The sequence below is a fragment of the Mytilus galloprovincialis genome, chromosome 11, assembly GCF_965363235.1.
Source record: "Mytilus galloprovincialis chromosome 11, xbMytGall1.hap1.1, whole genome shotgun sequence".
Taxonomy (NCBI): domain Eukaryota; kingdom Metazoa; phylum Mollusca; class Bivalvia; order Mytilida; family Mytilidae; genus Mytilus; species Mytilus galloprovincialis.
Genome location: NC_134848.1, coordinates 60,530,997 through 60,603,085, shown reverse-complemented (window position 1 = coordinate 60,603,085; position 72,089 = coordinate 60,530,997). Strand labels below are relative to the sequence as shown.

The 72,089-nt window shown below is 31.5% G+C and overlaps 4 protein-coding genes and 2 long non-coding RNA genes across 6 annotated transcripts; 1 reads left to right on the top strand and 5 right to left on the bottom strand.

The window, feature by feature from the left end:
• Positions 1-2,104: 2,104 nt before the first annotated feature.
• Positions 2,105-3,467, bottom strand: LOC143051282 (uncharacterized). The gene is made up of 2 exons (XR_012970686.1): positions 3,328-3,467; positions 2,105-2,323 (listed from the first exon to the last, which is right to left on the bottom strand). It is a non-coding gene; the product is annotated as an uncharacterized LOC143051282 (long non-coding RNA).
• Positions 3,468-13,931: 10,464 nt separating this feature from the next.
• Positions 13,932-18,553, top strand: LOC143052520 (perlucin-like protein). The gene is made up of 6 exons (XM_076225568.1): positions 13,932-14,063; positions 15,379-15,519; positions 15,730-15,821; positions 16,866-16,956; positions 17,365-17,588; positions 18,264-18,553. Exons 1-5 carry the CDS (start codon positions 14,033-14,035, stop codon positions 17,532-17,534), a joined length of 525 nt encoding a protein of 174 aa, XP_076081683.1. The 5' UTR covers positions 13,932-14,032; the 3' UTR covers positions 17,535-17,588; positions 18,264-18,553.
• A 9,327-nt stretch (positions 18,554-27,880) lies between these two features.
• LOC143051281 (uncharacterized) lies at positions 27,881-32,462 on the bottom strand. Its single transcript, XR_012970685.1, has 3 exons — positions 32,150-32,462; positions 30,531-30,719; positions 27,881-29,166 (listed from the first exon to the last, which is right to left on the bottom strand). It is a non-coding gene; the product is annotated as an uncharacterized LOC143051281 (long non-coding RNA).
• A 2,634-nt stretch (positions 32,463-35,096) lies between these two features.
• On the bottom strand, positions 35,097-37,418 carry LOC143050846 (toll-like receptor 2). Its single transcript, XM_076223953.1, has one exon. It carries the CDS (start codon positions 37,416-37,418, stop codon positions 35,337-35,339), a length of 2,082 nt encoding a protein of 693 aa, XP_076080068.1. The 3' UTR covers positions 35,097-35,336.
• An 11,454-nt stretch (positions 37,419-48,872) lies between these two features.
• Positions 48,873-63,774, bottom strand: LOC143051280 (vitelline membrane outer layer protein 1 homolog). The gene is made up of 4 exons (XM_076224234.1): positions 63,545-63,774; positions 62,320-62,423; positions 53,143-53,334; positions 48,873-50,174 (listed from the first exon to the last, which is right to left on the bottom strand). The coding sequence occupies exons 1-4, from the start codon at positions 63,714-63,716 to the stop codon at positions 49,929-49,931; spliced, it is 714 nt and encodes a 237-aa protein (XP_076080349.1). The 5' UTR covers positions 63,717-63,774; the 3' UTR covers positions 48,873-49,928.
• A 5,786-nt stretch (positions 63,775-69,560) lies between these two features.
• Positions 69,561-71,881, bottom strand: LOC143050845 (toll-like receptor 2). Its single transcript, XM_076223952.1, has one exon. It carries the CDS (start codon positions 71,879-71,881, stop codon positions 69,800-69,802), a length of 2,082 nt encoding a protein of 693 aa, XP_076080067.1. The 3' UTR covers positions 69,561-69,799.
• Between the last annotated feature and the right edge of the window lie 208 nt (positions 71,882-72,089).

Below are 72,089 nucleotides of genomic sequence, written 5' to 3'. Positions count from 1 at the left end.
ATTGGCAACAATATGTAGATTTGTAATACCATAATACTACAATTTCCTCATTATAAATACTTTCAAAAAGGAAACAATTCAGTTATACTCTTTAAAACATCGTAATAATAAAAATTACACTAAATTAAAAAGTGCGTGGTATTGGGTTTTTTATTTTGTATTACACATTGTCACATATTTATATTTCATCACCGGATATTCAATTTGTTGATAAGTATTAGTTATTTTTTATGGCCTTGATTTTAAAAAACTTGATGCTCGTGACAAATCTTTGATACTTCCTTGTTTTCTTAATTATTTGAAAAATAATGGAAGGAAAATTCCAAAAAAATATGTTGTAATGTTACATTTCTGTCTCAGGTAAGGCTGAAGAATGGCGCCTGTAGAAACGTTCAAACCCGCTGTATTTTTCTGCTCCTGCTCTACCTCAGGAACCTGTTGCTCAGTGGTTGTATTTGTTAGATGTAAGACAAGACTCCGTGTTGAAGACCGACTTTTGACCTATAATTGTAAACTGTGTTATACATTGTGACCTGGATGGAGAGTTGTCTCATGGATGATATACCAACTATTATTCACATTGTCACATATACCTGTTAGTATTATGTCTGATTTGTTTTGCTCATGTCAATATAACATGTATAACGTATGTATGAATAACTGTCATACAAGTCAGATGTTTAGCTACATTACTTGCAACGATTAGTGTTACTCTTTGTCGGAAAACTAACTGATTGGTGATTGACCAAGTTCTTGACTAGTTCTTGACTAGTTTTTGAATGATCGCCTCGGTAACTAATAAAATAAAGCTTATTTGACTTATCTGACAGATTCTATTTGACAATTAACGTGACAACCGTCAGCGATCGATCAGTCACTTTATTATATATACAGATCAATAGTTTATTTTAAATGGAAATAGATGAGAACATCTGTGTTTTCAATGCAAATAACATATACGAGTTATTGCAAACATGTCTTCTTTGTTTTTAAAATAAGTGTATCATTCTTGCAATCAGTTATTTCAAATGAATTTGGAAGTGCACATGTTGATATGAAATAAGAATTAGACCCCGTTTACACTAGCAACAAATTTGAATCGATCTTTATTTGAATCGATCTTCAAAAAGGCCAGTTCGAGTTTACATTGCACAAGAACACTACCACATAAAAAGAACTGTTCTGATCGTTATTTTCCTATCTAAATATACGAAGCACCTGAAAAAAGATCGATCGCGGTCAATCTAAGCGTTTACACAAAAAAGAATCGATTCAAATAAGATCGATCTTATTTAGATTCACGCAATTATATGTATTTCCTATCTAAACGATGTCGTTAACCTAACACAATGCATACGCATTAACTGCACAGAGAATCTACAAACCGAATAAGCGCTTATTACAACATTTAAATTAAAAGCAACACAAAATTTTGATAGAAGTGTCAAAATGACATGATAATGCAAATTAATAAAGGCAACAGTAGTATACCGCTGTTCAAAAAATTAAACACTCGAAAAGAAAAGAAAGTATATGTGAATCTTGACTAACGTATATGTGAATCTTGACTAACGTATATGTGAATCTTGACTAACGTATATGTGAATCTTGACTAACGTATATGTGAATCTTGACTAACGAGTTCGAATATTTTCAAAAGTGGTCAAGATAAGCCATGTCTTTAAATGTAACGGAAGTATTAACAACTGTCATATAAGTTGGAAGTTTAGCTTTATTACTTTTTCATCAATCATTTTCTACGTAAATTTCCTTTACAAAGTAAAAGGTAAGTTGTCTTCCGTTCGTATCTTTAGTTGATAATGCCAGACGATAGATTTTGTCAATGTTAATGGAATTTGCCAGAAAGAATTTGGAATTAAGTTTATACTCTTTGAGTGGTGTCATACTCGAAAACTGCACCAATAATCACCAAATCTGGATTAGATACTTTAAAGTATAAAGGAAGAAGTTAAATGAATAGCAAGCCCTACGTGTAATGAGTTCACACAGTCCTTCAAACATTTTGTTTCTTCATTCTAATCAGAAAAAACAAACTACAGTTTAATGTCTTTGTCAGAAGGCGAAATAGAGAAAATACGCTGTATATGTTTGTGTGTTTTTATTATTTATTTATTTAACACGAACAAGTGTAAATATTTAACGATCATAAGTATAGTTTCAAAAAGATGATTTAAATTATGAATAAAAGTACAATTCAGTTGCAATCTCACTACGTAACATGAGTTTTGTAATAAAGTCATTACTGCAAAGTTGGTGATAACTATCTATCCTAAGGCTTGTTATGTCCCTCTATAATACCAATCTGAAACAAAATATATCGTGTTAAGAAACTCAAAGACTTCAATAAGATGAAATTACTAACTAGTATGTGCATTATAATCAATTTTGAACTTGTTTGGCTTTACAACTATTTTGATCCGAGCGTCACTGGTGAGTCTTATGTAGACGTAACGCGTGTCTGACGTATAAATTTATAATCCTGGTACCTTTGATAACTATATACGCAACATCATTTACAACAATGATCGACTTCAATCTTTCATACTCTCAGTGAGACTGTGAATAAATTTAATCCATATCACGTGCATATTCTGTCTAGAATAAATCAACTCTAAACATGAATTACTATTATCACCTAAGGGCAATAACTCCTATTAGAATTCAATCGCCAATTTCGGGATGACTAATCGTTAAATGTGTTTTACTTTTAAATGTTTCCCTATAGCTATCACAATTTTAAGGAAATCAGCCTTTAACATAAAATGAGTCATGATTGTGGAACATATTTTTATCATTGTTACAACTCGTATAACGAATTATTTGACGAGTTTAGTAATAACGACTAATCTCAATACCATATTTACTTGTTTATTTTTCATAACTGTTTTTATAAAATATATGAAAAATTCAATAAACCGGAAACAGTTCAATGTAAACATAGCAGTTGGACAAACACTATGTTTGATGTTCAGAAGCTATTTCCTAAGTAATAAAAACTTGTAAAACGTTCTGCTGGTTTTAGAGAGTTATATTCCTGTAGTTTTGTGAACCACCTTATGTTAGGTCGTCAGAACTAGGATTTGCACACAGTGACTGTATGTAAATTTAAAAACTTATGAATGTGATTGTTGACGAAATAAATACTTTATTTCTTTATTTCTTAATTTTCCTGTTGTTTTTTCTTTTCTTTTTCTCACTGTTACATTGAGTAGTACAATTGTTGTGTAAAGACCACATTGACAGTCCAGTTATCTCTTTGCTGGTTGTAACATTACTCATTTACATTGTTAAACCAACTGTACTTACCCTCATCTAGAAGTTTTTCTAAAGATTTATACAGGTTATTATCGTTGAACGCGTCTATTGTTCGTTTTCCTTCACAAGGTTTAGGTGCAGGTTCATTTCCTGTCTTATAACCTAGTGGTAGTGGTTCTTCAGCTGCAAAATACAGGTACCAGTATAGTTTAAATGACGTTATATTGCAATGTGATTAATTTTCGCGGAGTTTTTATTTCATGATTTCTATAGATAGGAACTAAGCATGTTGCCAGGTTTAATTTTTGCACTTTTCTTGCTACTGATGTTAATTTTGGATCAAAATGTTTGTGAGGGAATGTTTTATATAGCGTATAGCGATATTTAATATCTAGCAGAACTTTCCCTAATTACAAAATAAAATGAATAGCGTCCTGAATAGGTGCTACACATTGCGCGACTGTTCTATATAAGATATTGCATAGTTGTACTGGAAACCACTTTCAAAATAATGGTCATTTTTATGAAATTCTGCATTTTTGTTATTATGTATATTCTTTACCAGTTCATTTTACAATTTTTCTCATAAGTGCTTTCTATTCAAATTACTTGGAAATAAATTGGCATGTGCACAAAACGGATATAATACTTTGGTAGTTCACTACTTAAGGGACAATATAAAATAATGTTGGTCACTGTGTGAGAACAAGGAAGACGTGTTTTAACATGAGTCTTTCGGTAACAATTTTTATCAACAAACATATTCTCAACAATCAAAATATAGATATAAGAAGATGTGGTATGATTGCCAACGAGACAACTCTCTCATCCAAGTCACAATTTGTAAAAGTAAACCATTATAGATCAAAGTGCGGTCTTTAACATGTAACCTAAGCTCACACCGAAAAGCAAGCTATAAAGTGCCATAAAATGACATGTGTAAAAGTATTTAAACGGGAAAAAGCAACGGTCTAATCTATATACAAAACGAGAAACAAGAAACGCTAATGAACCACATCTACAAACAAAAACTAGTGATTTCTGACTTAGGACAGGTGCAAACTATTGCAGCTGGTATACAGGTTGTCGGCTATTACAGAGCTGATCGGAATTCCAACTGTCCTAAGTTGCACGCATAAAGATACGAGTAAATGTCAACCACCGCACTTACCACGATGTTAAATTAATAGATATATTGTGTAGGGGCCTGCTCAGGACCACATCCGGGTACAGGATTTTCTCACTGCGTTGAAGACCCATTGGTGGCCTTCGAATTTTGTATGGTCTTTGGTCGGGTTGTGATCTCTTTGACATATTCCCCATTTCCTCTCTCAATGTTATTGATATTACCTGATGCTTAAGACATCATTTTTAAACATTAAAACCTATTTTATGGACGGACATAGTCTAAGTAAGCATATCAAAATGAGAACCGAGATATACCAAACCATGTAATAGAAGATAGGCGACATATACCAAACTCATTATTTAAAAGAAAACTGACAGCGCCTCGGCAAATATACATACGTATTGCAGCAGGCCCAACGTGATATCTTGGCTTTGCTTCTTTTGGTAAAGTTGGATGCGGACACCCTGTGTCCCAGGCGTAATCGTTCAGGTCACATCTCGGATCAAAATCTCCGTAGGTAGGTGCATAAAAGTTGTTGTCGCTGGTAATCTTTATAAAAAAAGAAAATATTTTTCATTAAAAAGATGATGTACACTCATACATTCTTTATTTCTAGTCATAGGTCAAAAACTAATACACCACTGTGTGATAATCATTAAAAGTTATTTATTTCATCACTAGATAATTTGCGAATCGTGTGATGCCGGTCAAATTGCTTTGTTAAGCTCATGATGTAAATAAACCTATTTCCATACAAAATTGTGTAATTTTTGTACATCATAATTTGAATTGAAACATTCAATGTACAACAATACAAAATCTCATGAATGGAATCCCCTATTATTTGTTGGACCATTTATAGTTAAATAGCCTTTCACTTCTTTCGGTTCTTTTCTATCCCTTGCTTTCAAATACTTGGCTTTCGACGTTCTTGGTGAAGGTAAATCTAGAAAAAATGTTGCGGACACAATACAATGTTATATTCTTATGTAAATTCTTAACAAATATTATTCTTGTTTTATTTCGTAAGCTTTCAGTATAGGCGTTATTGTATCATGCCATGATACATTTAACATTCATCTTTCCAAGTGAATTACTATATCGTCAAACATCTACCATTTTCGTGTAAAAAAATAATTTCTTCAATACAAGACTTAGTTATTGGATAAGTGTCATTTATTCCACAGCTCTCCGCAACACTATATACGATACAAAGCTGATAAAAAAGGTACGAGCTCTTCATTATAACCAGTATTTTTTCAAAGATAAGAATATTTATAGAATGAAACGCCTTTATCAGTTTGTTTATAAAGGAATTTATTGGTGTACAAACTCGACTAATACACTCACAAAGGAATTTCATGATCTGTTGGTGAATGACTTGATTCTTTAACATTTGAGAGAGGAACTTTAATATTCCACTCATAATCTATATCACACGTATATTTGAGTCACTGAAATGGTCTTGTGCACGAATATATATATTTTTGATTAACGTAAAAAAAAGGTACTCCATGAAATTTGATATATGATAAACAATTAACGATAAAAATATTTTATTATCAGTCAAATAAATGTGTTATATATATCATTTCATATAACGATGAACTCGAAATGAAAAAAAATATTTTATACGTCCCCGCCATCTTGTTTACATTAATTACAAAATGTAGTTCTGTCAATGTCGTCTATCGAAAAATAAATATCGACAAGAAACACTACCGGAAGTCCTCTCCACCCATCAATAAACGTTTTCCATTATATGCAAATCATATAAGAATTATTAGAATAATTACGCGTCTGGCGTACTAAATTATAATCCTGGTACCTTTGACAACTATTATTTCATTGAAATAAACACATGAAACATTGGTTTTAAATGTTTGCTTTATTTCAGGTATTCATGTATTTTCACATCTTTGTCGTTTGAAATTTGTGTTGAGCGTTTCCATAATATGACTTAAAAATGCTGATCCTTTGTCCAAGTCTCGCTTTCAAACATCTGAAAACGAGGCATACTACATTGTTGTACTTTCAATTGAACAATTAGTCGGGATCCTTTGTTTTGTGTGATGATTCACATCTTCACTTATTTGAAAGCATTAACTTCATTGGTTGATATAAAAGTAAACAGGAACACAAATAAAAAGGAGTTATCAGATCACTGTAAGTGAAGTGCGGTGACAAGGTTTGCATTTCAATAAAATTGACGTTCCCTGGTAATGACTATTTCGGAAAAGCTTTTTGGACCTACAAAATTATAAAGTGGCATTTTGATTATATAAATATTTTTGCTTGTTCTTGTTATTATCGACTTTGAACCATTCGGTGACGAATTTATTACCATTAACACCGGGTTTGATGAAGCAAAAAATGTTACTTTCGATTTCATTACCAACCAAATATATTAATAATGATTAATAGCGTCTGGCGTGCCAAATTATAATCCTGGTACATTTGATAACTATTATGTTTGTCTGATATCAAAATCCGACAATTTAACAGCGTCTAATGTTAAATTGTATTCTAGCTCAACATACATTATCATGTGTTTGTCAGACGTTATAACATTCAATAACACATAAATAACAGGATCTCTTTACCCTTCCTGAGCACCCCCGTGTTTGATGTGGTTCGTGTTGCTAAGTCTTTAGTTTTCTATGTTGTGTCTTCTGTACTATTATTTGTCTGTTTGTTTTTTTTTAGCCATGGCGTTGTCAGTTTATTTTCAATCTTTGAGTTTGACTGTCCCTCTGGTATCTTTCGTCCCTATTTGATTAAAGTTTGAAATACACTTAGTGGACACAAATGTTAAATGTATCACGTAAATGAATATGGAACGTTCTATGATATTCCCGTTTTCTAGTAATTCCTTCTCTCAGTTTTAAGACATTTTATTCTGATATCAACTGATTAACTATCAAATGGAACCCCTACTCTGAACCCTTTTTATTTTAAAATGTAATTTTAAAATTGTTTGTATATACATTGAACGACAAATATATGTGACGTATAAACCTTTCTGACGTCAGACACGCGAATCAATGAATGTGTTTGTAGATAGATGTTTTTGTGTTCTGTTAAATTGTTCCTTTTGAAATTGTTACACGATGATGACTGCTGTACCCGTGTTTTGACTGTTTTGTTTATTGTGTCCGTTTGGTTCGCGCATCATTGTGGATATAACGGAATGTGATGAGACTGTCATCAAAGGGAGAGATTTGGCGCTATAAAACCAGGTTTTATCCACCATTTTCTTCATTTGAAAATGCCTGTACCACATCAGGAATATGACAGTTCTTGTCCATTCGTTTTTTATGTGTTTTGTTATTTGATTTTGCCATTTGATTATGGACTTTCCGATTGGATTTTCCTCTGAGTTCAGTATTTTTGTGATTTTACTTTTTATATTTGGTTGAACGCAGAGACTCTGTGTGGACCTAGCCAAAAACGATTGCTTAAAAAAAGAATCCAACAACAAAATGTGAAATAATTTTTTTGATTTATAAACGTCAACGTTAAATTTCAATATAATATTTGTAGTCACTATCAAACGAAAATAAAGCTACAAGGAGAGTCTCTTTTCTTCTTTTCACCAATCGTTTCTCTAACAGAAAGATGCACGCATTACCTGTACAAAAGTTAACTTGAAGCCGACTGGCTAATTCACTGCTATAAAGTTAAGGTAGAAATTTTGAACAGAAGAGCAAGTAATTAACTTATTTCTGATCCACATATATTGTATGTTTATTGCTTGATAAGGATGTAATGCCAAGAATATCATTAGAGTTATCCCTCTTTATACGCAACCTGCATTTTTGTTAATTGTGGTTTATCCGACATTGTTTTTTGTTTTACACATAGTTTTTACTGCAGCATGGCTTGATAAATTTTTGAACATATCTACGAAGAACATTATCATTCTCCTTCTCCCTTGGTGAATTACGATGTCAGTAATAATGCCATTATGTCCTATATATTCTAGTTAAAGCTATTATTATGTTATTTGCGATAAAAGTCATGAGAAAGCATATATCCAAACAGTTTACATTCTACGAACGATGGCATTTGTGTAAATAATCATGTGTGAAGTTTGTAATGTTTTATTTGTATGAGAAAACAGTATTATTTGGCATATGTCTAAGTCGTATGTAATTTTTATGAAGACAGCATTTTTTGTACAACTCTAGTCAAGTCAGTTTAGTACATTTTGCCCCCTTTTTTGACAATTGTATTTTTTTTATTGATATGAGCGTTTTTAATCATAGATTTTGGTATTTTATAACTACAGTTGGTAGTTTACATGTTAGTTATGAGTTTTTATTTTTTATATTGTAGCTTTTCACCAAATGTATGTGGCTTTATGATTGATGTTTAATTGAATACAATTATCTACATATAAATGGTTTAACTCTCTGCGCCTAAGGCAGAACAAAGCATCTTTATTAATCCAAAGATTAATAAGCAATTAAGGAGGCTCGAGGGTATAAAAATTTCAGAAAAAAAAAGAAACATTTTGTTTTTCATTACAAAGTATATTTATTACTTAAGTAGTTGTTACTTTATCATATGGTACAAAAATCATTCAAATAAATCAATTCGTTTTGGCCTAAGATGACTTTTGAAATAATACGTACATTTCAAAAGCTCCAAATTATCTCCCTTTGATGCAAAAATGCCATTTTTTGGCATTAAAATTGAAATATATTTTTTAAATCATCGGTGACCTATATTTTTTATTATTATTTTCAAATAAGCTGTACTTAATCTGAACTATTGTAAAATTTTAGCAATTTCTGTATGTTAATTCTTTTTTTATTTCGATATTACCCATTTTTCTCCTATTAGTTCAACAAAAAAAAAAATACTTTTACAAAAATGTATGATGTTTTCGAAGACAGATTGTGAGCGTAAATGAAGGGTGACCCCATTTTTTTATTTTATTTTTCTATTACGTTTAAGATAAAGTTCATTTATAGAAAAATATAGCGAAATCCTATATTTAAAAAAAATTGATTTAAACCCGCGAGCTCCCTTAATACGTAATGACTATATCTACCGAGAGGATATTTGATACAGCTAAAACTCTTGGCATATTTTGCCTGAGACCATAATGCGCTATTTAAGTGTAAATAATATACTTCTTAGTTGCAAGATTATGTAATTGATCAACAGAAATATAGAAATTAGGTAAAACGTCATCCGAAATACAAGAAGAATGCATCAGTAGTGCTGCAATCAAACAGTTAAAATGCACCATCATTACCAAAGAAGTGGAAAGCATTAAAAACCAAAGATTTAAAAATTTATTGTTCTGAATAAGCTACACTTTCTACAAAAGAGGGGCGAAAGACTTCATAGATCGAAAATAAACTAACAACGCCATGGCTAAAAAAGAAAAAAAGCAAACAGACAAATAATAGTACACAAGACACAACATAGAAAACTAAAGACTTAGCGACACGAACCCGCTCAAATATTACAATAGTACTTTGGTCATTGTCCCTTCTAAAAATTATTAATATTATTATCAAGGTCATTGCTCCCCCTCCCCCAATCATGATTAGTACTCACCAACAGGATTTCCTGGGTTATGGCCATCCATGATTTTAGCAAGCTTTGGATATTTGTTTGCCCACAGCTTATCTGTAAATGGAATTTTCTGAAATGATTAAAAATTCATGTTAAATCTTTATTGATAAATATTCTCTTCAGTATTGTTTTTTTCTACAAATGATATTGACTTCTGCTGTTCAACAAACATGTGTAATGAAAAATTGGAAATTTGCTTTTCTATGAGTCGTTATGAGTCGAAATTCTTTCCAAGGTCGTTTGAAATGTAATCGTCAATACAAATAACTTGTTTTACATTTAAATAATTGGTCTATATGTTCCGTAAGAGCAACACGTGTTTTGTGATGTTTAAATTTCAAATCCGGTTAATTTCAAAAGCAGGAATACCCTATGTTCTGAAGGGTTAAGTTTCTCCAGGTGCGAATACACCCATAATCGATTCATGTACAGGCTAGACGACAATTGTGTTATATAAATATCTATGAGAGCTAAAACACGGTAGTGATTCAAAAAAACATCGTATCGGTTAATCGATTTGTAATGGTAACCGTAAAACTGATCTTTTTTTAGTCTATGTGAACAATTTGTGTCCAGACCATCTTTCGATCTTTCGTACCATGTTAATTAAGATATGTTAACGATGTACGATGAGACAGAGGGTGTGTTACTGCTGCCAAATTAGGAAATGATTAAACATCGAACAGTGTGTGAGCTACAATAACACCACCGATGCGATTTGATACCTATGAAAGTCAAGGTTAATAATATGCAATCCATATATTACAATTAATTCTACTATAAATTTACGTAATTACATTTGTTCCTCGATACAGTCATCCGTTCGAAAGATACGAAAGTTGCGTCGGTATCGGTTCTGGTAAAACAATGACATTGTTTTATAACACATATCAGTGTTTAGGGAACGTTCAATATTTATCAGATGGATGGGCCGGTGCAAAATGGGGCGGGGCAAACACTTGTTTTGTGTAAATACTTGGATGGGCGAGAACTTTTTCTAAGGTATTTAATGGATGGGCCAGAACATAATTTTTGCTATCAATTTTATCGGTGTGTAGGAAATTTCTTTTGCGGGCACTCAAAACATGTCTCAACAAACTGGTATCTTGGTTCATTTCTGATTTATGGATTTAATAAAGAAATAAAAAAGCTAGAATTTTCTGATATTTAAATATCTTTTGAATTATTTCGACCTTGTAGAATACCAAGTTGTTTACTAGTTTGGTGTATTGATATTACATTTATGGATTTAATTAAGCTCAAAGTTTTAGTTAAGGCTAAATAATACTTTAATTTTTTATATAACTTTTTCAAATCAACTTGGATTTTCATAAAACTCTGCAGCTATCTCATTTATATATTGATCTTATAAAAAGCCAGGTTGGTTGGTAGTTAAGAGTATTGCTGTTAAATTGTGGATTCAATTAATAGGTAAGAAAAAAAACCCAAATTTTCATTTTAGGCTAAATTCAGATAGTCACCTTTAAATTTTTGTAACTTTTTCAAAACAACTTGGATTTTCATCAAACTCTACAGCTATCTCAATTATATATTGATCTTACAGAAAGGCAGTTTGTTTCGTACTATTGTGTATTGCTGTCATTTTTATGGATTTTATAAATAGGTTAAAAAAAAAGCTAAAATGTTAAGTTTAGGCTGAATCTAGATAGCTACAATTTCAAGTTTAGACTAAACTCTGATGGTCACCTTTAAAAAATTGTATAACTTTTTCAAATCAAGATTTTAATATAACTGTACAGCTATCTCATTTATATATTGATTTTACCAAATGTCAGGTTGTTTGATAGTTTGGTGTTTAGCTGTCAAACTTACAGAATTAATTGATTGGTGAAAAAGGCTGCATCAAAGTCAAAAACATGTCTGCCTATATTTGCTTAAAAAGACCATAATTTCCTTTTTAAAAAGTAGAATAGATAAAGGGACATTGATATTTGAACTATACACATGCTCTATTATAAAGACAATAATTAGTAATTCAGCATATATATGATAATATGTTTACTAGTCCAAGAGTTATAGTCCCTTAATTTAAATTATTTCCTTTAGTTTAAATCAATATTGTATTTGAGGCTGCACATATAAATCTGTACATGTATATTCATACTGGTTTTAAAAAACAATAAAATGTATGGTTCTGATATACACATAAATATATACATTTATATGAAATTAACTAGCACATTTTTAATTTTGTATTAACACCAAAGTCTATTCTTTGATTTCAAGACATAAAAATTTAAAATAGAAAAAGAACCTAAATAATTTTTGATTGTCATATAGGTAATGAGGGGCAAGGACTTTTTTATAGATTTTTTTAGATGGGCAAGGACTTTTTTGCAGAATTTAAAAGGATGGGCATTAACTTTGTTAATGAAACAATATTAAGAACGCACCGGCCCATCAATCTGGTAAATATTGAACGGTCCCTTAGGACGATTGTTTGGTCTAATACGAGAGACTCTAAATCTTGAATGTCATATCAGTAAATATTTAAAATTCCAAGTTCAATGTTGTTTTTCTTTAACCACTACCACAAGGATTACCTTTCTAGCATAACGTTTGTATTTCCATTCTGCTCTGCTGACATACCTCTACTCTTTTGGCATTACACATTTTCAAACTTTCTCAACTGCTCTGCTAAATTACTTTCAACCTTTTGAAAAACCATTCCCATCTTCTCGACTGACATACCTCTAATTTTTCTTGCATTACAAATTTTCAAACCTTTTCAACTACTCTTCTAAATTACCTTTAATCTTTCCAGCATTACTTATGTGAGCTATCTAACCAAGAGTTCCAAATGGTGGAGTTGAAATCATACCTTCTTAGATTTTACGGACGCCATTACGGGTTGGTTGACTGTTATGGAATAACCGTTTCACAGATGATATAGCATATGTTCCTTACGTCGTGACTACAATCCTCTTCCCTTTTCGTGAATGTGACCTACCGAGTGAGACTATTAACCTAGTTTGTAATAACATGAGCAACACGAGGGGTGCCGCATGTGGAGTAGTATCTGCTTACCCATCCTGATCACCTGGGACCACCCCAGCTTTTGGTAGTGATCGTGTTGCTTGGTCTTAAGTTTTCTATGTTGTGTCATGTGTACTATTATTTGTCTGTTTGTCTTTTTCATTTTAAGCCATGGCGATTTCAGTCTTTTTTTATATGTGAGTTTGACTATCCCTCTGGTATCTTTCACTCCTCTTTTAGAAATTGAAGTGATCGTAAAACAACAACAAACATAATTTTGGGTGTTAAGAGGATGATGTGTTTTAGGTGCAAATGACTCATAAAGTAGAAATTTGATTTTTGTTTTACTTTTGAATTAGAAATATATGTTTCGTTGGTTATCATCTATTAAAGATCCAACAGTGAAGGTTATTGTTCTACATTTTTGTCCTTTAGCTTCATATAGAACGTTATCCGATTTCGAAATTTCTCTGAATTTGTAGTTTAAGATTGTAAGCAATTCTTTGTTAATTTTTAACCTGAACGTTATAATTATTTCGAATTATGTAAAAACGCCAGTTCATGCAGAGTGTGTTACACTTGTAAAGTAAATCATTATAATGAAAGAAAAAAAGAGTTGTCTGTCAATTTGGATGGTACACTTATTTCTTCAAACGTATGTATTGAATGTTGATGTTTGTTTCCTAAGTTAAATAAACTACATATATTTTTTCACTTATGTAACTGCAAAAAAAGAAAACAAATCGTTTGCAAAATAACGTGTTGCAAAAAAAAAGAAAAACTTTTGTTAGCAAGAGAACCGTTAAGATAAAAAAAGTTCACTTATTTGCAAATATTCTAAATCAACCCTTATAAAAATGTATATGACTTGTTAGATATGGCCCGAAACTGGTACATGATATAACTACGCATTTTATTACGTTATGATTTTATTCGGAAAATAATGTGTCGTTCTTCCGTACATGTAAACTAACAGGAAAATACTGTACTACGAATAGACAAACATTAATCTACGTTGAATTATTCTTAAGCATAGAGATGAAGATGCATGGTGTCATAAGAATACAAGGTAGGTCAGTCATCAATAATTTAAAAAAAAAACTTTGAGAAATAAATAAAAGGATAAATAAAACACAAACATTATTTTTGTTTATTGTTTCGTTAAATAGCTGTATTACAGAAGTAAACCTTGTATCTCTTTTTTGAAAGATAATAACAACTACAGGGCAGGCACATGTATTTGTTTGTTACTATATACAGTAGTGCATAAAATAACATATGCTACATGTAAATGAAGTTCTTATTGGTTTTAACTTCTTCTTTATAGCTGTACCGTCTGTTAATCCCTTGTAGTACATCTTGCATGTGTTCAAACTTTTAAAATTTGCAAGCCATTTTTTATGATAAGTTTGTATGCACATCTTTTTTACATTTTGGTCACTGTGTCTCATTGATCATGAACTTACAACTAACATCATCATTTATATATATATATATATATATATATATATATATATATATATATATATATATATATATATATATATATATATATATATATATATATATATATATATATGCAGAAACGATTGCACATTTATTACTTGAAATATCGTAACTACAGATAGCAGTTGCTGGCCGAACAATGTATGACCTCGGTAACACTTTCACAGATTAAGAAATGGCACACCCTTGATTTAATGTCAAAGGATCTAAATATATATAACATGTATTTTCTAAATCTGTCAAAATGGAACATGGAGACGTTATAGTTTTTAACGTGGATCTACCTGTCCAGTTTTCTCATTTATGTTCAATAGCAGAGACAATTGACTCTTTACATGGCGTGTGAACTTGTACACATTTTGATTAGAGGCTAAATTATGTCTGCCTCTGGGTGTGAGATTTTCTCTATTTATTGAAAACCCTTCGGTGTCCTAGAGCTGCTTTTTGCTTCTTGGTTCTAGTTGTTGTCTCTTTGACACATTCCTCGCTTTCATTTTTAACTTTATTCACACCTTCTGTTAAGGATAAATCCAAAAGACATTCTTGAAAATGTAATAAGCATCGAACAATGATAATTTTTTTTAAACAACATGTAATAAATTTCATGCGTCCGACGCGCCTTTATTGATTCACCTTGAACATGAATGCTCAAAGTCAAATATTCGGAAGCCAAGAATGTATCAAAAACTAAACAGTTTAAGAGCTATATGATCGAAAAGGACATTGGTATAGGAGCTGCCGACCATATAGATACAGTATTCAAGTCTTCCAATTGTTTTACATATATTTTATGACTGTTTTGCTCTTCACTGTTTATGTAACACTGTAGAATATTTCATTGTTAGAATAATTTCCACCATGTATTTTAAATTTTTTAGAGATGTTGCTGCTCACAATCATCTTGGTAATAGCCTCCGCAAATGCTGATATATGTCTTACGGAGTCAAAACAACAACAGTGGAGAACTAATTTAGAATACATAGAACAAACAGTAAAAGATTTAGAAGTAGACCTCCAAGGTAATTAGGTTCTTTAATTTTAGAACATATCATAATTTTTCGTGGAACTTATATCTATAAACCAGTAAGTGCCTTTATTATAAATGTTACGATTATGTCCAGACGGATTTTTTACAACATAGGTTCCTAAATTGTTGGGTGTAGAAAGCAAACAATACTGAATTCTAACATTTTCACATGTAACTATCGATTCCTTTTCTTCTTCATTAGATAAGGACAGCTCCTGTAAGTCAGAATGGGAACAGTTCAAAGGTCACTGCTATTATTTTAGCGATGACCAGAGGTCCTGGTTTGAAGCAGAGGTATGTCTATCATGTCTTTTGTTTAACACAACAGTCAGTTGTTGTATTGTATATGTTTCTTAACTAGTTTGAAAACGTGTGTTTCTCTTTGTTTTGTAAATGTGTATCAAATGACTGATATAAATAACTTCAGGAAATGAGAGGGCCTATACGTGATATTGACAGAATATTGCGTGTTAAGAATTTGTTTCACTGAAAGGGTGAATATTCTGCTTAGTCATCACAAAAATGTATCGATAGTATAGTAAATCAAACTTTATATACAGTATGATAATACGCTTCAAATATTCTTGAAGTATTGTTGTTGCTTTACTATATAGTAATATTGTTCTGACTTGGGGGCACTCGACGTAGTTACGGGGAAGCAATTACGGTGCTAACATTTTTTTTTGTGACGCCAAACTATCCATACTTGAAACAATACATTCTTCGACTGATTTTAACAATTCTTAATATGAAGGTATAGCATGAGTGCCAAAATGACAACTTAACATCCAATTCACAATGTACGAAAAGAAAACACTAATAGGTTAATGTACCGCCTTTAACAGGGGCCCTCATTTTAAAATACATGTACTTGATTCAGTATTGAGATTATTAAAACAAACAGTGATTTTTCAAAAATCGGACAAACATTTTTTTTTAGCTTCATGTTATAGAAATGAATCATTTGCAAACTTTTGAAACACAAACCAAGAGTCAATTTATGTAGAGACGATTAAATGAATGTATTATCAAAACTCGGCTTTGATTACATTTGTGTATCTTGAAAAAAACAAGTTAAGTAAGTCTATTCAAAGAATAAATGTATCTTGTTTACAAATGTAAATGTCCAAAAGTTCGACAGATTTATTTTCAAAAGTAGAACAAAAAGTATTATTCTTTATTACATATTATTTGAATTGGCTACGTAAAAATAGTGAGCATACAAATTTTATTCAAAACATTACCGTGGGATCAAAATTGTATGGTATGCCCTTAGTATTAAACTCTCGATGCATATATCACATATTTATTTTCAAAATCGATACTTTTGAATTTCAGAGATACTGCAGGTCCCAAAATGCATTCCTTGCATACATAAGAGATGTTACTGAAAACAATTGGATACAGTTCAACCTGAGCAACATGAATAGTAATATAAATATTGAATAATCAAGAATGAAGGAATATGTATATCATTAGAAACAAAATAACGGAATAACATAGAAATAGAAATAATTAGATGTGTTACAGTTGCAAAACAGACTATCAACAATAATGTTATGATGTTGTTATATACAGTCACTAGATGCTCTTTCATCACACAACCTTCAAATTCAATACGTGTGTCCATTATTTTAAATGCCAGAAGAGTTAAGTTGGTTAAAATTTTAAAGAAAAAGTTAAAATAAGATGAAAAAGTTTAAATACCTGTTTAGGCATACCAATCTGTTGTACTCTCTCTCTCTCTCTCTCTCTCTCTCTCTCTCTCTCTCTCTCTCTCTCTCTCGCTCACATACACACACACACACATACATACTTACACTTATGTCTACTGCAGGTACTGATCTTTACTGGATTGGAGCAACAGATAGTGAAACAGGAATTTGGATCTGGTCATACGATTATGTACCTTTAACCTACTCTAATTGGAATACCGGAGAACCAAATAACCACAGAGATCAAGGCGAAAACTGTTGCCACATGTATGGCATGTATGACAATGGTTAATGGAATGATATTATGTGCAGTCGAAAGGCGAGATTTGTCTGCAAGCGACCTATGGTAAGTTATGAAAATAAACAAATTGCAATTTGTCATTTGAGTCCACACTCTCCTTTCATTTGTATGTGTGTATGTTCAAGGTTATAAAAATTGGATTAAGATGAGATTCAAGTTCAAGCAAAAGCAATTGTCATATAGAGAAAAACCAATATATATATATATTTAAATCACATATACCTATATATCGTATATATTTCTTAAAGTATTTGTACAAAAAGCCAAAGATAAAAATGCATACACACTTTGATCTTATTGTTTGTTACTTCATGTGTTTATGATTTTACCCTGTCCATCTAGTTTATCCTTAATGTATATGTCGATAAAGTTTATTTGTGGTACCTTCATTTCATGACTCTTCATTGTATTAATGTTTTAAAATGTATTGTTCCTAATCTTAAATGTTCAAATGTCTTTTACAGTCAGTTTTCATATCTTATAACGTAATATTCGATTTAGTTCAGCATTAACGAAAGTGCGTAGTACATTATGTCATGATAGATCTGCGTATTTATTGACCATTTTAGACCAATTGATCAACTAATCTTATGCATTAATTATTATGAACTGTTCAACATAACAACATATAAAAGAAGCTAAACAAATTGAAATTCAAACTTATTTGGAACCCGAGATAACAATATAACAAGTAATCCGCTTTTTCTTTTAAATTTGTAGAATAGCCACTGTGATCAGCATTAAATGGAGAAGAAATACTTTCAGGAAATTGATAGTTTTATGGGTTATTCAAATACAAATAAAAACTACATAATTGTCATTTAAATTGCTGTATAACATGTACGTGTTTGTCCTTTTCAAGGACATATGGTCAGACAAAAGATAGACAATATTTATTTTAAATAGTTCGTTAAAACCTGTATTTAACAAAAAAAATTGTGATAAATTTATCTTAAAAAAGGGATAGAAAACAGTGTATGTCTTATTAATAAAGTTCGTTTCATAATCTATTACAACGAGTTTGTATTGTTCATACACAGTAGCATTTGTTCTTGCTTTATGAATATTCAAGTTTATATTAAACCATGAGGTGCATTATATTTTACACTATAAGTGATCCATAGGGAATTTCATGTTCTTTAGTCTTTGATTGTCTATGTTGTGCCTTGTGTACTGTTGTTTGTCTGTTTGTCTTTTATCCTTTTTTAGCCATGGCGTTGTCAGTTTATTTTCGATTTATGAGTTTGACTGTCCCTCTTTTAAACCAAACGCATAAGGAAAGAATAGAAAAGAGGATATGTGCTGGTGTACAGTAGTCATACGTTGATGACAAATTTGCTGAATGAATAAATTGAGTCCAAAATAGGCATATATAGTCTAGTAGTAATGCGCGTTCTACCAATGGTAAAATGTGTTTTAAAATTTATTGTTAAACTGAATGTGTGATACTTAATTTATCAAAATATAGATATAAAATTGAGAATGGAAATGGGGAATGGTCGAATAGAAAACAACCTGACCAAAGAGACAACACCTGACCAAAGAGCGAACCCAGCCAAACGCCACCATTTTGTCTTCAATGCAGCAAGAAAATCCCACACCTGGTGGCGCGCTTCACTTGGCCCCTAAAGAAATGCATATTGTAGTTCAGTGCTAAAGGACGTCATACTAATCCGCGAAATATATAAAAGAAACTAAGATAAAAAAAAGTCATGTAAAACTAAAATAGGCCAGAGGCCGGGACAGGCGCAAAAATGCGGCAGGTAAAACATTTTCTAGATATGGTTATCTCCGATATTCTATATGGATATGTTTTCAATGAATGTCAAATATCAATAGCTTGAGTTACACGATTACAACTTCAGATACATTAGTTTATCTAAATAACAATATAGTTGTGAATTGTCTTTCAGATACTTTCAAATCGCCGGAATTCGTGTTGATAGGGACTAACTGTTGTAAAAAAATTTAAATAAAATTGATCGCCATCTTCAACATTTATAAAACAGTACTGTATCTGTTGCGTATTGATATGCTGAGTATCTATGCCTCCAAAAAATAGGAAACTGAATTCAACCAACGCTTATCAATTGTATGTCCTATATGATACATTTCGATGCAACAATCACAAGATATAATATAACCTACAAATCCATTCAAAAAATATGTAGACTGTAATTTCAATAATTTTCCAATAAAGAGCTCACTTATATGTATAGTTTTTAATGCATTACGTGATATCAGAGTCTAAATACAAAAATCGCCTATGATAAAGGATGGCTAAACCGGGCACACTGTTTTTATCGGGACATGGGGTATTGTTTTTGTTAGGTTGATTTATTTTTTGTGTTGCTAAGATATTTGCAATAATTTATAAAATTTTTGGTTTATCGCCTTTCTTCATCCGGCAAGGTTTTTATGTCATTCTCCAACCGAATTTGATTTATCGTTCCTTCAATTTCACAGTACGATCAATTGAAATATAGATTGTAAATCCTATCATCAGGTTTACACACATTTGCTGTAGTTTAACTGTGATCTATACCGGGTTTAGAGTTTCATTTTGTGAACATAAAAAAAAAACGAAATGTGAACATCAATTGAAACTAATGTTAAAATTGATACAAGTTTAATAAAAAAATAGGGTCATGAAATTTTAATTTAAATGATAGCAAATAAAGGCCCAGTCCCACTAAACCACGATCGCACCACGCTCACCGCGATCTAAAATATATGTATATGGTGGTGAGGTCGCGGTATGAGCGGCATGAAAATGTAAATTTTAGTTGCTTTCACGATGCTACTACTTCCTCATTACGCTTCTACAACGATCCCGATACGATTATACCACGTTCTCACAGCGCATATTCTGCGACCTCACTACGCTTATCAAGATCTTTCTACTCTCATCACGTTCTCACTACGACCATACCACGAATTATCCGATGGCAATTCGATCTTACCACGCTTCTATTGCGATTATAGAATGTTCTTATCACAATTATACTACGTTCATACCGTGATCTTACTTCGCTATCAGCAATAACGTCAATATCGTGTTCCATATCAATATAGTTCCACTCCTTCTATTTTTGCTTAATACGTAGATTTCTCGGAAACAATAGTCATGCCACCGAAAACTACTAGAACACGTGGGCGTGGTGGTCGGGGTTGATTTAGAGGCGGAGGGAGCTCTGATAGTAACGAATACTGATGAAGTAGAGATTTCGGACAGACCAATCCAACCTTAATTACAACCTATTGCTGGTCAATAAAGCTGAAATGACGACATTATAGTGGACGATAGCAGAGATGATACAGATGTGTCAATAGATATGGGAAGATGTGGTATGAGTGTCAATGAGACAACTCTCCATCCAAGTAACAATTTTTAAAAGTAAACTATTATAGCCCAAGGTACGGCCTTCAACACGGAGCATTGGTTCACACCGAACAGCAAGCTATAAAGGGCCCCAAAATTACTAGTGTGAAACCATTCAAACGGGAAAACCAACAGTCTAATCTATATGAAAACGAGAAGCATGGTTGAGCCGTTAGAGAAAATGGACAAGAAGTCCCAATCACATACAGACAAACAAAACCTGGAGAGATTTAACATATTCTATGTCAAAATGACAATAAGAATGATGGTCGTAGTGTGAACGTAGTCAGGTCGTAAGAAGAGCGTGAAGAGGACGGCAAGGGCGTGCTAGAATCGTACTATGGTCTTGAACAGCGTGGTATAGTCGTAGTGGAAGCGTAGTTGGGTCGTGGTGAGAACGTAATAGTCGTAGTGAGGTCTTAATAACGTCGCTGTGGGATCGTATCGCAGTTTCTCCGACTAGAATCACGCTTTCGCTACGCTCTCGCTACAATGGTACAGCGACCTTTGCGATCTTACTGCGATCTTAGTGCGCTCTCACTACGCTTCTACTACGACCTGATTTCGAAAAGACAGCACCACGACTGTTTTGAACATGTTCAAAGTTTTCCACGCTCATCACGATCTTGCAGACCTCACCACGACCGTGATACGACCTTACTGCGATCTACACGATCGTACTACGATCTTCAAAATTTGCATTTTTTTCACAGATCGTAGTGTGATCGTGACCTAGTGGGACTACGGTATAAAGGCGTTAGCTCCCATTAATTGTTACTAGAACACACCCGCGAAATCGCGGGCATATACAGCTTGTAAACTGTTGTAGGAAGAATTTTTGTTAAAGATATTATGACTGGAGAATTTCATATAAGGTATCAAAAGCCCTCTCCCTTTTTTCCAAAGTCTGTTATGTGTTTCCTTTCTGTTAAATTCAATTATGTTCGTGTTTCTGGCCTTATAACACAATTATTCTTCCCCTTTGCTACAATGCATTTTTTGGTAAAAGTCAAATTAAATCAAACATTTGCACCGCTTCAAACATGAAATAAATGAAACTGCTTATAGACCATTATTATTCTAATAAAATAAGCTTCTAGGAAAATCCATCAGCGCTTTTCCTTTTGAGAGCCCTATTAACATGCCAATGGTAGGATTTGAATCTCGTATAAATGACTAAGGTTCCTTTGAGGGGTGGTCTGAGGGGCCCTGATCCCGAAATCCCGGGCTTAAAAACATGAAATAACGAGGTGCGTATTTTAACGAAATTCATATCCCGACATCCCGAAATTTAAAAAAAAAATATTCCCGTACCCCGTAAGGATCAATCACGAAATCCCGAACTTAAGACACCTGATCCCGACGTCCTCTACCTCACTTTCTTTTTGGCCAAATCACTACTTTCACTTTCAACAAAAATTTGTATGCCCCATTTATGAGAATTATGTTTTCTAGTCTGTTCGTCCGTTCGTTCATTCGTCCGTCCTTCTGTCCTGCTTCAGGTTTAAGTTTTCACTTTCAACAATAAATTTGTATGCCCCATTTATGGGAGTTATGTTTTCTAGTCTGTCCAATCGTTCGTTCGTTCGTCCGTCTGTCTGTCCCGCTTCAGGTTAAAGTTTTTGTCGAGGCAGTTTTTGATGAAGTTGAAGTCAAACCAACTCGAAACTTAGTAAATATGTTCCCTATGATATGATCTTTCTTATTTTAATGCCAAATTCGAGATTTTACCCCATTTCACGGTTCACTAAACATAGTAAATGATAGTGCCGATGTGGCATCCGTATACTATGGACACATTCTTGTTTCCACATGTTTTACTTATTTCAATATATATGCAACTGGTATGACCCCTTAGATAGTAAATATATTTCAGGAAAAAGTAGACAGAATACAGAGAGTCTCTATATATTATAGTAGTATAATCGTAGTTTACATGTGGATAAACGCGAAAAATAATGTCTCTAAGGAGATATAATAGTTGTAATTCTTGCGATCTAGACACCATGATATGGAGAACGCTCTGATTGACTCATTTATTTTTGTTTTTTTGTAATCTATCATACGATTGGTTGTTCTTGTGCATGTTTAAAAAAGGAAGGCTTATCTATGACTAAAAGTCAGTCTGATGACGGAAACAATATCCGGACACCTATTTAGTCGTTTTTCTCCCAAAATAACTCAATCTGAATAATTATAAGAATGGATGACAAATGCGACTATGCATGTTACCTAAAGAACAAATAGACATGATGATTAATTTATTGTGGAAGGTAGAGAAGAGACACACAAAATGAGGTCTTCTCGTTTAATAGCATAGAAATCAACCGATCCGTATTTTGAAACACAACAATAGGAAAAGAAAAGTCATGGTATCGTTGTGCAGCGTTCTTAATGTTGAACAAATGTAAACTTCTGATGCTTGTTTGTCATGTTTTCACCACCGCCAGATTTAAATAGTATAGATTGGCAATCAATGGCACAGTTGCAGCATACAAATGTACTGATACGAACATGACGAAGTGAGTGCTTCCTTTTATAATTTCACATGGTTATGAAAGCGTATATATTGCTCACGTGTTTAGTATCAAGTGCTTCTGATTGTATAATTATAGCAAAATTTAACTAATTATATTAAAACTCATTTAAATTTCTACACTATTGGTCTCTAGTGTAAAATAATAACTTTCTTTTAAATCGCTAATTACTGTCTCCCATAACATTTTCTTTCCAAGTATTAATTAACAGCCTTCTGTTTGAGAACTTATCAATCATTAAAATGATTCAATATTCCACTGATTTATTAATTGTCACACAATGTCTATCATAGAAACTACAAAGTTAATTTCACTATTTCAATTTCAAAAACATGAAAAAGATAATTACAAAAAATAAACTTCAAAAATAGAGATATAATTGCACTTTCCTAATTACATAGAACGTTTCAAAATTATATTTAAACGTTTTAATCATTGCATTCAATAACTTTAAGAATTGGTTTGTTTATTTCATACTTTGAATATGTTCAATATAACTTTAACAAGCCTGGTCACAGTAATCAATTGATAATTTCTCTCAGCATCTTCCTTATTCGTACATAAGATTATGCCAACAGTCATGCAAATACAACTTGAAACTATGAAAACAGTTTTACAACCATGTCTTTGCATTTATTGAATGAAAAGTATAATCACAAATATACTGAACTCAGAGAATTTTTAAACGGAAAGTCCCTGATAATCAAATGGTAAAATCAACAGCTCAAACACATCAAACGAATGAATAACAACTGTCATGTTTCTGTCTTGGTATAAATGATTTTTTTCCACAGTTTAGATATCCTATTCTGATACTGTTCTCCCTCCCTCGGCTGGTGTATACAATATAGTTTGTTGTTACATGTAAATTGTGCAGATCAACTGTTCTCTAGCCTAATGTGTTCGTCTTCGTCTTTCTGGAATTTGTTCAAATCAAAAAATACACACATATGTATCATATGTAAAAAACCTGAATCAAACGTTTTTGTAGTATTATACACTAAAAAGTGTTCACTGAAAGAAATTTCAAAATACCAGGGTTTTTTTTTCAAATAGAAATATAACTGTTGTGTAAGTGACTAAAGTGTTCCTTGGTTATTGAGTTCCGGAAAAGTTAAACAAAAATCCCCCCAATTTATATACATTTGATTTTTTTTTTAATTCTAAAACACGGAGAATATATAACATGTATGTAGCTATTCCATTATTTTATCTTCATCTTAAAGCTTGCAAGCTTTGTAAACCGGGCATTTCAAAGCAATATCTTACATTAACTTAACCTTTTCAGAATATATGTACAAGAGATCGCCAATGTTTTGGTACCCTCTATTTACTCGGTCGTCTAGTTTTATACGTTGTTTAATGTGGCGTCAATTTTCTTATGTTTGTATGTATGAAACTTTCATTCTCATATTCCTAGGTATGCGCAAATACTTTGTCATACATATACTTGATACATTTCGATGAGAAATAACACATAACAAACATCGAGAGGTCAATGCATAATCTTGAAAAAAGATAGATATTTATACTTTTGTCAAGACATAAATAGTCCTAGTACGGATTAAATGCAACACATGTTTTCTCGATCTGCAATTATTACCAAATAACCAAAGAGAAAAAAAAAACGAAAAATGATACCATATAATTGAATGATTGCGTTAATTTTAGGATCTTAGTCTGATATAAAATCCTGCGAACATCCTGGTAACAGCTCCAAGCTCTTGAATACCAAATAAATAAGGAAATGTATATCCCACATGGTTGTCAAGTTTCTCTGACAATTGATAACGTCTTTACACACCTAATTCATTGGTTGTTGGATGTGAAATGATTGATGATTTCGTCTTAGATGCATGATTTTTTTATAAGTTGTAAGTGGCTTTAACTAGCTAACAGTAACTTGGAACAATCATATTGAAAGTATAATTATAAGTGTAAAGAAACACTTAAATGTTTTACGTAAACTAAAATACCGATTATATCGAAATAATTAAGAAAAACTATACTTAGTTTTTATTCGACCCATTTTTGAATATGCTACGAAAGTTTGGGATTATTGTGAAATAGGCTACTCACATAAATTAGAAAAATTCCATTTAGAGGCCGCAAGAATAGTAACCGGTCTACCAATATTTACAAAAACTGAAACTTTATATTCTGAGATTGGCTGGGAATCTCTTTTTGAAAGAAGAAGGAGAAGAAAATTACAGATGTTTTATAACATGAACCAAAAGCATGCACCAGAATATTTATGTTATCTTGTACCTCCTTGTGTACAAAGTACAACCAACTACCCGTTGTGAAATGGTCATGATATTATTATTCCATTTTGTAGACTTTCCATTACTACTGAATCGTTTATTGCCTCTACTATACGTGAATGGAATAAACTTGATGCAAAATTTCGCAGTGTCGACTCTATTTCTAAATTGAAGAAAGAATTAAAAAACGATAGTCTATTATGTAAAATTGATACGTTTTATTTGTACCGCCTAAGGAAATTAAATATTATCTTAACGCAATTGCCATGTTCCGCTTCATTCGTAAACAATGACCTATTTAGAGCTAATATTACAGATGATCCTTCTTGCCATTGTGGGTCCGATATTGAGGATGTCTACCATTACTTCTTCGTTTGCCCAAAATACACATTGTGTAGAAAAATCTTATTCCATAGCCTTAACTGGTTATCTGAAAACTTTGTTTTAGATACAAAACTATTAGTTTGCGGACACTTGGAACTTTCGAACGAACAAAATATTCAAAAAATATTCAAATTTTCAAACATGTTCAAAATTTCTTAAAAAGGTCAAACAGATTTCTTATGCCTTGATAGAGCGTTATTATTACCGACACGGAACTTCATCGTTGTCATCAATTCACAAGTCACCGTCACAGAATTATACGACTTTTCAAACTTTCTTTTTCTCTTTTTACTTTCTCTCCTCTTTGTTCACCTATGAAAGCTAGTTTTATATTGTATAAACTGTTTGTTTTATATGCATGTCATTTATATTATACTACTATTGTAACTTTATATTATATTATGGAGAAGACTTCATAAGTATGATTTACTTGTGTCTACTCCATTTTGCTTTAATTCAGCAAATAAAATATGTTTAAACTAAATCAGTAACTTCGAGTACTCTCAGATATGTATTTACTGTCTCTTTGTTGTTTGAATAAACAAAAATCTGGCCATGTCAACTCTGTGTCGTATTTCTTTTTTTTGTATCCATCTGATGAGTTTAGCCTTTTTAAACTTATATTTATAGTTATGTTGTACTGTAACACCACTGTTACAGATTAAGAGAGGGTTGGGATTCCACTAACAATGACTAACATATTTAACCCCGTCACATTCTGTATGTATGTGCCTGTAAAAAGTCAAGAGCCTATAATTCACTGATTGTCGTTCGTTCATTTTAGTAAATAAATAAGACTGTTAGTGTTCTCATTTGAATTGTTTTCCATTTGTCATTTTGGGGCCTTTTATCCGTTTGACTTATGCATACCGTCAATGTGTTTTTTGTATTATCTTTATTTTGCTGGTGTGCTTTGTATGTGTGATTTCTTGTGCTTCGTTGGTACATTAGACGTGGCGCCATTATCATGTATCATGATTATGTTATTGTTCTATTATAATTTAGAAAATAGCTTGAACGACAAAATCATTTGATATCTCCACCTGTGTGACGTTACATTCTGACGTCAAACACGTGATTCTACACCAAAGTTGATGTGAACCTATTCATTTACTCAACGGACTTCAAATATTTAAATCCTTTATGGGTTGATGTAAGCAATGAATATGGTTTTTAAGTTTGATATAAGCTTTTTTGTGCTACTCTGTTCATGTTGTCAAATTTTTGTTTGTTTTGTTCTGATTAAGATTGTTAAAGGTGATGTCTGATGTACCCTTATTTTAATAATTGTACCTATTATGTCTGTTTTGTTCACGCATCGGTGTAAACATTATGGAAATTGATGCGACTGTCATACAAGTAAGATAATTGAAGCTATAAAACCAGGTCTCATCTACCATATTCTACATTTTAAACTGCATGTACCAAGTTAGGAATATGACAATTATTAATTCGTTTGAAGAGTTTTATCATTTGATTATTTACATTTGATTATAGACTTTCCGTTTTGAATTTTCCTCGGAGTTCAGTATTTTTGTGATTTCACTTTTTATAGCTGACAATGTGGTATGTGCTCTGCTCATTGTTTAAGGCCGTACTTTAGTTGTTAATGTTTGTATCATTAGGTCTCTTGTGAAGAGTTGTCTTATTTGAAATCATACCATATCTTCTTCTTGTGATATCATATATAACAAGAACAGATTTGCAAAGCCAGAAACATGAAAGATCATTTTAGCACAGATAACTGAAATAAGATTGTTGAGAGAAAATATTTAATTACAGCAGTATAGTTTAACATTTTGATCTTTTTTTAAAACATTACAAGTATAAGCATCAAATTGTAACAAGTTTCAAAATTGTTAATTTTACAAACTTTGGTGGTGTTCAAGTTGTCTAGTCTTTAGTTTTCTATGTTGTATGTTGTGTTCTACTATTTGTGTGTTTGTCTTTTTCTTTTTAGCCATGGCGTTGTCAGTTTAATTTCAATCAATGCATTTGACTGTCTCTGGTATCTTTCGTCCCTCTTTAATAAATACACAAACTTCGATGTTGAGATACCTGATTAAATGTTGTTTCTGCATGGATTTGTTCACTCGTTTTTATGTAATGATTTCTCAAATTTTAGCTCAGTTAAAATCTAGAAAAAGTTTGGACTTTAAATGAATTTCTATTTAACGAATGTTGAAAAGGATATAGAAAACTACAATGAGGACATACAATAGGTACAATTTTTAAGAAGGTCCAAAACATTTTCGTTTACAAGAACGGGAACCCCAAATACCACTTGGACAAAACCATGTGCAGAGAATACTACCGTAATGAATTTAACAGAAGGTCACTTAATAAAAGTCCGAATTGCTGATGCTTATATTCATCCAAACGTTACATTATACGTCTGTTTTTAAACTGTCATTGAAATCAAAGGTTAGTCAGGTAGAAGGTGGGGTCAAGACAAAATGATACCACTACTATCAATACATTCCACTCCTTGATAGTGTGGAGTAAAACGTGGGTGCCAATGATATTAGGATCGAACTTTGTCAAAATTTGTCAGTGCAATATATAACGGTTATGCTTTTAATGATGAAAATGCAATGGTAGGTTTTTAGAAAATAACAAAACATCTGCGTATAACAAAAATAGGAAATAAAATAAAATATACAATACAGCTTAATGCAAAAACTAACATTGTAATCTATAAACTGTAAAGATCGCACTATTGTTGTAGGTGTAATAAATAACTAACTAAATTCAAAATTCAAAACCTCCCGAAGTGTTCAATTAATGTAAACTTTGCTTTAAAATGCAGTTCTTTATTCACAACAGAAGAATTCAACATCATTTAGTGCGGTGTCGTCGAAAATTCCTTTTTTATCCTCAATTTTAGTCTTTATACCACAAATGGCACTGTTCACTGGACAAGCTTGACTCCATTCACCGTAGTAACCATATGACCCAGACCCAGGGGAAACGCTAAGGTCTAAACCAGAATATTCATCCTTAAAATATCTGCATTTGAATCTGACGTAGTTGGCACCTGTATTATCTGTAATAACCTACCAAACAAAAAACATAATCTCAATTCAGTCCATACATTCATTTATGAGTTAAAAGTGGTGCATAGGCATACTGTCATCATCACTGTTCCTGAAAAGGCAATATAGTAACTAGTAGCAGTTTCATTCACATTTATATAGTTTTGAAAAAAAAATTAACAGTGCATGAGATATCGTTTGTTTTTTGTTTGTTGTTGTCAATGCTAAAGCCTTGATGAGCATAAAAAACCAAATTTATTGAAGAAAATTAAAATACTATGAACCTAAGTAGAATATACAAACGTCTAAGGTGTATTTTACATGAGGTTACACATATAGTTAGAGCATTTAAATGTATCTAATATATCGTCAATTCTTAGAAAATTAAACTTACCGTTGGTTTTCCCGTTTGAATGGTTTTACACGAGTAATGTTGGGGCCTATTATAGCTTGTTATTCGATGTGAGCCAAGGCTCCGTGTTGAAGGCCGTACATTGACCTATAATGATTTACTTTTTTTAAATTGTTATTTGGATGGAGAGTTGTGTCATTGGCACTCACACCACATCTTCCTATATCTTACACTTATCTGTCCAATAATATTTGAAACTTAATTATACTGTATTCAAACAAAAAATCGCAAATACAAAAGGTCAAATCCATGCAATAAAACGTATTTCACAGTCTGCCTGTATAATTGTGAAGTGCAGTAATAGGGACAACTGAAAAAAAAAAACATCATATAAAACATAAACCATTTGAATTTAAGAATATGTGGTATGTTCCCATTAGACAAATTTCCTTCAGAAACCAAATAACATCACATCACCCACATTGTACATGTTATTTAGAATTTCCAAATTTGATTTCAATGCATATTTCTATAATAAATGTAATTTTCAATGTTGTCAATTTTGATGGCGACACGCCCACTCCGACGTTGTGTAGGCATACGCCAACATGTGTGTACGTTGTTATTGTAATATTAATAATATAAAAAGTTCTTTAAGCCTTATTTTTGATAGAAATTTATTTAAAATGAATGACAACAATTTATTTTGAATGTATTAAACCATAAAATCAATTTTGGACTCTTCACATTCGCGGATAATTCAATGTGAAGAGTGAAAAATTATTTGTATTGTTAAAAAAATCAATATAAATAATAGCCATTCATTAATTGCAATTCATTTTTTCAGGAAGTTCTTTCATACAGACATTGTGTAATGGACTTTGAATAACTTGCAAAGGAGATTTGAACAAATAAACATGTGGTTTGTTTGGCAAGAATTTTTAGCATATTATTCATAATGAGATATGTTAAAATTTCTAATAGCTTAAAACAAGAACTTTTTGTGTACCATCTTTCGATCTTATCAACTTACATCAAATTGATGTACTTGAAGAGAAAATGCGGTAAGAAACGTCTTTGCTGGACAGAGTGCTTCCTCGGTCCACATTCCCCATTGCTGCTGACCAGAACTGACCGTATCGCCACAACGTTCAACACTTCTACTTCCACATATAATTTCAATGGCATTCAATTCTGTCCTATCTGCATGTGGTCCTTCGATCTGTCAGTGAAATGCATATGTTAAAGGAACAATTACTTCGTACTTTTGGCCTTTTACATGTTTAGATGTGTGCGTCACTGATGAGTCTTTTTTAGACGAAACGTGCGTCCGTGCGAATGTATAAAATTTCAATCACGGTATATATGATGAGAGTATTTACAAACATGTATTCTCTTTGAATTGTTTTACACTGGTCATGTTAGGGTCCGTAATAGCTTGCTTTTCGGTGCGATACGTAATTCATAACTGAAGGCCTACAATTATTACTTTTTGTACATTGGGAATATGATGGAGAGTTTTCACATATCTTCTTATTAATATTTTTATGATCTTCTGATTCTACTTACTGATTGATAAGAAACTTGTGATTAATAGCTGTTAATGTCACTTTATGTTACTTGGTGTAGCGTTTACTTAAAATATTTTTAAGACGCTTTTATATTGTTGTAGTAATTTATTGGTTGTACCTTTCGTTTTCTGTCAAATTCATTTATGCTAAATATCCTCTTTTACTCATAGTAATTTCCGAATCTGTGCACTTGACCTCTGTGCTTGTTATGTACTAATATGATAGTAATATTTTTTTGTGCTGTCTTTGCAGATTTTTTGTGCACACTAAAGGCAACAGTAGTATACCGCTGTTCAAAACTCGTAAATCGATGGACAAAACAAAACGGGGAAACAAACTAAAACTGAGGGAAACAAATCGTCCATCAACTTATAATTTTAATCCTTTGTTACGGTTCGTGTAATTGTACATCCGGGGAAATCACATGCATCAATGTGAAAAATTACTTTTGAATTGGCATAATGGTATTGAACATAGAATCTATAATAAAAACATTTTAATATTGATGTGTTTATCCATTATGCCTTTGTGTTTTGCTCACACATAAGTTTTATGAGTGTGTTTTGCTCACACATGAGTTTTATGAGTGTGTTTTGCTCACACATGAGTTTTATGAGTGTGTTTAGCTCACACATGAGTTTTATGTGACTTTCATAAAGGTAAAATATTTAGTTAAGTAAAAGAAAACAGGTATCTTCAATCATTTTTTTTTTTTCATTAAAAATAAATACATGTAAGAAGTTAGAAATATGTCAGTAGTTTACCATTCGTTTGATGTGTTTGAGCTTTAGACTTTGTCATTTGATAAGGGATGTCCCCATTTAAAATTGTCATGAAGTTTGGTATGTTTGGTTTTTTTTTTTTTCTTTTTTTTTATGGACGATTAGTTATTTATTTGATTTACATTTACCAGTTATATAGTTAATCAAAGAGTTATTTTAAAATTTTGACAATAACTTGTTTATGTTTTTTTAGTATTAAGTTAGATAGTCACCACGTGTAGTGTGTGTCTGATTGTAGTAGTTTTAATTTTAACGTTTGAAATGTAACAATTTGACAATAATCATAGAAGTATACATACTTTCATTCTGTAACCAATAGCATAATGACCTTCGTACAAAAATCTTCGTTTGCCCAATCACCCAAACATCCTCCATTCGTTACAGACAATATCTTATTATAGTCTGAAATAGTCAACAACACCTTTCATTACAATGGTTGTAATGTAAACAAAGAAAACAATAAATCGACATACAAATGAAACCAAATGCAAGCACTCACAACGTTCTTGACAAACAACAAGATTGTACATTCTTTTCTTGTCAGTAGTTTTTTAAACTTAAATGATATCAAAAGAGATTGATAAAAATTAATCAGACGATTGGACTGCCGACTTTATCAGTTGAAAAGTTAACATTTTGTCATCTGATGCATTTTGTTTCTTGCTATTCTGTATAAGCTATCATAGTTTAAGAACTAATATTTTTTTTTTTTTTTTTATTTTTCTCACAGTTGGCAATGGAAATACATTTGTTTTCTTTCAAAGCAATGTTAATACTTAAACACACAATTGAAAGGAACTATTTTTTTATATCCTACACATCCCTTATTATTTACATTTTTCCATCGCTTTTATTCATGAGTAAAAAAAGCTTAGACTTACCTACATATGTACGTCTGGGATGTAGGATGTTTGAACCTGATGCATTGACAAAATCCGTACGACAGCATCCGGATTGATCAAGTTTACACTCCTTCGTCGAGTTTATGTAAGTAATCTCTCAACATCGGTCACCGTGTGTGACACAAAACGTTGCACAATGATTTTCAGACATTCTACCTACGACAGTGAGATTCCCTGTCGTAATTTTCTTATTCTTTTCTACTTTAAAGTATTCTTTTCTCGTCTGATAATTTCCAACCGCCGCTACCGCATTTTGAAATAGGAAGCTACCCATCGAAGCGAAAACATACAGTTGCATGTCTGATTCAACGAAAAATTATATATGAATTAAACAAAATCTTAAGTTTTATAGCAAATACTGTACAGCGTTTACATGTTAATCCATTTGATGACTGCAATTATTCTAACTGCCGTTTTATTTAAAGACAGCTTCCTTATAAACATGATAGCTTCTGTTTATTGTAAATGTATGCATACATTTAACAAATGCTTTTGGTCTTTAGAGTCAAATTTTAATTGATGTAAGAAAAACTTGCATTCTTCAAACATACATTGTCTCCTTGGTATTCTTCTATTCTCTTTGATTACAGAGATCTTATAAGGTTTAATTATATCAAACACTAAATTTGCTGAAGTTTCGATTGAGTTTTGAAATAAACAAAGCAGCTATATAATGAATTTATACGCATGAATTCATATATTGATTATAAATAATATTTTCATATTTATTACTTCTGTGAATCATCATATACATTTTATTATTATGCAATACAGTAATTATAGTGAATTGTTAAAGGGACTATGATTTACTGTGTTAATGAGAAGACGAAATTATGATTGTTTTAAAAACATCCTTAAAAGTACGTATATAAAGTAAGGGTACTTTGACAAATCTATTTATTGAGAAAATTATAGAAAAAATGTAAGATATTGGATGTTGAACTTTCAACGTATATTTGTTCCAGTGGAAACTTTGTTATAAACAATGTCATAATACCTGTACCTGGTGGAATAAATATTCTATACTTTTTATTCCGTTAGGAACATATACTGTAATATTTATTCCTGTGGAAATAATATTCCAGAATATTTTTTCCCATTGGAACTTATAGTATGAAGGAACTTCTATTCCGTGACAAGGACTGATGTTTTGTTTGGATGAATTTACAAGGTACATTTTATTAACGTTTCAGGTAATCGAGGAAAGAGTCATACAATTTATTCTAATGTGTTCCAATTAAACAAAGACATTAATTATAAATGCTCTGCTCTATTATGGGCAATAATTATTAAATAGAAGGGCGTGCATAACAAGCACGGATAGACGTTATGTTGCATTGACATACATTGCAATACAAATGTGTTTATAAAAAAGGTACAATTACTAATAAAACAAATATTAACCGGAAATAATCATAAGTACATACTTATCTCGTTGGCAAAACTTCACGGTTATGAATGTAAGAATGTTCAGAAGCTTTCAACACTATATATTTATGTGAATTATGTCGGTCGAGAAATTAAAATTTTATATACTTTTTTTGCATGTAATTCCCTTATACGAAAAATCCGTTTCTGTTGAATATTCATGTGTACAACTTACAACTTAAGGACGAATCATGTGTTGTACTAACACTTTCAACACGACTGGTACCACTTGTTACTCAGAAACATCTTACCTTCCCGAGCTCATGAGTTCGACACTGTTTTTGGTATACTTCTTGTTTGTCATTCTGTGTTTTTTTTGTAGTGTTTTGTTAACTTTTTTCTTCTTTTCGTCGGTTTTTTTTGTCTGTTTTTTAATTGTGGGGGGGGGGAAACTATTGCATTGTCAGTTTACCTTCGGTTCACGTCCGGTTGGAGTCTTAAATGTTACATTTGTATCTTCACCTTTTTTAATGGTCAGACTTTTGTCAGCAATATGAGACAGCAATCTCATGACGTTTTAAAAACTATATATCTTATGTATCCCGAGACACATATGGTTTACTGTATGCATTCGATTTATCATTGATTTTCTCTCTGTATAGGAGATCCATAGGTGGCCTTGTACTGTTTCCGCTGTTCGGTAGGGTTGTTGTCTCGTTGTCAAATTAACCATTTTTATTCTCAATTTTATTTTTTATGTATTTCATACTTACAGGAAACTTGATCAAACACATGATTTGATTCATTTTTGCATGATTAATGTCCGACGGTAAATTTTGTATGCATATTAAAGACGAGTTTAAAAATCAATAGAATAATATTTGAATGCTTTAATAAATATTTTTAAAAAAGGATATTGTAGGATATTGCAAATGAGACAACGCTCCACCAAAGACAAATTGGCATAGAAGTTAGAAACAATAGTTTTTTTCAAGATACATGGTTGAAAACCAGATATGTTTTTTAATTAAACATGTGTTTTTAATCTAACAATTCAACGACTATTATTTCATGTAGAAATCTGCATTACTAGAAACACAAATACACAATGCATTTGAATTTGATCGTTAATCGAATAACCTTCATAGTAATTTTTTCTTAAATTCTCAAATTAAAAATTCAAAGTGTTACACGGTTGTTACAATTTTTACAGTTATCATAACAGTGCTGTCGGTGGATGCCCCAATGGCTTTCTAAGTGTTTCTACTGCTGCCGTCCAGAACAGTTCTTCGCCAACGCCCACTGGATATTTCAGACTTGATGCACTGTCTAGAAGGGCTCTGAGTTGATTCGTCATATGTTTAGAGTCAATACTTTTAAGCATAATCAATAAAAAAACATCCCTTCCCTGTCTACGCCTTCGCTCTTGAACGATATCAACCTCCCATTGACACCATTCACTTTTTGCAAAATCATTTGATAAAATAACAACAACTTTCCATGATTTCTCGAGATAGTTATTGATGTTTGCAGTAATTGATTCCCCGATTTCAAAATCTCTATGATGAATGCAAAGTTTCATTCCTTCATCTTGTTCTAGTTTCTTTAGAAACTTGTGATGAACCCAATGCCGATCTGCATCACAATATACAACAAATGCATGATATTCGAAATCATCTGCATCTTGCAAGGGGAGATAACCTTTTCTTCTGTTGTAATTGATTCTCCATAGGTATAAATAATTTTTAATGTTTGTTTGACACTTTATTATTATCGCAAATATCACAGCTAATACCGCAACAGACAATAACAAGATTATCACCATTGTATAAATAGGATTCCATGGAGGACACTCCTTAGACGAGTTAACATACTTTTGAAGTAACGTTCCATCAAGCGCTGGTGGTGACCTACATTTATATAGCGTTGGATAACTGAGAAGCTTTACTTTAGTTGTTTTAATCCATTCTGTAAACCATAGTTGATCACAAGTGCATACAAACGAATTATAGCTCAAATCCAGAACTTTTAAAGATCTGAGTACGTCTGCAGGGAATGTTTTTTTATTTATAATTTTGATGAAATTATCTTTCATGTTGAGGTTCCTAAGAGACGTCATATTCCGAAATATTTCACTACCATCATTCCAATCTGACAATCTGTTTGAGCTTAGGGTCAATATTTCGAGTGATTTTAAGAACGGAAAAACATTTTTTGGAAGAATAAAAAGACTGGCTGAGGATATTATTAAATTTTTCAGCCTTACTAAAGGTGAAAATATTTGTTGCATCTTTGTTTCGTTTCTAGGGAAAAAATTATGGTCTAAGTTTAGAAAACTTAGATTTGGTGACAAGGAAAAAATAGTCTGTGGATTAAACTCATTCCGGTCGAAATGGAAATTTGCAACATCCATATGCAGACTTGAAAGAGATGAACTATTGAACGCATAATCGTCTATTTTTTGCAAAGGAAACCCTATTTTCGAGAGTTGTAAAGAATGCAAAACTGGGAGGAATGCGAATATATTTGACCGAATTCTCCTCATTGGCATTCTATTGAGTAAAAGCTTCTTCAAATTTGGCAAACATAGAAAAGCTTTTATTCTAATGTCCCCAATGTTATTATCGCTTAAATCTAAACTTTCTAATTTGTTGACTAAACTGACAACTCGGCTATCCTTCGTACACCATTCCGGAACCTTTGAGAGAAGATTTTCATTCAAACGCAAATCTACTAAATCCTTCGAAATGCCTTTTAAATCAATATGTTCAATCTCATTTTTATTCAAAAACAGCTTTTGCAACTTTTTTAATGGTGAAAATGTCGCACTCTTTAGTTTAGAAAAACTGTTACCATTAATTCTAACAGTTCGTATTTCACTGTATGAAAAACTTGTAAACATATCGACTGGAAGGAAAAGCCAGTTGTTATTCTGAAAATATAAAGATCGGAGATTCCTTGTTTTCATTTTCCCAACGGATACCTTTATTACATTCACCTCTAGATTTGTTTCTTGAAAAATACGCAATTTATCCAGAAATTTCAAATTGACAAAAGCATCTTCATGAATAAACGTAATAAGATTGTTATCTAATGTTAATTCTTTCAGTCTAATATAGGTCAAATTCTTGAATCCATTTTTTTCAATATTCGTCAAATTTGTTCCACTCATTATAACAGAAATTATCTGATCTGGAAATTGTGGAATGTAATGCAAACCTCTTCCATTACAAACAGCTTCACGTTTCTTTGAACGCCTAATTGTGCATTTACAATTCTTGTGGCATTCTTTCTGCATTACATAACCTTTGCTTATATTTAGGAAACCAAGCGCAAACACAAAAAGGATGTATATTCTCATTTTAAGAATTACCTGTAATAAAGACAGACCAAATATAATAAATATTATTTCGAATTCGCCAGATTGAAAGTTAAATTGGCACTAGCTGTCAAATTCATGTTCACCGATTTGACTCAAATGTTCATATTAGATTTATAACAGTGTAAAACATTTATCCAAATTACAAAAAGTCTAAAACAAGCGATTTACATTTTCTATGTCTGTTTGATTTCAATTTTCAGGTTTAAAATTAAGTTAATTTTCGGTTTTACCTGTATAAGAATGATGTTTTGTGGATCGAATCGGTCAATCGAATGATTTACCTTTGTTTCACTTTCAATGTTGACATTCTTTTCTTTTTATAGTCTAACACGCATCAATCATGCATATTTCATCACTACCTAATGGATAAAATTGAAGTTCACATGCATACGGATTCAATGAGGTCGAATTATTCAATTGCAAGTGAATAATTCATCATCGTTTATAATGTTTCTTATTTTATTTTTACAACATTAAACCATACTGGCTGCTATTAGTGAATTATTATTTCACTATAATTTCACTTTCATTGAACAAAAAAATCATAATTTAATTGTTTTATGTATCTCGTAGCTAGTGCCCCTTTAAAGAAGCTTATATATGAAAATGATGAAGGCATTAACGAACTGTGAATCACAGCACAAGAAAATCAAAACATACTAAATTGAATACTTAAAAGAGTATTTTATTAATGTTTGTTATTTCATTGCATTGTTCATACCATTTTTGACGAGAATAGGTGTGCATACATTCCATTGTATAAGTTTGTGTTCCTGGTGCAGGTGGGTCATGTCTGTGTGTGTTGCTCTGTACCGAGTCAGGAATATGACATTTGTTTTAACGCATTCCATTTGTAGATAACGTTTGACTTTTTGCAGTTTTTATAGACTTCTTCTTAATTTACTTTGAAGTTATGATATTTTTGATATAGCTATTATTTAGCACAATTATTTCGATTTTTAGTCTTGATTTGAATTTGAACTGTTTTGATAAGTTAGAAACACAGTACTGCCGAACACTATGATCGGTCTTGTATTTTAAATGAGGTTTATTTCTATTTCATTTCACGCAAGAGATTTTGTTTTTTCTATGTTACAAATAATGTTAATTATCATTTTTGCATTGTTTTATGGAAATCAATCTGATTTAACAATTTATCATTTTGCTGCCTGTTTGAACTTCTGTAACTCGAATACCTTAAAAAAAAATGGTCTCTGAAAATCATCAATTAGGCGACTTGCACTGCAGCAATTGAAATGAGATACCACTTTTTGAATTAAGTGAGAAAAAAACGTACACAGAACCACAAATTAATTCAAAGAGTGCATACCTTGTTCAATATAGGTAGTTCATTACACGGTTCCAAACTGGTCGATAAACTCAATTCAAATAGGACTTCTCATTGAATATTTAGAGAGGCACTTGGTCAGAAGGTACGACGAACTAACTTTATAAATATCGGCGTTTGAATCTTTACAATCCTTTTACTACATTTGTTTTTTTAAATTTAATTCTTCCTTATTGGCATTGATATGTTGATTTTTGTATCATAATACAAATTCCACATTGTAAGTACTTTCGAAAAGGAAACAATGCATTTATACGCTTCAAAACATCAATATAAAAACTACAATAAGTTCAATTGTGGCTATTATTGTTTTTTTTAAATTTGTATTACACATTGTCACTCATTTGTTTATATTTCATCACCGGCTATTCAATTTGTAAATAAGTATTAGTCATGTTTATGGCCTTCATTCAAAACTTTGATGCTGTTGACAGATCTTTGATAATTCTTTGTTTTCTTTAGGAGAATACAGATAATTATATGTTATAATGTTACACTTCTGCCTCAGGTTCGGGTGGATGTACTACAATACTGTCGGTATTTATTACAGACATTTCTTCTTTGTTAATAAAATTGTCATTTTTTTTTTTGTGTACCATTATTTGCAATCAGTTGTTTCAAATGAATTTGGTAGTGTAAATTTTGTTATGAAATGTGAATGACATACGGGTAAAGACTTAGTTGGTTTTACTTTGTGTTTTTTAAAAGTCCGATCATTTCTACATTTTTAAAAAAATTATAAACTTGTCTTTGTTATTACCATGATTAGTAACAATTGTACATCATGAATGGTTGCTTTTCATAAAGTATAATGAATGTAATAGAAAAACTAACTAAAACTTTGTCAGCAATTATTACACATATTTCTTCTTTTTTTAATTTTAATTCGTGTACCATTATTTGCCATTAGTCTATTTTTGAATACCTTTGGGTATGCAAATGTACAAGTAAAGATACTTAAATTTGTGTGTGTGTTTGTGAAGAGTTTTATACATTTTTTATTTTCTCATTTTAATACAACACCATGAAGTATAATTTTGTATAAGCATATTTTTTTTAACATAAGGAATGTTTTTTTCTCATAAAGAGTAATGAAGATAGTTTAAAGATACTAAAACTGCTACGTATTATTTATAAATATCTCATATTTTTGTTAAAATCATTGTACCTTCATTTTCAATCAGTCATTTTAATGATACTTGGTGATATAATTTAATTTTATGAAATATGAATAATAAAAGGATAAAAAAACTTACATTATCTCCTCTTTTTAAACGGAAGCATTAACAAATTTTTTATATGATTTTTTTATGTACATCGTTATGGATTGTTCTCCATACATTATGATAATTATCAGATAAAATATACTTTATATTTCATTTGTATTATTTTTAAATTTTATTGAAAATCATCCACCGAATTGGCATGTTTTGATTGTTTTGAACAATTCTATTAGATTGTAGCAATCGCGATATACATTTTCAATTAGTACTCATCGGGTTTGATAAAAGAATGCCTTTATGCTTTTGGCAAAGGAATTATAATGCAATTTAAAGTTGAGATTTGTCTGCACGTTTCACTTCTTTCCAAATAAACGAAAACAATCTGGGATCAGAAAATTTTGTTGAATGATTAAAAATAAAATGTCGGGCTCCTGTACATAGGCGATTTAAATTTTCCCGAGATTCAGGATCATTTTAATGAATTGAAACGAAACTACGATTGCGTAATTTGTAAGAGTACAACATATGACGTAGTAGAGTTCAATCTGTCAGAAAGGTCCCTCCATCCTATCCTTCCGATCAGACCGATCACTTTAAGTCTGACATGTTTGTGAAGATGAATTGCACGTACTGTAGCTATAAAACCAGGTATAACCCATTATTACATTGGTTGCAACGAATTACATTGATTTCCCAGTGAAATAAAAACCGATAATTTCACATGTGATTAAACGTGTTTATTTCACTCATCTCACGTCATACAACAATAGGCGTTGTCAAGGCGTCGATAACGTCGGATCAAAACAAATTGTGAATGCGTAGAACAAATATATAGTTCCTTATATTTTCTACTTTAATTTTATTAAAAAAGCCATTTGGCAATCTAATAAAAAGAATAACTAATCAAAGAATTCAAATATCGAGAAATATGCAACTCGTGACCGAACAACACTCGTGAAATAATGTGTTGTTCGGACAATCGTTGCATGTTGTTCTCTATTTGAATTCTTTGATTAGTTATTCTATATCTATTGTCATCAGCAAATGCATGTCAAGACTTTTGTTTTATATGCGTTCCATTGATTGAAGTCTACGTTTGGTTTGAGTTTGTCAGTTTTTATGGACTTCCTTTTTTGAATTACCTTGGAGTTACTTCCCTTTTTGAATTACCTTGGAGTTCAGTACTTTTGTTAATACTTTTTTTATTTGCATTTAATAAACAATGCTGATATTACAAAGTCATGTTGATGAAATAATTAAAGTAAATATAGTGATAATGATATTCCCATTAGAAATATAGGGTTCATACGAAAGAAAACTCAAGTACATGTTCATGAAAAAGTATTTAAAATGTTTACAAAGCAATTAATTTGTGATTTACACTAATGAGCTTGGGTGTGTAAAAAGTGAGGATTATGGCTTCCGTTGATGATCACCTAAAAACTACTCAAACAGCGTCTTTAAACTTGTTATATTTTCTTTTGAAAAGAAAGAGTGAGATAAAACAAAATGAATAGAAATCAAAATTTTCTTAAATCTCTTGTATCCGAGAATAATCAATTTTGTCAGCTATAACCGACCTGAACAACGAAACTATCAATTGGAAATTACTCTCTTGGAAAAGCCATAGGATTTTTTTTTTAATTGAAAGAATTGAATAAATAAAAATAATGTCATCATAATAATAATTAAAAGACTGTGACATACAAATACATCGATCTGATACTAGAATATCGATCCCCTTGCCATATTCACCTGGATTTATTTTAGCTTTACCAAGCCAAGCAAGAGTTGTGTCCCTTAGATTGTCGAACTTCCGGTGTTCGTTTGAGTCGAACTATGTGTATCTCGAAATATTTCTGTGGTCCGGCTGACTTCGACATAACGAGAGTCGACTGTAGTTAATATTGGGCGTTTTACAAAATATTTCATTATACATTTTTTTTTAATTTTAATAGCATGGTGTATTTGAAAATAAGTTTAGTAAATTTCAATATCGTCTTTATTACAATTTCAACGAGAAAAATTCGTGTGCTCAATATGTATACAGTATGAATAGATGATATTGAATATACGTGTACATAAATGAGACAAAAACAACTACAGGAGGAAACCAAAGATCCAACACTGTCTTTCATTACCATTAATCAGAAGTTGTTCTCAATTAAATAACACTTTTATCTGATGTGATCGTCTAAATTTCCCTTCATCAAGAACAAGGGGGCGGGCTTGATGTCCAAGTTATCTGCGTTATTTATGAACAGCAATAAATAGCATGTCCAACGCATGTTGTGAATTCGAGACTAACTTTTATAAACATGGTGCATCAAATATGGTATTTTGAATAAAATTTCATCAGAATCGAGCAAACCCCTTTTTAAGTGGGAGGATGTTTATTTAACGAAACACGTAAAAAGATATGTGATCAAAAGAAAAAAAAGTAAGGTGATTTCTTTTTCTTAATTTATCAATTACCGATTACATACATCTCTTGCCAAGATAACATTGATATACATCGACCTCCTTGTTTCGTTAATGGTAACGATTTCGATATTGATATAAGCTTGTTAAAGAATTTGAACATATCTTTACTCTAGAATCTCTGCCAAACTAGCATCAAATATTCACAAAAATAAAAATGAATACCAAGAAGCAACAATAAAACAGCACAGTACATAAGACCAAATTCACCAACCACAGCCGACTAATCCGACATGCATATAAAGACAAATAAAGACAAACCAGCAACGATAAAAACACATTCCATAGCCTTAAATTTGATTACACCAGATTAAGATGCACGCAATCATATGTGTTGCCGTTTTAAACCATGTCGTAAATCTAACAAAAATACATAGGAATAAACTGCAACGGGAAGCTACCAGCAGAATGAACTCTTATTTGGACATTCAAATTAAAAGCAACACAATATTTAAAAAGAAGTGTCAAAATGGCATTAAATTGCTAATTAAACACTCGGTTTACAATTGAAAAGAAGTATAATTGAATCTTGACTTGAATATTTTCAAAAGTGGTCAAGATAACAAGGGGAAATTTTAATATAGCGGAACTGTTAACAACGGTCATATGTGTGCGAAGTAAGGCTATACAACTTTTTTATCTATCATTTTCTACGGATATTTCCTTTACTAAGTCAGGTAAATGACGATTGTCTTCCATTCGTTCCTTTGGTTTGTCATGCCCGACGTTCGAATTTGTCAGGTTTTTTTTATTTATTTTTTTAATTTTTTTTTATTTTAATTTAATTTATTTTTCCGATTTTGTTAAACCCTAGCCGTATTTGGCACAACTTTTTTGAATTTTTGGTCCTCAGTGTTGTTCAACTTTGTACTTGTTTTGGCTTTCGAACTTTTGTATCTGGGCGTCACTAGTAAGTCTTGTGTGGAAGAAACGCACTTCTGGCGTATTAAATTTTAAACCTGGTGCCTTTTGTTAGCTATTATTCGTGTGTTTCTTTGTCCAATATGTTCTCCTATTTATTTGTATTGTAGTCCTGAAATGTATGTTGTCATTTTAATGTTATATTTAACATTGCCATTAAAGCGGGAGGTTTGGCATGTCACAAAACCAGGTTCAACCCACCATTTTTTTCTTTAAAAAAGTTCGGTACCAAGTCAGGAATATGACCATTGTTATATTATAGTTCGTTTCTGTGTGTGTTAAATTTTAACGTTGTGTTTCTGTTGTGTCGTTTGTTTCCTCTTATATTTGATTGTGAAATCACATTACTATAAGACGTGTCACGGTACTTTTCTATCCCAAATTCATGTATTTAGTTTTGATGTTATATTTGTTATTCTCATCGGATTTTGTCTAATGCTTAGTTCGTTTCTGTGTGTGTTACATTTTAATGTTGTGTCGTTGTTCTCTTCTTATATTTAATGATTTTCCCTCAGTTTTAGTTTGTAACCCGAATTTGTTTTTTTTTCTATCGATTTATGAGTTTCGAACAGCGGTATACTACTGTTGCCTTTATTTGTCAGTGTTAATGGAATTTACCTTAGATCTTGGTATGTAGTTTTACTCTTTGAGTGGTGTCATAATCGAAAATACTTTAAATTATAAACGAAGAAATTGAATTAATAGTGTAATGAATTCACACAATCGTTAAAACATTTTTCTTCATTCTTATCAGAAAAAACAAACTAAAATCTTTAAGTCAGAAGGCGAAATAGAGAAAATACGTGGTATATTTTTTTTTATATATATAGCACAATTTAACTACTTATATTAAAAACGCATTTAAATTTCTACACTATTGGTTTCTGATGTAAAATAATTACTTTCTTTGAAATCGGTAATTACTATCTCCCGGAACATTTTCTTTTCAATTAATAATTAACAGTTTTCTGTTTGATAACTAATCAATCAGACAAATGATTCAATATTCCACTGATTTATTACCTGTCATATAATGTCTTTCATAGAAACAACAAAGTTAATTTCACTATTTCAATTTAAAAAAACATGAAAAAGATAATTACAAAAATTAAACTGTAGAGATATAGATATAATCGAATTTTCCTAATTCCAAAGAAAATTATGAAATTAATATTCATTTCATATTTTGAAACGTCTTAATCATTGCATTCTATAACTGCATGAGCTGGTTTGTTTATTTCAAAACATTGATCCAAAATTAAAATACTTTAAATGTGTTAAATACAACTACAACAAGTTTGATCACTGTAATCAATTGATGATTTCCTCCGGCCTCACCCCCTATGGATTTTACTAACCCTCTATGGATCCGTATGGGGTCAGTAGCGAACCATATAACTTATATTATCGCACCGCTTAAAAATTATCACGTTTTGATTGGTTTAAAGCCGTCACGTGGTGACCCCCTATGGATCCGTAGGTGGTTAGTAAATTTCATAGGGGTTCATGACGTCACGTTTACTATCATTGGTGATGTCATCTATTAAATAAATGTTGTTGTCTTTCATTGTTTATTTTTCCACAAAACGCAGCAGAAAAGGTTAAGCATGCGATAAATTCGTTATACGGTTAACTACTGACCCACTACTGACCATAGAGGATGAATAAAATCCATAGGGGATTCGGCCTCCGGCCTCACCCCCTATGGATTTTACTAACCCTCTATGGATCCGTATAACTTATAATATTATGCCAATATTTATGCAAATACAACTTGAAAACTATGAACTAATTTTTTAAAAACATTTCTTTGCTTTTGTTGGATATTTGTTCCACAGTAAATATATAGATTTGTTTGTAATTTTAAGAGTTATGACACTTTTGAAATGCTTGTAAATAATGAGAGATGGTACATGATTAAATCCTTTTCTGTATTTGATAGAACAATGAGGTCATATGCTTTCGAAATCAGTTTGGTCATGTTGGTGTTGAACTGTCCTTTCATTGGACATTTGTACCATTATTTGCTTGCAAAAATGACAAACGATGGCACTCTTTCCAATTATTAATTTGTGCTTATCTGAGTCGAGTTTTGTAGGTCCCTTTGTTCGTACATGTCTACACGTACATGAATTTTTATGTATACAGCGTTGGCTACATAGTGTTGGGTTAATGCGTTCATAATTAAGTTTTTTTCTAAAGCTTATCATATGCACAAAATTAAAAAACAAAAGTTGCTTATGTGAAGGTATCCCTTTTTGAAATTAAGGAACTTGAATTTTAGATATAACGTATTTGTACATTTATGTTAAACACGATTTAATTTATATTTTTTAAACAATTTTTGTATACATATTTGTAATATATGTGCTTACCTGACTGCCTGGTTATCATTAAGTGTGACTTGAAGAATATTCAACCATGGATAGGTAGAAGTCTTTGGAAAAGCATCAATGTTTGTTGTATATAAGTTAGACAAATATAGTGTTAACATCGACATGTTATATAAAAGAAAACAAGGTTTCGTTACCTTTAGATACTTGATATGGTTTTACGTAAATCAACTGACTTGTAAGGAGGTCTATAAAACCTACATTGACTTTGATTATATCATGACTCCTGACCAAAACAATGAACATAAAAGAGAAAAAAATAAATATATAAATATCCTGTCTGATTATATCTCTCCTATTCTGATACTGTTCGCGCTCCCTCTGCTTGTGTAGTATAGTTTGTTGTTAACATGTGCTGATCTCAAGACTAATGCGTTCGTCTCTGTTTTTTTTCTGGAATTTGTGAAACCAAAGAATACACACATATGTAAAAACCTGTATCAAAAGTTGCTTCAGTATATTTACATTAAAAATTTCACTGTCAGGCATAATTAAATACCAGAAATTCTTGTCTTTTCAAATAGAAATCTAATTATTGAAGAAGTGGCTTTAGTGTTCCTTGTCTTGTTGAGTACAAAAATTCAGAAAAAAATTTGTATATCTTGATTAATGATATTTAAACTGACATTTGGTTTCCTAAATTAATATAACCCATTATCGTATCATCATTGTCGAAGTCGATTTTTAATCAGTGGTCAGTTGATGTCAAAGAAGAATGCTAGATTTCTCATAGTTATGATTTAATAATTTGTCTAAATATCTCCGTTGTACGTTTTATGCACTTAAACAGAGTATATCTTCAAAGTTTATTTCTAAATCACATATATGTACATGTAAAAGGACTTTGCAATGATTTTTTATTTGTTTTTTGTATAAGTTCACGTCTGTTTTTTTCTTTATCGTAAGCACCCAGTTAAAATGATGAAAATGTATCAGCCTGCACGAAAGGTTTAACAGACACAGACATCAAAACAAATTCATAATGAACTAAACATTCGATAGACAACACGAAGATAGAGTATGACGTCATTTTAATATCAAAATCATTCTACAAAACAAACTACGCAGTTTAAAAAAAAATGTTTTTCTTTTGAAAATTTTATACTATTAAAATTCAACAAGGCAGCCGACGCAATACAAGAAAACCCCAACGTTGGCCTTAAGTTTATAATTTGGTATCATTGTGCTATCTTGCTTATTTCAGTTAATATTTCATAAAAGCGTTAATTCATCTGCTAAAAGCAAGTCATTACTTTCAATTTATTTAGTGCAATGTGTGTTTCTTATGTTAAAATATAGATACAATGACTGATTTCAGTGGGGTACAATTAATGTCAATCAAAGTACATTTTGTGCATCTCGTTATTTTGAATTGCTGTCATCACCTTTATATATATTATGCATAGACTCGAAATTACGGTTCAATTATTATAACATTCCTTTTTTTATTCAAACTTCTTCATGTTCTAAATTCTAGAAATTTGTGATATATGTTTATGGGGAGAGAAAAAAAATCCCAGCTCTATGTAAGACTGCACGGTGGAAAAGAGACCGTCAACTTATAACATCGAGAGCGTCAACCGCAGTGCGTGTTAAGAATGGTAAACTGTCATGTTAATGTTCAAAGATGTCCTGATTCAAGCTTAAATGTTATGGAAGTACAATATTTTATTGAATTGAAATGAATTTATTGAATTTTTAATTCCAGAATACGGAGGACATAACACACGCGTTCATTGATTCGAGCAACAACAGATGAAGCTGTCACATTATTTTGATCCCGATCTTTTAGCTTTCAAGCGTTGTAAATAGGTAGCACCTGAGATCAACCTGGTTTCTTGATGAGCTTATTGGTACTCAGTCTTCTAGTTTTATATGTTGTTTTAAGTGTCGTAGTTTTTCGTTTTTTCATAAGAAAAAAATATTTTGCAATAAAACTGTGTTTCTCATATTTCTAAGTTTATGGAAATACTTTCTCATAGCAATAAACGAATATGCTTGATATATGTCGATAATAAAAACAACGTAGCGACATCAAAATCAAAAAGACATCGAGAGGCCAATGTATAATCTTCAAAAAATAGACAAACATTTGTACTTTTGTCAAGACATAAAGAGCCCCGTCTTCACAAGTGGAGATTCAATGCAAAAGACATTTTCACGATATGTCATTATTACCAAATTACCAAAAAGAAAAAAGAAAAAAGCAGCAAACAAAAATCACCCATTAAGAAACAAAGACACAGCTCCCGACTAGGGAAAACACGTAAGTAAACTTGTAGATGGATAACAAAGATTTTTGAGAAATCAATCTGATGTTTTGCGATCAGTAGAATGATAGAAGGTATATAGAATAGTTTACAAAAAAAAATCAGTCAATATACTAGTAACCTGAATCATAATACCATATAATTCAATGCTTGCGTTTTCAAGGACTTAGTCTGATATAAAATAATTCGATTATCTGAGTAACTGGTGCCAGCTCTTGAATACCGAATAAGTACGGAAATGTATATCTGATATGATTGTAAAGTTGATATATTACTGCTACGGTGGGAGAAATTGATAATTTCCAAATTTAAAGCGACTCGTTTGTGCTGCGATCACCGCTGATGTCAAATTCGAGGTATACGTCTAAAAATGAAGCGGATGAAGCCTTGTCGGTTATTACTTTAACTTCTAGTTCTGAAGGATCTAGTAATTGAACCCAATAAGAAATGTTTGGATTTTTTAAAAGAAAAAACATCATCATTTCATCTGATTGTCAAATCAAAGGATCGTGCTTCTTTGATCGTCACGTGTTTGACAAGTGTATGAAGGCAACCTTACTCATATGACAACAAGAAGAGTTTGGCAAAACAAGAAACACGAAAGATAATTTTAGAACATATAACCGAAATAAGGTTGTTTAGAAACAAGATTTAATAACAGCAGTATAGTTTATCATTTTGATCTTTCAATATGGTGTGAGTCAAAGCATAATAATAATAATTTTATTTGCAAAGTACACTCATATGGGCCAAGCAAACAACAAGAAATATACAATACAAATTACAAGTATAAACATTATACGAAAAATAATTATGAAATTGTCACGTTTATAAACTTTACAGATGGCTTAATAAAGTCGCGAGCTGCTGTCCAATGATAAGATACATGATTTAAGGTTGTCTTAGCTTTGATTTGTATAACTCGGTTTGATGTGATGAATTTTTTAATACAAGTGATCTCTCAGAGTTGAGCTCAGTTAAAATCTAGAAAAAAAATTATATTTATCAGCACGTTTATTCCAAAATTACCAAACATTTAGTCTCTAAGTGCATTTCTATTCGACGAATATTCGAAGGAAATGAGAAAACTACAATGTAGTATTGCGGACATAAAATAGGTTCATTTGTGAATATGGTCCAAAATCTTATTTTTTAAGTCAACGGGAAACCCCAAATACCACTTGGACAAAGGCATGCGCAAAGAATACTGCCATAACGAGTTAAACAAAAAGTCACTTCATAAATTGCGCAAGTCCGAAGCGCTGATGCTTAGATTCATCTCCATCCGAAACGATGTGTTATACGTCTATTTTAAACTATCATTGAAATCAAATAATATGTCAGGTAGAAGTTGTGGTCAAAGTGTTGACCGACAAAATGATGCCACCACGATCAAAACGTTTCATTCCTTGATGGAGTGGGATAAGAGAAACGAGTGCCAATGACGTTAGAATCGAACTTTGTAAAAATTGTTTAGTGCAATATATAAAGGTTATGCTTATGATGATGAAAAAGACAACGGTGGGTTTAGGAACAAAATCCCAATGTCTGCGTCTAATGCCACTAATATTTAGTCCAACAACAAATAGAAATTGAAATGAAATATACAATACAGTTTGCTACATAAAGTAAAATAATGTAATTTAGAAACTGTAAAGATTGCACTTTTGTTTCAAGTAAAATAAATAACTTATTACATTCTAAATTTCCCTAGTTTACTTAATTCAAAAGCACCGAAAGTTTTTAATTGTTGTACATTTTGCTTAAGTAGTTACAGTTCTTTATCATGTTTATTCACAACAGAAGAATTTAACATCATTAAGTGCGGTATCGTCGAATCCCGCTCCTTGGACAGCTTGTATTTTAGTCTTTAAACCACATATGGCACTGTTCACTGGACAAGCGTCACTCCGTGCACCGTAAGCCCCATATTTGCCATACCCGGGAGGAAAGCTTAGGTCAAAGTCAAACAAATTATCTTTAAAAGATCTGCATCTGAACCTGACGTAGTTGGCACCTGTACTGTCTTTTGTAGCCTACCAAACATAAACAAAATAAACATGTTCTGAGTTCATTCAACTTAGTATAAATTTATGAATTTGGTGTGACGCATATGTAAACTGTTGTCATCAACCGTTACTTAAAAAAGCATATAGTTGGCAGTGTCATCCATTTTATATAGTTTCGGAAAATTAAAAAAAATATACCAGTGCATGAGATATGGTTTGTGAACTTTTAATTAAATACAAAACTAAAGTTTTGATAAGCGAAAAATACAGAAGATTTAAGGATATTAAAACACTATGAACCTGAGTAGAATATGCAAAAGTCTAATTAATCAATTTTTGAAATGTATCTTCTATATGACTATTCTGTAGAAAATCAAACTCACACTAATTTGCTCTGTGTGTCCAATAATTTGCAACCTTAATTATAGAACTGTACTTAAACAATGAACTTCAAATAAATAAGGTCGAATCCAATAAAACCAATTTCAAAGTACGACTGTATGATTGTGATAAACGGAAACAGGGAAAAAATGAACAACATCATATAAAATGTATAGCACATATATATAAGAAAATGTGGTATGAGTGCCAATGAAACAACTCTCCATCCAAGTGGCAATTTGTTAAAGGTCAAAGTACGGCCTTCAACATGGAGCCTTAGCTAACACCGAACACCAAGCTATAAAAAACCCAAAACATTACTAGTGTTAAACCAACGGTCTAATCTATATAAAAAAATCGAGAAACGAAAAACACTTATGAACCACAAAAGACAACCACTGAACATCAAAGTTCTAACTTAGGACAGGTGCAACCAAATGCATCGGGTTTAAATGTGTACACAATAAGTTTATAAATCTTTACCAGAGACCAAATGACATAAAAGTAAACAGCTACAGGTCACCGTACGGCCTTGAAAATGAGCAAAACCTATACCGCATAGTATGTGCCTGAGCTAGCCAAGTATAGGACCTTCAGGCCAACTGTGGTAAAATGAAGCTATGTTTGAAATATAGATGAGAAAACGTACATGTATAATATTCTGGTAATTATTTTGTCTCTATAAACATGTTACACTGGTTGAGAGAATATAACGTAATCTTTCGTTTTCAATCAGCGCGCCAACAGATGAAATAAACATGTATATCTCCCAGTTGGTAGAATAAATGTCAAATGAAGTTAAAAGTTAAAGAGCTTTAATTGAGGACCCAATATTGCGATAGGTTAAGCCAAATACAGCTAAGGTTATTTGTCCCTGGGATATAACCTACACCCTCTTCCCTTTTGTTATCATTTTGACAAGGTGTCGGCCTCATCGTGTTTTCCAAAAGATGGAAATGAGATTTTACCCCAAAACCAAAAGAAACGGATAAATCACACTTATCATGCTTATACCTGTTAGATCTTTGTAAAGGTTATAGAGGACAAAGAACGGCTCAAGCAATATTATTTCTGGAAATCGGAAAATATTTTGTGAATGAATTATTTAGATTATATATACTTGGCTGGCTCATGCACATACTATGCGGTATGGGTTTTGTTCATTTTCAAGGCCGTACGATGACATATAGCTGTTTACCTCTATGTTATTTGGTCTCTGGTAGAGATTTGTAACTTATATATGTACATAAGACGATTTATTTTCGCAAATATTAGTTTGTTTACAGTATGCGTAAATATCCATTCGGCATATCAACATATGTTACATTTTTACAAGAACACGAAACGAGTTTGTAAAAAAACCTTACTTGGTACGATCGAAATTAAGAATCTCCAGGGCTAAAAATATAAATAATTTGAAATTTTCAAAATACTAAGATTATCTACCCTATGAATATTATCTTAGCTGCATTTGGCAAAATCTTTCGAATTTTCAGCTTCGTACTTAATTTCGCCTTTTTAACTTTTTTTGGTTCGAGCGTCTCTGGTGAGTTTGTTGTAGACGAACGCGTACAACATGTTTATCCTTGCATCTATGCTAAGTGAAACTAGATAGATGAAAACTGCAAAAATTCAAAACAGAACAGCTGAATCTAAGGTCAATTTTGTCTTAAGCAATTGTGGCATTAATTTAGTACAATCGCATAACATTAGCTTTAGTACATTTACATAACATCAGTTTTAGTACAATTTCATTAATTATGATAAGAAATTATACTGTTAAAATGTATCATCGGCATCATGCCAATATCCAAACCCTGGTAACTGGGCTTAATGAATATCAAATGAAACAATGATAACCATCTAAAATCTACAATGGCATACCAAGGTTTAGGATTGACCAGTTTCTTTAATTCTTACCCTGATGTTTTTACATCAATGTTTTAACTTTACTAAGGTAGTAAATGTATGAAAGTTACATAATTTTCAGTATGTTAAAATTATACATGATATTAAATGTTAAATGTTACAGAAAAAAAACTCGCGATTAAAAGAACAATATCTACCTCTGGCATTACAATTGTTTTTTTTATTTTGTTTAACAGAAAAGTTTAAAAATTCAAAAATTCAAAATCAAACACAGGTAATTTTAACATATTCGATTTCACTTAGATTCTTTATTGCATGAATGACGGACACCGAGTAATGTTTATAGATCAAAAGTGCTAGTCTGTTTAAGTCCCCATAAAAAAATCTTTTGGAATAGGAAATACGAAATATTGTCCCCTTGTAATATTTCTTGAAATCAGAAACATTATTATATAGATATCAAAGTACAAGGACAAAAATAAAAACATTAACAACTCATCACCTAGCTTAGAATTTCAAAATTTCAGTTCAATGCATATTTCATATTGCAAATTATCTGTACATCCATACAGACATTTTGTAATGGACTTAATTAATTAAACTTGCAAAGGAGATTTGAACACAACAAACATGTGGTTTGTTTTGCAAGAATTTTTAGTATATCATTGATAATAAAATCCGTTTAGATTTCTAATAGCTTAAATCGAGAAAATATTTGTTACATTTTTAGATTTAATCAACTTACATTGTATTTCTCTACTTGTAGAGAAAATGAGGTAAGAAATGTCTTAGCCGGACAAAGTGCTTCCCCTGTCCAATTTCCCCATACCTGCTGACCAGAACTTGCCGTGTCACCACAACGATCACTCCCTCTACTCCCACAGATAATTTCTATGTCATTCAGTTCTGTCTTATCTGTTAAATGTGGTCCTTCGATCTGTAAATAAAGGCAATAGCAGTATACCGCTATTCAATAGTCATAAATCTATTTAACTGAAACAAATGCGGGTCATAAACCAAAACTGAGGGAAACACTTGATAGTATAAGAGGAAACAAAACGGAACAGTTTTATAAATTGACCATAAACCCACTTATTCATGGTATGGTATCAATATTTCTGACCTGACACTACGTACTTTTTATTGCTTAATTCATTAGAATTTAATATGCAATGTTTCGGGTTCTTTCGGGAATAATCCCAGGTAAACCCTCATCAGAGGTCGACCTTTATATATTTATTTCGTATCTAGTATCATAGATAGATGTGTGTCTGTTTCATAACAGTTTTTTTCAAATTTACTACACGTGCATATAGGTCTACGTTGTAGCTAGTCTTTTTACAGACTCAAATAGTTTTATAAATTGACCATAAACCCACTTATTCATGGTATGGTATCAATATTTCTGACCTGACACTACGTACTTTTTATTGCTTAATTCATTAGAATTTAATATGCAATGTTTCGGGTTCTTTCGGGAATAATCCCAGGTAAACCCTCATCAGAGGTCGACCTTTATATATTTATTTCGTATCTAGTATCATAGATAGATGTGTGTCTGTTTCATAACAGTTTTTTTCAAATTTACTACACGTGCATATAGGTCTACGTTGTAGCTAGTCTTTTTACAGACTCATATCGTATATATACGTTCTAAAGTATACATGTCTTGCACATTTCACCCTAACGAAACAGTTAGACTAAGTTAGCATAGATGCATATAGAAACTCTCAAAGAAACCAAAGATTAGAAAACAAATGACTGAAATATTTTTGAATATCTTAACACGGTATTAACAAAAATGTTGGTATATAAACCGGAAAGATCCGACTGCCAAAAGATAGATAACAAAAAAAAAAAAAAACTATCTAAATCCAAACCAGATAGTGGTTTAAAAAACAATAAGAATATTGGCAACATGATAATTAATCATTAAGCCAAAGACATTGATTCACAATACCCCACCACGGGAGGCTTCAGTATACAATCTGTGAAACAGATGTAAAAAGACGTGATGCCGTTTATCTTCAAGCGATCACATACAAGGAAAACCGAATGGTTCCTGTTATATTCATGTATAGACCCGACATGGTATCTACACAAACCACTTCAATTGTTAAACATGGAGACATTTGTATATTATCAAATAGGTGTTAAAACATACACGACAGTCTGCTGTTGAATTCCACAGTATAGCACTGATAACTACTATCTCTATTAGATCTCGTGTAGATTTATGATAGATTAGATCACGTGAATAAAGACAATAAGTCTTTTCATTATATATATGAATAATTAACCAAAGGTGCTGATCTACTTGGTCAGTTTCTTTAGTCTGTAAAAAGACTAGCTACAACGTAGACCTATATGCACGTGTAGTAAATTTGAAAAAAACTGTTATGAAACAGACACACATCTATCTATGATACTAGATACGAAATAAATATATAAAGGTCGACCTCTGATGAGGGTTTACCTGGGATTATTCCCGAAAGAACCCGAAACATTGCATATTAAATTCTAATGAATTAAGCAATAAAAAGTACGTAGTGTCAGGTCAGAAATATTGATACCATACCATGAATAAGTGGGTTTATGGTCAATTTATAAAACTATTTGATACGGTGAATTTTTCACTTGTTGTGATCTCACCCGTTGAATCAGGTTCTATTTCATTATAGAATTTTTGATCCTTATTTATGCTATGGTACGACGTATTTCTGATCGAGAAACTACGTACGACACTATACTATATGCACAATGCAATAGTATGCATCTTTGTATATGTTTATAATATTGTACATCGTAAACAATCTACATATACCATAAGATACAAATAATAGAAATCTAATATATATGTAAAGTGAATAACTTAATATATCGATGTATACAGAATGAACTGAAATAAAAATAAAAATAATAGAATACAAAAATAAAATAAAATTATATAATACAAAAATAAAATTATATAATACAAAAATAAAATGTATATATAGAACATATAAACAATGTTGAATCATATTTATTATTTAATAATTATTTAAATGATAATAATCCCGTTTCATTGAAACGGGAGGTGAAAATAATATTGTCACACAATATAGGACAATATAATGCACCAATGACTAATGTGATATTTAATTTATGATCCTGTCACCACTAATGAAGATAATTCATCGCTGTATCATGTCAAACCTTACAAGGTAGCATGAAAACTGACTAAAACAAATATGATTGTCGATGAACTATGGAAGTTATACTATAATACTAGCAAACAACCCTATGTCATTACTATATCATAGTCCAAAACCTACATGAAATACTTGCCACTGGATGTTAATCAACAAACAGCCAATAATTCATCGCTGTATCATGTCAAACCTGACCAAGGTAGCATGGAAACTGACTAAAACAAATATGATTGTCAATGAACTATGGAAGTTATACTATTATACTAGCAAACAACCTTATGTCATTACTATATCAGAGTCCTAAACATACATGAAATATCTGCCACTGGATGTTTAGCAACCAACAATCAATAATTCATCGCTGTATCATGTCAAACCTTACAAGGTAGCATGGAAACTAAAACAATTATGATTGTCAATGAACTATGGAAGTTAAACTATTATACTAGCAAACAACCTTATGGCACTACTATATCATAGTCCAAAACATACATGAAATACTTGCAACTGGATATAAAGCAACAAACAATCAATAATTCATCGATGTATCATGTCAAACCTTACAAGGTAGCATTGAAACTGACTAAAACAAATATGATTGTCAATGAACTATGGAAGTTATACTATTATACTAGCAAACAACCTTATGTGATTACTATATTATAGTCCTAAACATACATGAACTATTTGCTACTAGATGTTAAGCAACCAACAATCAATAATTTATCGCTGTATCATGTCAAACCTTACAAGGTAGCATGGAAACTGACTAAACAAATACGATTGTCAATGAACTATGGAAGTTATACTATTATACTAGCAAACAACCTTATGTCTTTACTATATCATAGTCCAAAACATACATGAAATACTTGCAACTGGATGTTAAGCAACAAACAAACCAATAATTCATCACTGTATCATGTCAAACCTTACAAGGTAGCATGGAAACTGACTAAAACAAATATGATTGTCAATGAACTATTGAAGTTATACTATAGTATACTAGCAAACAACTTTATGTTATTACTATATCATAGTCCTAAACATATATGAAATATTTGCCACTGGATGTTTAGCAACCAACAATCAATAGTTCATCGCTGTATCATGTCAAACCTTACAAGGTAGCATGGAAACTGACTAAAACAAATATGATTGTCAATGAACTATGGAAGTTATACTATTATACTAGCAAACAACCTTATAGCACTACTATATCATAGTCCTAAACATACATGAAATATTTGCCACTGGATGTAAGCAACAAACAATCAATAATTCATCGCTGTATCATGTCAAACCTTACAAGGTAGCATGGAAACTGACTAAAACAAATATGATTGCAAATGAACTATAGAAGTTATACTATTATACTAGCAAACACCCTATGTCATTACTATATCATAGTCCAAAACATACATGAAATACGTGCCACTGGATGTTAATCAACAAACAGCCAATAATTCATCGCTGTATCATGTCAAACCTGACAAGGTAGCATGGAAACTAACTAAAACAAATATGATTGTCAATGAACTATGGAAGTTATACTATTATACTAGCAAACAACCTTATGTCATTATACTATATCTTATATAGTCCTAAACATACATGAAATATTTGCCACTGGATGTTAAGCAGTCAACAATAATTATTCATCGCTGTATCATGTCAAACCATAGAAGGTAGCATGGAAACTGACTAAAACAAATATGATTGTCAATGAACTATGGAAGTTATACTATTATACTAGCAAACAACCTTGTCATTACTATATCATAGTCCTAAACATACATGAAATATTGGCAACTAGACGTTAAGCAACTAATATCGATACTAATTAGTATGTCAAGCCGTTTAAGGTTACATAGAAACTAATAACAAATAAATATGATTGTCAATGAACAACGAAAGTTATACTATTATACTAGCAACAGATCGTTGGCGTTTCAATGGGCAGAGTTGCCTCCCTGGAAATATCTGATACTGCTAATTTTGACCATAATTATAGACATAAAACAGAGAAATATGCTATAAGAATAATATTAAATTCCACTTAAGAATGAGAATTGATGGATTTAATAAATTTAATGAAGAAAGTGAACAAAGTGAACAACTATTTGAAATAGTACACTGTTTTCATTCCTTCGGAAGGTACGAGAATTCTTAGAAACAATAGCAACATGTACTAAAGAGAAAAGCGTATATATACGTTCTAAAGTATACATGTCTTGCACATTTCACCCTAACGAAACAGTTAGACTAAGTTAGCATAGATGCATATAGAAACTCTCAAAGAAACCAAAGATTAGAAAACAAATGACTGAAATATTTTTGAATATCTTAACACGGTATTAACAAAAATGTTGGTATATAAACCGGAAAGATCCGACTGCCAAAAGATAGATAACAAAAAAAAAAAAAAAAAAAAAACTATCTAAATCCAAACCAGATAGTGGTTTAAAAAACAATAAGAATATTGGCAACATGATAATTAATCATTAAGCCAAAGACATTGATTCACAATACCCCACCACGGGAGGCTTCAGTATACAATCTGTGAAACAGATGTAAAAAGACGTGATGCCGTTTATCTTCAAGCGATCACATACAAGGAAAACCGAATGGTTCCTGTTATATTCATGTATAGACCCGACATGGTATCTACACAAACCACTTCAATTGTTAAACATGGAGACATTTGTATATTATCAAATAGGTGTTAAAACATACACGACAGTCTGCTGTTGAATTCCACAGTATAGCACTGATAACTACTATCTCTATTAGATCTCGTGTAGATTTATGATAGATTAGATCACGTGAATAAAGACAATAAGTCTTTTCATTATATATATGAATAATTAACCAAAGGTGCTGATCTACTTGGTCAGTTTCTTTAGTCTGTAAAAAGACTAGCTACAACGTAGACCTATATGCACGTGTAGTAAATTTGAAAAAAACTGTTATGAAACAGACACACATCTATCTATGATACTAGATACGAAATAAATATATAAAGGTCGACCTCTGATGAGGGTTTACCTGGGATTATTCCCGAAAGAACCCGAAACATTGCATATTAAATTCTAATGAATTAAGCAATAAAAAGTACGTAGTGTCAGGTCAGAAATATTGATACCATACCATGAATAAGTGGGTTTATGGTCAATTTATAAAACCACAAACACTGGACTGCTAAAAAAACGCCAACATACATAAACACGGACTATGTGATAACAATTGCCATATTCCTGACCTGGTTCAGGACATTTTAAGAAAAAATGGCGTGTCGAACCTCCCGCTTATATAGCAATGTTAACAATACCGATAAAAACAACATTACGTGACAGGAATAAAGTACAAATAAATACAAGTACATTCAGGACAGAGAAATACATTAAAAATTAATATAATAGTCCATTTCACCATGTAAACCACAGAATAACAACGAACATCTAAGATTAATTTGTGACAAAACACAATTACAGCACAACAGAATAATGAACTATGCGTCACACGAATGTATCAACGCCACAAAAAGTGACGTCACAGGTAAATTTCTAAAATTACAATAGGAAATTGGGATTAAGTTTGTAATGGTGTTATTTGATGTTTTTTCTAACCATTACAAGAATATTAATATAAAATTGTGTTAGTAATGGTGTCATTATTTGTATTTTAAAACCATGGTTTTTCACAAATGAATCATGTGCATATAGTTACTTTTAACCTAAAAATCATATAAATGATCTAGATGATTAATATCTTTACTTTTACATACATAAAGAAAAAGAAAAATAGAATTAAAACCATAAACGATAAGACATTAAACAACATCCAACAATAACTACATATGGAACATCATAACTAAATACATGAATGTTGGATGAACAAATACCGAGACACGTCTTATATCAATGCGACTTTACACTCAGCAAAACAGTCATATTTGGGAATATGTCATGTTTGGTAGTTAGAAGACCAGACGACGTAGATGATAAACCACAATCTAAGACGTGGTAAAAATGTCGTTAGTTAGTTTAGACAAAGAAACATCATTAGATTAACCAATTCGTGATGGTGTCCATAACATTTACGGAGTGTTAATTTTAATCTTTCCTCTTCATAACTCTGTTGGAGCACACTCCTGTATATGAAGTCCGTATAGTTTGAACATGCACAAGTATAACGTATGAACTGAGATATGTAAACACCATACGATGGGGCAAAGGGTATGTTACTGTTGAGAAATGGGAAGTTGATAATTGGGAAGTTAAAATCGTCCCGTTTGTCATAGATTTTAGTGTGAAGTCGTCTATCTGTGTCAATATTGAGTAAACGATCAAGGTATGAAGCAGTCCTCCTAGTATCAGTAGTATCCTTAATTTTTAAGTTCACTTGGATATATGAGATGTAAGTATTGGCTGAAATACGGGTTATTCAGTGAGAGGACATCATCAATATATCTGAAAGTGAAATTAAAGAATTTCACAAGGTGCTTTTTCTGTATGTCTTTTAGAAGGTTTTGAATGAATTCTGCTACATACGAGTACAAAAACAAATCAGCCAGTAGAGATGCACAATTAGTACTGTCTGTAATACCGACTGTCTGTTGAAATATCAATCCTCCAAACTTAACAAATATGTTGTCAATCAAAAAGTCCAGCATTTTGATAATATCATCTCTTCAGTATATGTTATGGGTAGAATCAGTGTGGCTCTTCACAAAAGTAGAATTATTATAACCAAAAACAAAAAATTTGTATCTACGATTTCCCTTTTTATAGAAAGCTCTGTTTAATGGATGTTGAAGTCGATCTTTTAATTGAGCATGGGGAATAGTAGTGTAAAGCGTAGACAAATCAAAAGTTTTAATGATGCTGCAAAATTGCAGAAATTTAGATCTAAGATTTAGCAGTAGATCTTTAGAATTTTTAAGAATCCACATCACTTTAAGACTACTGCTGGAATATATCTCATCACAATATTTTTGAAATGAAATGTCAGTGAAATGCATACATTAAGGGTGTACTTAGGTAAAATTAAATAATTCTAGAATTTAAAATTGATGCTATAAGTCAGAATAGCATTAGTTTGAGAGATTTTTTTTTTTAAATGATGGGAAAAGGCTGCCTCGGACTTTTGCCTTATATTTGCCTTGGTATTATTTGGGCCTAAAATCGAAAGAAAAGTAATCTAGAATCTGTTTCAATTTTGGTAAAATACCTTTTATGGGATATTCAATTCTTTTATGAAAAAACATGGGTATTATGTAGCAAAACATTTTACCCTGTATCGTAGAAGAAAAACCAATGGAGTTTGAACATCTGACAAAAATTCATAAAGTACATCCTTAAACGATTAATTACAAACATGTATTGTATGATCTTCTGATTTGACTTACTGATATTTATTCATATTTTTTGGAACCTTGTGATTAGGTTGTTGTATTTAGTCACTTCTAATATTTCTTCTTTCCCCTGCTGGTGGACTGGACTTGGTGTATTGTGAACTTTAAATGAGTTAAAGACACTTTGTAAGCTGTGGCACGTGGCTTTGTACTTATACTCAATTAGATATTGATACTTCTTTATTGACTGATTTCTTTGCTCTCTTTGATGATATTTTGAGGTTTTTTTTAACTTCAGATTTTAATAATTTTAGATTGCCATTGAATTGGTCGAAATACTTGTGACACCCGGTGAGAAATACTTTTACACATATAATTTATATTATTGAATCAAAATAAGGTATGTGTGTGCATGTTTAAGTGCACATCTGGGGAAAGCCCCTGCATCAATGTGGAGAATGACTTATGAATTGACATAATGGTATGGGACACTACATGTAATCAGCAAGGAGATTCTAAAATATGTGATGTTAACGTATTATATAAAAAAAAATGTGTATGATTACCAATGAGACAACTCTTCAAAAAAGACTAAATGACACAGAAATTAACAACTATAGGTCACCGTACGGCCTTCAACAATGAGCAAAGCCCATACCACATAGTCAGCTATAAAAGTCCCCGAAATGACAAATGTAAAACAATTTATACTAGAAACTTACGGCCTAATTCATGTAATTTATGTGCAAATAAAGAACAAAAAAACAAATATGTTACACAGAAACAGAAGACAACCACTGAATTACAGGCTCCTGACTTGGGACAGCCACATACAGAATGTGGCGGCGTTAAACATGTTAGCGGGCGCCCAACCCTCTATCTAACCTGGGACAGTGGTGTAACAGTACAACATAAGAACAAACTATAGAAATCATATAAAAAAGCTTAACTCATGAGATGGATACAAATAGAAATACAGGTTTATTCCACCAGTGTCTGCATAAGGAAATACATGTACCAAGTCAGGAATATGTCATTTTTTTCCATTCGATTGTTGTGTTTCAGCTTATGATTTTGCCATTCGATAAGGGACTTTCCGTTTTGAATTTTCCTGGGAGTTTGGTATTTTTGTTATTTCACCTTTTATAGACGATTTGATGTTAACTTGGTTTACATTTACTGCTCGCACAATTAACTAAATAGTTATTTTATTTTGACGATAAATTTTGTAACGATTTTGTTACGATTTTTACAATGTTTTAGTATAAAGTAAAGATAGTCACGTGTAGTTGGTATCTGATTGTAGAAGTTAAATAGTCTTAACTCTTACGTTTTAATGATAATTATTAAACGATTATCATAGAAGTATACATACTTTCATTCTGTAACCAACAGCATAATGACCTTTTCTACAAAATTCTTCATTTGCCCAATTACCAAAATATCCACCATTTGTTACAGACAATATCTTATTATAGCCTGAAATAGTAAAAAATACTCTTCCGCAAAAAGTTCTTGACTAGCAGCAGTATATACATTTTTTCTCGTCAATAATATTTCAAACCTATTATTGCAAATTCTTACGTATTAAACAAATGTAATCATATGTATCAATGAAAAAGAACGAAACTTCCAAAAGATTTTAAAAGCAACTGACACAAATCCTACGTACTTAAAACAAATATTGATAAAAACAACCCCTTACAAAGTAAAGCGTGTTATCCTTCAGTGTATTATCAGGTTTATTACGGTTATTTAAAAAAAATGTCTTCCGATCTTTATAAAGATTGCACCAGCTTTATATTTTTACTTAAAGGTTGCAACTTTATGTCGTGACCAATTGATATATAATTCATTATGGATCATGATCATAAGTGCAAGTTTAATTAAACAAATGTTGAGTATTTATCAACAAAATGAACGAGATAGACTTCCAGAACAATACTGTATCAAAATTGTCTTCCACATAATTATAATGCACACAATCATATTGCAGTCTAATGGACTTATGTTTAATATTTGACATGTTTGAAGCATAGTTTAAGTATATTAGAAAGACTTTTCATATTCAGTTGCTATCAGGTAATTGTTCATCTTTTGAATTTTAAAAAAAGAAAAGAAAAGATATTGTGCTTACATTTATGACACAAAACAAACTAAACGCAAGTAAACAAACTCAAAGACAAAGAAAAAAGCCCTGAACTTTGCGAAAATCTAACCCCACTACAAGTTCAAACGCTGTGAGTATATATGAGAAATTGGCAACAAATAGCTCGTTTAAATCATGCTTAAAGTTAAAAAATTAACATAAGTTTGAAAGAAAAACAGTTGACACTCTCAAGAACAAGCGTGAACTAGTGTCTATTCAATATAAATATAACGTGGTTACTTTAACATGCTCCTTCTACCTTTCTAAAGAAGAAAGGAAGAAAGCAAATCGGACTGTTGACTCTCTCTATTAAATTGTCATCTGATGCAATGGCCAGACGTAAACACATAAATAAATGGAAATATATCAGGGTATCCTAGACTTCCCCTATTATGAACATCTTTCCATTGCCTTTAATTATAAGTAAATTTTAGGTGAAGATTAGACTTACCGACATATTTACGACTGGTATGTAGGATGTTTGAACCTGAAACATTGTCAAAATTCGTATGACAGCATCCGGACTGATCAAGTTTACACTCTTGAGTCGAATTTATATAAGTAATCTCACAACATTTGTCACTGAAAGTCAAACAAAATACTGCACATTGACTCTGAGACATTCTCCCTATGGCTGTGAGATTCACTGACTTGATTTTCTTATTCTTTTCTACTCTAAAGTATTCTGCTCTCGTCTGATAATTTCCAACAGCCGACACCGCATTTTGAAATAGGAAGCTACATATCGAAGCGATAACATATCCTTGCATGTCTGATACAACGAATAAATCTATGTAAATAAGATAAGTTTTAAAGTTTTAAAACAAATGCTGCACACCACAAATTCATTTGATAACTGCAATTAATCTAGTTATGTTTAAATTCAAGACAACTTGCTTTTAGACATGATAGATTCAGTTTGATTTATGCTCACACTTAACATATATCATAGGTCTTCAGAGTCAAATGTCAATTGAATTATACCTTGTACATGTAATACGGAGAGAGCTTTTATAGGCTGTGCCTGTTGCTCAATCCTTTTCATATCTTAATGAATAAAATATGTTTAAAATCAAAAACAAATCAAATGTCAATTCATATTAGAAATTTCTGCGTCCCTAACACATCAATTGTCCCTGTAGTATTCTTAGTCTCTCTTTGATTCCAGAGATAAGACTTGTTTATATTAAACACAGTTATATAAAGCATTTCATTGATTAATATGTATGAATTCAAATATTGATTATGAATAACATTTTTATATTTATTTCTTCTGTGAATCATCATATACATTTTATCATTATTAAATACAGTAATGAAAGTGAATTATTAAAGGCTATCTGATATATTGTGAGAAGACAAAATACCTTATGAATATTCTAAAAACATCTTTCAAAATACATATACCAATTTTAATTACTCCAAAATGTATAAGTGAAACAGAATTATAAAATAAGTATAATAAAATGATGCAATAACACGAAAACGAGATATTTATCAATACATGATGAGATAAGCTGATAATGATAACAAATTACTATACTTAAATTTGTTCATAGATTGAAATAAACTTAGACAAAACAAACGTTACATGGATAGGTACTAAACACATAGGCAAGACAAATTGTGTGTAAAGTTGGGACTGTCATGCAGCAAGAGTGCCTTCAAACTATTGGGCCGATGTTTTGTGTTGATTAAGACAGAATATTATACTATCAATACCAAAATCTAAGTTGTGTTTCTCGAATTCAAGAAATAGAAAAAAACATATTACATAAATGGTCATAACAGTCACTTTCCCAATTTGATAAAGTAACAATTACAAAATTATAAATTATCAAATAATATCAAAATTGAATCATCCGTTCATGTCCATCCCATGTCCAGATGACAATATGGTACGTCAAATAAATAATAAAATTTATTCATTCATTTTGGATGATGAACCTTAAAAAAATGAATGGGATCATCTATGTCACCAATACTACAAAGGAGTCCACTATCATAAAATGCAACGACCAAATATGGAAATGATGAATCAAAATAACCATGCCAGATTTTTTTATTTGTTGGATACATTTTAAGTTCACACGACGTCTGAAATAGTAAAATATTTTGTACTAGCTACAAAACAGTAGAAAAGCTCGACACCATGATTTTGTTGTTTTTATGCTTTTGTCATGTTTTTGTTTTCTGGTTCTAAAAATTCTTAATAATAATCTTTATTTGTCATATACGTAACATTATACGTGTGACATAAACAAAAGTAACAACAACAATAAAATAACTGAGTTGAACACACACATATCTATATATATACAAGTAGAACTAACTAAGAGTCCCCTGTCCTCAGCTCTAAAGGAACCTGTTTTTTCACTTGGTTTATATTAGAAAGATTTAGTAGGACTACTAGTTTTTCAGTATCAGATAGATTTGAAAACATAGGATTATCTATTGCCCTGTCACTAAAAAGTTTTATACGTAAAACATTATTAATTTGACAGTGGAGGAGAAAGTGATTTTCGTCTTCTAAGGTTTTACAAGTTGGACATGTTCTATTGTCTCGAGGTATTTTTAGATATCTGCCCTTCTCAATGAGCAAATTATGGTCACTAATTCAAATTTTTGTAAATAAACGTCTAGTTTCAAAATTGTGATATTTTAGATAAAATTCTTGGTCTTGTTTGACTTTAATATTTTTGTAAAGAAAAAGTTTGCTATTTTCGTTCAAACTGTTAATTTTATTTTCCAGTAGTTCTGAATAAAATTTACTTGTAATATTCTTAATCCAAGTCTTTAGTTTGTTAACTTGTTCCATATTTTGACAGGACATTACTTTTTGTATATCAATATTCATTATATTAATCAACTTAACTAAATTACAAAATTGCAGGATATTTTGAGTTGTCTTTTTATTGAGGAGGTTTTGGAAAACAACTGTTACGATATTGGATGTCGAACTGATTTTTTATTTGGTTGAATTCACAATGTACATATTATTAACGATTCAAACAATGAGGAGAAAGAGATAGAGTAATGAATGTTAGAAATATGTATGAACGAATATAAAAACAAACATGTTGATTGTAAAGAATAGAACAATATAAAATGTGCTCATATTGTGTACTAAATAATCAACAATTAACCAAAGACAACAATTATGAATATGCAGTTCTATTATAAGCAGCAAATACCAAAACCATTATAAAATAGAAGGGCACATACAACAAGCACGCAGACACGTTATATTGCATCGACATAGAACGAGCACCATACCCTGCAATACAACAGGTTTTTAAAAAGGGTACTTTTACTAATAAAACAAATATTCACCGGAACAAATGTACATGTACACACTTATCTCGTAGGAAAAACTCTCAAGTTATAAATGTAAGAGCATGTCTTTCAAACGAATAATCAACTTTAAAGCTATACATGTATATAAATTGCGTCGGTCGAGAAATTAAAATTTAATATTCCGTTTTTTTCTTTGTGAATGTAATTCCCTTATACGACAAATCCGTTGCTGTCTGACATTCATGTATACAACTTACAACTTACAAACTTATCATGGGTTGATTTTTACTTACACCATCAAGATGACCGGTGCCACATGTGAAGCAGAAATTGCTCACCTTCCGGAGCTCCAGAGTTCATCCCGGTTTTTGGTGGGGCTCGTGTTGGTCAGTTTGTAGTTTTATACAGAGTATTGATGACTTTTTTGGTTGTTTTTTTTGGGTTTTTTTTTTTCATGGGATAGTCAGTTTTTCTTCTGTTTAAGTTTTTAATGTTTCATTGGTATCATCCGCCTTTTTTAACGGTTAGTCATGCAGGTATATGAGACAACAGTCTCATGAAATTAAAATGATTAACTATCTTATGCATCCAGAGACTCATATGGTTTACTGTATGCATTACGTTTTCTCATTGGTTTTGTCTCTAACTTTAATCGCGTGAAAGCGGCTTTTATTTTAAAAATGATATCCGTACGTGGAAAGAAAATGGATTATTCTTTTGTAATATTAAAACGGTCGATACCGATTTCGTTGTATCAATAAAACAATTCCCAACGAAATATTGTTACAAATATGCAACAAGTAGATTTTTTGTTATTATTTAAAAGTAAACATCTATTCTCCTAATGATATAGAACTTGATAATATACATTATTTGATTGATTTTTGCTTGCCTTACGTCTGACGGTAAATATAGTATGCATATTAAAGACGAAAACAAATGAATAATTAATGCAATATTTAGGTTGTGTACGGTAGAACGACCGGATGAAAGGTTTGAAATTTTTTTAGATAAATTAAAATGAAATAAATTTGGCTGCAGGGACCGGAAGATAAACAAACGATTAACTGGTATTTGTTAAAACATGAAATAGGAAAACAGAAATTATAAAATAGATCTAAATTATCAACTGTCAAAAGAATCATCAAAGATCAATTTAACATTATGTAGCATCAACGTGTAGCTCAACGCGACTTGGAAATATTAATAGAATATTCTTCGAATGCTTTAAAAAATATCAATAAAAGCACAGAGTTCCAATGTCCCCCGCGTTGCACATACTTTATAATTCAAAGGGGCATAATTCTTTTCAGAAAAGTCGATTGTCCGCTATTACAGAACTTGTCCGAGATATTGCTGATATTAACCTGTAGTAAAAGTTTTATACAAATCTGGCAAGAATTGTACCTGTGAGAGCGCTCACAAGACCGGACGGACAGACACACGGACGCCCGGTATTTCCATGTCCTCCGCAACGCGTTACGCGGGGGACAGAAGAAGATGTTGTAAGATTGCAAAAAAGTTAAATCACAAAAATACCAAACTCCGAAAAAAACCCAAAACGGAAAGTCCCTAATCAAACGGCAAAATCAGTAAAAAAAAGTACAGAGCCACGTCATATGTAACAAAGAAACACAAAAAGGCATATAGACAAAGCACTTTAGCAAAAATGAAAGACAAGAATACAAAAATTTACCATAGCACAATAACACAATGACGGGATGTATAAGTACAGAGCCAAGTGGTATGTAACAAAGAAACACAAAAAGGCATATAGACAAAGCATATCAGCAAACATGAAAGACAAGAATACAAAAATGTACCATAGCACAATAACACAATGACGGGATGTATAAGTACAGAGTCACGTCAAATGGATATCTCCAAAAATAGACTAATCAGTAAAATTAATATTAAAAAAACAAATAAAGAAATACTATAACACGTTATTACGATGATAAACAACGTCAGTACACATAATCTATACTTCAAGACCATCGTGTATTATTTGTGAAGTTATCAACAAGGTCTTGGTATCTTCCGATGAACTTTTTTAGAAAAAGAACGAGACGTTCTTTGACATACTCCTGGTTCATTAACTTTCTGCTCAGACACTGGTGACGTTTAACAAAGTCTTAGTATGAGCTGCAAGCTCCTGAATACCGAACAAGTTGGGAAATGTATATCCCATATGCAGGTGAAGTTGATATATTGCTACTAAGGTGGGGGAAATTGATAATTTCAAAATTAAAATTGTCTCGTTTGTCATAGATTCTAGTACTGAGATGACCGTGTATGTGAAATTCGAGGTATAAGTCTAAAAATTAGGCGGAGGAAGCCGTGTCTGTTGTTTCTAGTTCTGGGGAATATATTAATGGAACCCAATCATAAAAGTTCGGATTGTTAATGGAAAGAACATCATCATTATATCTGAATGTGAAATTAAATGACCTGGCTTCCTTGATCTTATACACTTGTTTTTGACAAGTGTCTGAAGGAACTCCGACTCATATCAAAATAAAAAGAGGTCGTCAAGAAGAGGCGCATAGTTCGTTCCCATAGAAATGCCGACAATTTGTTGAAAAAGTCTACCTCCAAATTCAACAAATATATTGTCAATCAGAAACTCCAGCATACTGATCACTTGTTCCTCGGTGTAACATGTTTTACCTTTTTGTTCACTATTTACAAAATATGCCTTATGGTATCCCAAAGTAATAAATTTATAGCGTATGCTACCATTTTTATGTTGAATGCATTGTGGATTATTTCTTTTAGACGATTTTTCAATTTCTCATGGGGAATGGTGATATACAGAGTTGAAATTTTTTTGACAGAACTAATTTCAGAAAAAAGATCGAGATTTAAAATTATCCAGAAGTTCTTTAGAGTTTTTGAGAATCCACATATGGTTAATACCACTACGCAAGTAAACAGTTTCACCGTATTTCTGAAGACCCTCTTTCACTACGGACAGAATTTTGTGTTCAATTAATGGACAATTTTTTTAGTCGAACATGCAGGTGAGCCGGCAATGTACCTTGTTTGTACGGAAATTTGTGAAGCTTATGTATCCAACACAAACAAGGTAAGTCCTCCGATTGACATAGAAGTTAGCAACAATGGGTCACCGTATGGAAAATAATAAAGCTTATTTCATTTTTGTTTTAAATACATTGTTTAATAAAAGATATATTTGTAATTATACATGTTTTTATTTACCATTTCAATGAATATTATTTCATGAAGAAATCTTCATAACCAATGACACATATACATAATGCATTTGAATTTAATCGTTAATCCAATAACTATCAAATACTTTTTTAAATGCTCATATTAAGAAATAACAGTTTAACACAGTTGTGAACCATTTTCTAAAATTTCATGTTTAAATTTATTACAGTTATCATAACAGTGCTGTCGGTGGATGCCCCAATGGCTTTCTTAGTGTTTCTACTGCTGCCGTCCAGAACAGTTCTTCGCCTACGCCCATTGGATATTTCAGACTTGATGCACTGTCTAGAAGGGCTCTGAGTTGATTCGTCATATGTTTAGAATCAATATTTTTAAGCATAATCAATAAAAACACATCCCTTCCATGCCGTCGTCTTCTCTCTTGAACAACATCAACCTCCCATTGACACCATTCACTTTTCGCAAAATCATTTGATAAAATAACAACCACTTTCCATGATTTCTCTAGATAGTTATTGATGTTTGCAGTAATTGATTCCCCGATTTCAAAATCTCTATGATGAATGCAAAGTTTCATTCCTTCATCTTGTTCTAGTTTCTTTAGAAACTTGTGATGAACCCAATGCCGATCTGCATCACAATATACAACAAATGCATGATATTCGAAATCATCTGCATCTTGCAAGGGGAGATAACCTTTTCTTCTGTTGTAATTGATTCTCCATAGGTATAAATAATTTTTAATGTTTGTTTGACACTTTATTATTATCGCAAATATCACAGCTAATACCGCAACAGACAATAACAAGATTATCACCATTGTATAAATAGGATTCCATGGAGGACACTCCTTAGACGAGTTAACATACTTTTGAAGTAACGTTCCATCAAGCGCTGGTGGTGACCTACATTTATATAGCGTTGGATAACTGAGAAGCTTTACTTTAGTTGTTTTAATCCATTCTGTAAACCATAGTTGATCACAAGTGCATACAAACGAATTATAGCTCAAATCCAGAACTTTTAAAGATCTGAGTACGTCTGCAGGGAATGTTTTTTTATTTATAATTTTGATGAAATTATCTTTCATGTTGAGGTTCCTAAGAGACGTCATATTCCGAAATATTTCACTACCATCATTCCAATCTGACAATCTGTTTGAGCTTAGGGTCAATATTTCGAGTGATTTTAAGAACGGAAAAACATTTTTTGGAAGAATAAAAAGACTGGTTGAGGATATTATTAAATTTTTCAGCCTTACTAAAGGTGAAAATATTTGTTGCATCTTTGTTTCGTTTCTAGGGAAAAAATTATGGTCTAAGTTTAGAAAACTTAGATTTGGTGACAAGGAAAAAATAGTCTGTGGATTAAACTCATTCCGGTCGAAATGGAAATTTGCAACATCCATATGCAGACTTGAAAGAGATGAACTATTGAACGCATAATCGTCTATTTTTTGCAAAGGAAACCCTATTTTCGAGAGTTGTAAAGAATACAAAACTGGGAGGAATGCGAATATATTTGTCCGAATTCTCCTCATTGGTATTCTATTGAGTAAAAGCTTCTTCAAATTTGGCAAACATAGAAAAGCTTTTATTCTAATGTCCCCAATGTTATTATCGCTTAAATCTAAACTTTCTAATTTGTTGACTAAACTGACAACTCGGCTATCCTTCGTACACCATTCCGGAACCTTTGAGAGAAGATTTTCATTCAAACGCAAATCTACTAAATCCTTCGAAATGCCTTTTAAATCAATATGTTCAATCTCATTTTTATTCAAAAACAGCTTTTGCAACTTTTTTAATGGTGAAAATGTCGCACTCTTTAGTTTAGAAAAACTGTTACCATTAATTCTAACAGTTCGTATTTCACTGTATGAAAAACTTGTAAACATATCGACTGGAAGGAAAGGCCAGTTGTTATTCTGAAAATATAAAGATCGGAGATTCCTTGTTTTCATTTTCCCAACGGATACCTTTATTACATTCACCTCTAGATTTGTTTCTTGAAAAATACGCAAACTATCCAGAAATTTCAAATTGACAAAAGCATCTTCATGAATAAACGTAATAAGATTGTTATCTAATGTTAATTCTTTCAGTCTAATATAGGTCAAATTCTTGAATCCATTTTTTTCAATATTCGTCAAATTTGTTCCACTCATTATAACAGAAATTATCTGATCTGGAAATTGTGGAATGTAATGCAAACCTCTTCCATTACAAACAGCTTCACGTTTCTTTGAACGCCTAATTGTGCATTTACAATTCTTGTGGCATTCTTTCTGCATTACATAACCTTTGCTTATATTTAGGAAACCAAGCGCAAACACAAAAAGGATGTATATTCTCATTTTAAGAATTACCTGTAATAAAGACAGACCAAATATAATAAATATTATTTCGAATTCGCCAGATTGAAAGTTAAATTGGCACTAGCTGTCAAATTCATGTTCACCGATTTGACTCAAATGTTCATATTAGATTTATAACAGTGTA

Coding starts and splice junctions, on each gene's coding strand:
- LOC143052520 (XM_076225568.1), top strand. CDS start 14,033: ATGAAGATGCATGGTGTCATAAGAATACAAG. Junction 14,064..15,378: donor TGGTGTCATAAGAATACAAG/GTAGGTCAGTCA, acceptor TAAATTTTTTAG/AGATGTTGCTGCTCACAATC. Junction 15,822..16,865: donor GGTCCTGGTTTGAAGCAGAG/GTATGTCTATCA, acceptor TTTGAATTTCAG/AGATACTGCAGGTCCCAAAA.
- LOC143050846 (XM_076223953.1), bottom strand. CDS start 37,418: ATGCAGAAAGAATGCCACAAGAATTGTAAATGCACAATTAGGCGTTCA.
- LOC143051280 (XM_076224234.1), bottom strand. CDS start 63,716: ATGTCTCAGAGTCAATGTGCAGTATTTTGTTTGACTTTCAGTGACAAA. Junction 62,424..63,544: donor TACCAGTCGTAAATATGTCG/GTAAGTCTAATC, acceptor TTACTATTTCAG/GCTATAATAAGATATTGTCT. Junction 53,335..62,319: donor CTGTTGGTTACAGAATGAAA/GTATGTATACTT, acceptor CTTTATTTACAG/ATCGAAGGACCACATTTAAC.
- LOC143050845 (XM_076223952.1), bottom strand. CDS start 71,881: ATGCAGAAAGAATGCCACAAGAATTGTAAATGCACAATTAGGCGTTCA.